Consider the following 71,692-nt stretch of genomic DNA (forward strand, 5'->3'; position numbering starts at 1 on the left):
AAATACATAGGTGTGGGTGAGAAAGATGGTAAAGTTCAGTTTTGTAAAATGTTTTTCTTTTTTGTCCTCCCCGAGGTATTGCAACAACACAACCACAACTCCAGTTCCTTAGCGGCCACCGCCACACAAAACCCTGAGGAAACTGTGAGTGAAAACGCCCACATTCACAAACCCAGAGCACGCACTCTAGGGGCTCTGAATGTGCGCAGAACCACACATATTCACAAACCCAGAGCATGCGCTCTAGGGGCTCTGAAGGTGCGCAGAACCACACACATTCACAAACCTAGAGCACGCGCTCTAGGGGCTCTGAATGTGCGCAGAACCACACACATTCACAAACCCGGAGCACGCGCTCTAGGGGCTCTGAATGTGCGCAGAACCACACACATTCACAAACCCGGAGCACACGCTCTAGGGGCTCTGAATGTGCGCAGAACCACACACATTCACAAACCCGGAGCACGCGCTCTAGGGGCTCTGAATGTGCGCAGAACCACACACATTCACAAACCCGGAGCACGCGCTCTAGGGGCTCTGAATGTGCGCAGAACCACACACATTCACAAACCCAGAGCATGCGCTCTAGGGGCTCTGAATGTGCACAGAACCACACACATTCACAAACCCAGAGCACGCACTCTAGGGGCTCTGAATGTGCGCAGAACCACACACATTCACAAACCCGGAGCACGCGCTCTAGGGGCTCTGAATGTGCGCAGAACCACACACATTCACAAACCCGGAGCATGCGCTCTAGGGGCTCTGAATGTGCGCAGAACCACACACATTCACAAACCCGGAGCACGCGCTCTAGGGGCTCTGAATGTGCGCAGAACCACACACATTCACAAACCCGGAGCACGTGCTCTAGGGGCTCTGAATGTGCGCAGAACCACACACATTCACAAACCTGGAGCACGCGCTCTAGGGGCTCTGAATGTGCGCAGAACCACACACATTCACAAACCCGGAGCACACGCTCTAGGGGCTCTGAATGTGCGCAGAACCACACACATTCACAAACCCGGAGCACGCGCTCTAGGGGCTCTGAATGTGCGCAGAACCACACACATTCACAAACCCGGAGCATGCGCTCTAGGGGGTGTGAATAAAAAACGAAGGACTGAAAACTCCTGCGATGCTGGAGTTTGTCAGGGAAAAAAGAGTCGCACGATTAACCTAAACACAAAGTACATGGTTCTGTTCTAAAAGCCCAGGGATAAATTACAAATCGCTACGCTCGCTCGGCAAATGTACCCCGGCAAAGCTCAATTCTTTCTAGAAGCTTTTGAGGATGCTACCAAAAGACCTTATAGCTACCTGGTGGTGGATTTCAATGCTTCCACACCAGAAGCTTATAGACTAAGAACTGGTCTTTTCCCTCCAGACTGGCCGGCGGTTTATACTTTGAAAAGAACAACAGCCGGGTATAAAAAGAGATGAATTATTGGCAGGCCCCTTTTTAAGAGCCAGGGCTGTTGACCGAAAACCTGTCTAGCTGCGTGAAGAGAAACCTGGGCCTGCTAAAATGACTTAGCAAATCGTCCCCGCAGCAAAGGAGGGCTATACTGTGTTAGGCCTCTGACGATCTAGTAGTGGCCATCTCAGAAATAGCGCTCAATACCTTCAAAGGAAACGTACCTTTAACACAGAATCAAGTGCGTATGCTGAAAAAGAGACGCACGCTTATAAAAACTTTATGTAATAAAAGGGCTTCACTTCAAAGAAAGAAGCATCTGGTGAAGCAGTCTGGGGGGTTTATCGGCCCTCTGTTAAGTTTTGCTATCCCTCTGATAACGGGGCTTTTAACTAATTGATAATGGAGTATGCAGAAAAAATGTACCTAGTTCGCCAGTTGGAGCAATTAAGGGCTCCCCCTCTGGCAGAGGAAAATATGAGAATGACCGCAACTCGCTTACTGGATGCTGAAATGAAGTCTGTTCTTCAAAGAACTGACTTGGCCGAATACGAAAAGGCTCAACTTTACAGTGCCGTGCTTCAAAGGTACCTAATGTACGTGAAGCAGAGCGATGTGGATCAGGGAAAATAGGTCTGTTTCTACCAGAACAGGAACAGAATGTAACTGCCAAACCCCCAGAAACACCAAAGACCTTAGACTCTGTTGCTCAGGAGATGTTGGATAACGTGAATAAGCGTTATAAGAAAAATGCAATAGTATTGCTAAATAAGCTGGGCCAGGACACAAATATCTCTTCATGGAATGATAAAGGGGCTTTTGTGTATAAAGGCTCTGTGGCTAATGGTTCTAACATGCTCGACTTAGGCAGGGCCGTCACCCAGACGCGCTCTGTTCCTAGCAGACATGTACCTAAACGATGGGGTGTGTTTCTGAATGCCATGGCAGAACTGAACATACCATCTTCTGTCATGGGCAATGAGGTGTTCCAAAAGATCTCTGTTGGCCGCAAGATCTCGTCCGTCTCTTCTTAATCATTCATTTACGTGAGCGCTGTCTTTTCCGTTCACCTTGTCCACCGGTGACTCCCGCAAGCCGTGATCGCATTCCACCTCTAAGGGGGTGGACAAAGAGAGGCCACCATGCTCATCGGGGTGTCTCACAAGCAGTTTGGTTTTGGTTTTGGGTTCGGGTTCCGACGTATCCATCAACGGCTGGGCCAAAGGGCTCCCCTCGGTCGCTCCCTCCTCCTCCTCGGAACTGTTGCTGATGTAGCGCTTTCTCTGCAGATGGTCAAAGACACTCGGGGCTAAAACAAAGTCCGAAGTTTTCACGGGGGTGGTGAAGGAGTCCAACTTTCCTCTCAGCAGCCTTTCCACAATTTCTAAAACACGTGTCGTTGGTAAGAGATGGCCTCCTCTGTCCAGCGCTGGGACTGATGGGGTAATGGTGCTGCACTCTGATTGGCAGAGGGCCTTGGGAGGAGTTCTTAGTGGGGTCATACGGCCCACTTCCGGACAAGTCACCCTGTCCCGGAACTCGCCCTGATTGGTCAAATCTCCTCTCGGGATGGTCCTTTCGGGACGAAACCCATCCTGATTGGTAGAGGGTGGTGGGAGGAGTTCTTAGAGGGGTCACATGGCCCACTTCCAGACAGGTCACCCCACCCCAGAAGGCACCCTGATTGGTCAAATCTCCTCTTGGGGCGTTCCTTTCAGGACGAAACTCATCCTGATTGGTAGAGGGTGGTGGGAGGAGTTCTTAGAGGTGTCACATGACACACCTTGCGTCTGGTCATGTGACCACCTTGACCCCGGAAGTAATACCCCCATGGGGCGGGACGTCCGGTGAAAGGTGGGAGGGACTAAGGGGTCAAGGAGTTGAGCTTAAGGAATCAAGGGGGGGGGTTAGGGTTTGATTGACGGTAGGGCCCTTATAGTACTGCCGGGTGTCCGAGTCAAGAATGGTGGAGTAGGTCCAGGGATGGAGGTTGGTTAAAGGAACCCCTACATTTTCAGTCATTTCCATTGCACAACTCCAGTAGGGGCAGCACCGGGCCAGGCTCATGTAGTGAGGCCATGGTTCACACCAGGGCCGGCTTTAGGAAGTGCGGCCCTCTTAGGCGCGGGGCCCGATTCGGGGGAATTGGTGGAATTGGCCTAAAGCCGGCCCTGGTTCACACCTGGTGTGACGGGTCCCCTTTTGCATATGGATGGCACCTAGGCGAAGAGTGGTGCTAGAATCAAGGTCCAGGGACACACCAGGATCAAAACTGAGATCAGAGTCCATCAACAAAGCAGAGCCAGAGCCAGTGTCCAAGTCCAGGCCAGAGGTCGAAGCCGGGTGGTCAGACCAAAGATCATCCAAGTCCATGCCCAAGCCAAAGTCCATAGACACGCCGAAGGTCAAATCCGAGGGGTTGGGGAAGATCAGGAGGAGGAGGCAATGCTGGAGCGGGTGGGTGGAGGGCCTGGAGCGAGGCTAGAGAAAGGCAAGGAGAAAACTGAGCCGGGTTCATAACCAAAATCTGGAGCCAAAAAGGGTCACGCCAAAGTCATAGCCAGAGACCGGAGTCAAGAGTCAAGCCAGAGTCAACAGCAAGGAAACCGCAGGGCAGGGCAGGGCAGGGCAGGGTGGTGCATCAATGAGGATGACTTACTGGAGCCCTAGAAACCCCTCATCGGTGGACTCCCTTCCGAGCAATAAAAGAAGGACAGAAGGATGACCAAGATGTCTCTGACCCTGGGGTCCAAGCCAAGGGGAGCTCCCATCCAGGCTATGTGCCAGGACCCCATCACCCCCCTGTTCATTTCACACTCACAGGCCCCCTAGCCGGAGGGGAGAATAAAGGGCAGAAAGTGAAAGTGCCCCTGGGGGAAAAGCTCTAGGCTGGGACCCAGTCCACTTCCCAGATCTCCACCCAGGATTGTGTGACCAGGCCCACAGCCCTTCCTCTACGTCTCAGTTCCCACCTGCCAGATGGGGAGGATCCTTCCCTGCCCCAGACTGTTAGCGGGGAGTTTCATTCCTGGCTGGGAAGGGTTCAGATCCCAGGTGGGTGGATTGGGCCCCAGGTGGGGGATGGTCAGACATTCGCTGCGTCAGGGGTGACACGGGCCATGGGAAGGTCTGAGCAGTGACGACAGGGAAGGGGCTCCATGTCAGGCCACCCCTCCCAGACTGCAATGGCTATTGAGCATAACCCCTGGTTCTGCGGATGCTCTCATTTCTGGGCCAGCCCCACAGCCCGATTCTTCCGAACCAGTATCTGGCCTGGCCCCAGCTCCAGGGCTCGGGGTGGGGCAGGGTGGTGAGAGCGAGGTGCTCAGCCTTGGTTTCTCTCAGTGCTGTGGGCTCTATGGCTGCTCCCCCCAGCCCTTCCCCCCCAGGCACAGTGAGACAGAGCCGTACCTGCGGCAGGGTCTAGGAGCTTCTGGTCAGGTGACGCGGGGGGGGGGGGTCTTCAAGGCTGCCCCGCGGAGCACAGCCCCTGCAGTGCTTTGGGCACCTGGCTCAAGCACCTGATATTAAAGAGCTCGGCCATCACCTTTGCTGTAATGTCCCCCTGCTGCAAGGGAACAAGGATCAATCAGAGACTCGGACACCCACGAGAACGAAGGGTATTAACGGCACCGGGAGCCAGCAAAATTTCCTCCCCACCCCTCCCCATGTCTGAGGGACGGATTCCCCCACCCAACCCCCGAGACGAAATCTCCTCTCTTCTCTAGTGACTCCCATCCCCTCTCCCACCATTGGGGAATGAACTCCTGCCCCCACTCCTCTCAGTCCCCCACTGAGAGCTGTTCTACCTCCCAACCCAGCTGGGGATTCAGCTCCGCTCCCCAGAATCCCTTCAGCCGCCCTCATCCCCTCCAGCTGAGGGGCTGGGAGCCTCTGGGCAGTAGTGTCGGGGGGTGAGAGGAAGTGGACATGTTTCCCCAAGCGATCCCCCAGTCCTTAACATGATGCCATGGACAGTAGCTCTGAGGAATGGGGCACTTAAGCAGCCTCTGCTGACTGACTCGTCCAGTTCTCCCAGAGCAGGTGGTGGCTGAGATAACATGATCCCAGAGCACTAGGAACTGGCCTGAGGCCCGGAGGGGATGAAAGGCTCACAGAGGTGGCTAGGGGAGTTGGCAGCCCCTAGCATGAGCAATGGCAGCGTGTCGTGTTGATGTGATGCCTGTTAGGAAATAGCCTTTTTGGAGAGCTGGGTCTGCCCTGCTTTGAGCTGCTCAGGGGACAAGCTGGCACCTACCAATGGCACCTGCCTGGGTTCATCCTCTCCTTGCTCCCAGGTCAGCGCATGGGGATGGGATGGGAGTGATTTTCAATGGCCTGGAGGTGAAAGGCCCTGGGGTTCCCTCCCCAGTTGATCCCTCTTTGGTTACCTCGTCCCCTATCAGCTGGCCGGCTTCCCCCAGAATGGAATACGTCAGCATCAGCCTAGCCTGGCTGACACGGAGCAGGGGGTGGTGTATGGCCTGCAGCGCCGCCTGGAGGAAAGTCCCTGCTCCTGCCCCTGCCCTCATGATGGTCTCTTGCCCTCCATGTGTCTCAATAGCTCCGTTCCTGTCCCCTCACGAGCTGGCTGCCCTGTGGGTGAGCTATTTCCCTGGGCTGGGGGACAGAGCCGGGCTCTGAAATAAAGCAGCCAATTTCCCTGGCACTTTCACACTCATCTCCCTAATTCAGAGAGGGGGAAGAGAAATAGTCATCATCTAAGGTGGGATCGGTCTCAGAGGAGGGGGCTTCTTTCTGTAGGGTCCCATTGCCCAGCAGAGGGAGTCTCTAAGGAGGGGCCTTGTTTCTATTGGGGTTCTGCTTCCCCGCTACAGTGGGTCTAAACAGAGAGGCTTTAGTTCTATAGGCGTCCCAATGGCCAGCTGGAACTAGTCTCCGAGAGGCTTGTTTCCATGGGGTCCCATTGTCCAGCTGGGTTTCTTACCCCTCTTCTGCACCAGGAGCCTGTGCAGCCAATATATCCCACCCCTGGCTTGCTGACTGATGTTGTTGGCTGGGTGGGATACATGGAGACCCAGCTGCAGCACAAAGTCGCCTGCCTTGGAGAAGTCGGAGGAGGTCTGGTGGAAGGAGGAGGAGAGGGGAATCCATCAACATTCTCCCTTCAGCTCTCCAGCGCCCCTGGGCCATAGCTCTGCTCCCACCCCTCTGTAGGAGGCGCTGGGAGAGAGAAGCGAGAGCCCTCTTCCTCTCTGCCCCCAAGGGAGCTTGGAGCAAAGGGACCAGGGCAAGGGCCCTCTATGAGCATTCGCTGCCTAGCTGCTCCAGAATAACAAGGGCCCTGAGGCCAGGAACAAATCTGCCAGCCAGTGGCCTATGGAACGCAGTCCCTTACGGACCCAGGGGGGACCAATTAGTCAGGGGATGAGGAACTTGACTCAAGCCCTGACTCTGCAGTATGCTGGGGTCAAAGGTCACTTACGTCAAATCCAGGCAGGGAGCTGGCAAATTCAAGCAGGGCAGCGCTGCTTTGTATGGCCCTAGCTCTCTCCCGGGCCTTTTTGGAATGGTGCCAGACATGGATGTGCTGCGGGAGAAGGAGGCAGGGGAGGGTCAGCGGGCAGGCGTACATGCTCTACAAATGAGCCTCTCCCCGTCCCCAAGGGGCTGAGACTTTGTGCTCAGGGTGGAATAGCTGAGCCCTGGTCACAGAGCTTGAAAAGGCGGTCCATGACACTGCCCACGTCTTGCTACGCACAAGCTCATTGTCTCTCCAGGCTGGGACAATGGTCAGTCTTGGGGCTGGTCTATTTGCCCTGAACCCCTGATCCATGAACAGCACGTCAGGATCAAGGCACATGCCCTGGACCCCAGACCCCAGCTACACAGGCCTTGGTAGGATGGATGGAACGGCCGTGAGAACAATCCCTCCGGGAACTGCAGTGTCCCTAGGACAGAAGAGCTGATTCCCTGAGGCTCCTCCTGTATCTCAGGGTCTCCCTAGAGAGGAGCCAGTGACTTTTCTTAGAGGCCCATGTCCTGCATCTCACAGGGGTTTCAGTCTCTCAGTCCCCAGCCAGGCCTGGTGCTCACTGTTAGTGCTTAATGCAACCGGGCAGAGCTCTGGCTGATAGTCCCAGCTCCTTCCCCCTGCACTGGCAGCTCTGGGAAAGTGTGGCCGGCTGGGTCCAAGCTGGAAGGACACAATGGAAATGTGGCTCTTCTAATCTCTCCTTTGCTGCCCTCCCCCGGGGTTCAGGGGCAATTCCACCCCAGACCGTCCCATTCTACTCACCTCCAAGAGGTGCTGCAGCTTCTCCAAGCTGGGGGTCTCTGTCAGCAGGCCCCTGAGCATGGTGTCCAGGCTCTGTAAATAGCTCTTGTGCAGAGCCTGCAAGAGGAGGGAGCACCTGCCAGTCAAGGGACATGGGGCTACACCAGTCAAGGGACAATTAGGAGGATTCTCCAGGAGCCCTGGCAAGACTCAAAAGGCACAACCTGGCCTCTCCCATTCACATCACTCCAGGGACATGGCCGGATGCCTGCTGCCTCTTCAATCCTTGCTCTTAGCAGTTCTCTGCGCAGGGCCTGGTACCCAGCAGACTATGGAACAGCCAGACTGCAATGGGTGGGAGGTAGGATCCCCGGGAGAGTCCATGCAGCAGAGCACAGAATGAGGAGAGGGGGAAAGTCTGGGATCAGCCACGGATGGGTAATGCAATCTACTCTGGAGGGAAGGGGGCCCCCCTGCCAGTTTCTCACGGGCCTGTTCCCAGCTCTGCTCACCCCTCCCCTATTCTCAGCACTCTGTCAAAGCGAGGGAGCAGGGACCAGAGCCTGCTCCTGCTCCTGCTCCTGGGACAGAGAAGTAGGATCAGGACCTACCCGGAACCGGGGGGTGTCGTTCCCAGTGCCCATGGTAACGATCCTGTGGAGAAGAGCCCTCAGGAGGCGAGATTCCAGCTCCAGGGCAAGTGGCGGCTTCAGTTTGCTGGCAGGAGAGAGGAACCTGTCATACACTTTGCAGCACCAGCGTGGCGTTGGAACTGCCATGGACATGACCCCCTCCCCCACAGTGATCCCCTCCCTAGGGCCACTGTAACGTTCCTGGAGTGAAATCAACCCCCCAGCCAGGAAAGAGGGGACGTTCCTGCCTCCTCTGCTGGGGGATGGGAACAGCCACAGCTGGGGGTAACCTAGCCGGAGGAGGATCTGTGACTCCCGGCTCTGGGCCCGATCAGCACCAGGGTTAGGGCGGCTGGACGGGAGGGTCCTGGTACCTGAGATTGTAAACCGCGACCATGGAGCTGGAAATGATGGAGCTCGGCTCTGACACCTCAGGGAGATTTTCAATCAGCTCTTGGGAGACCCCAACGAAACAAAACCGCGTGTGAGACTCTGGCCCCGCAGACCCACAGGCGCTTCCCAGGGAGGAGCCCAAAGTGCTCTGCAGAAACAGCCAGTGTCACCCCCACCCCCAACCAGCTGGGCCCCCCCATTCCTCCCATCCATCAAACTTCCTTCCCCGTCTCCCACCCAATTCCTCCCTCCCCTTCCCTCCCCTCCCCTCCGGGCTTACAATTCCCCCACTGCCAGGTCCTGATCAGTGTCACAATTATACCCTTCCCTGCTCCCCAGCCCTCAGCCCCAGGAACCCCTGTCCTCTGCTTCCCCCTCCAGCCCCACTAACACTTCCTCCCATGTCTGGCTCCCTCGCCCCAGGGGCCGGGCACGGGGTCCCACTCACCGCAATGCTCTCCACAAGGGCCGCTTTGGAAACGTGGGGCTCCAGGGTGTCCCGCCCCTGCCGCTGTGCCGAGAAACACAGACTCGGCACAGCGTGGAGGAAGCGGAGCTGATTGGCCCTGTCCTTCACCAGCTAGGAGTGGGGTGAGGGGAGAGAGAGAGAACCTGTTACATAGGGACCTCCTCGCCCAACCCAAACCAGCTCCAGGGCTCAGGACCTCCATGGGGTTGGACAGGGAAAGCCACCCCTTCCTGAAACCTGTGTTGCCCGGCACAGACCGGGTTTGTAACTTGGACAGTGTCTGCGGGGAGCGGAAACCTTGGCCTGTGTGGGATAAATGTCCCCACTTTGGGGTGCCAGATAACAGAGGAGACGTGTCCCCCCATTGGGGGTGAGGGATTCTCTGGTACAAGACCCCCCTGCCTGGGTGGGGATGGAACAAGGAGCAGGACAGACTCGGTGGCAGCGCAGCTGGGGGATTTTTGTACCTCATCTCTGCCCTGGAGGTGCTCCTGGATCACCATGATGGTGTCGTGTTCAGGGGACACCTCCTCCTCCTCCTCCTCCTCTTCCTCTTCCTCCTCCTCATGGGCACTGGGGGACTCTGCACCAGGGAGAGAAGGAGAAAGTATAATCCCTTCTGCTGCTGGGGGGATGCAGTGGACAGAGAAGGCTCCATGTTTCCCCCTTCTCTGTAAGAATCCCCATGGCAGCGAGGGCCCCACCCTACCCCTGCGAGAGATGCCCTCAGCCCCATGAGCCTCAGGGCCCCGTGGCAGTCAGCCCCCCCCCCCCCGCCAACATGATCAGGGGAGGCTGGAGCTCCCCCGACTCCGCCCAGCATCCCCTGCCGCAGGGCATGGCTGTGCCCCCCCCACTGGTGTTAGTGGGGCTCACATGGGTCAGTCCCGGCACCTTGGTGAGCCAATGGGAACAGGGTATTACTAGTCCCCCACCGCCCCAGTCCTCCTCCCTTTCCCCTGGGTCTCCCCTCACCTGCAAAGAGGGAGCCTTCATCCGCTGGCCTGTGAGACCCCACGGAGGAACTGCTGGCCCCTCGGGAGTAGGCGGAGCTGCTGATGTTTGTCCCACAGTCACTCATCTCCTGCTCTGGGCTGGCAGGAGGCTCCTCAGTGGCCAGGGTGGGGCTGGCGCAGGGCTCCTCAGTGGCCAGGGTTGGGCTGGCGGGGGGCTCCTGAGTGGACAGAGTGGGGCTGGCACAGGGCTCCTCAGTTGCCATGGTGGTGGATGGCTCCTGCTGGGCCCTGGGGCGCAGCTCCTGGCTCCTTGGCTTCCTCTGAAGGAAACCCCAGAGCTGCCTTGCCCGGCTCCTGCCCTCTCCTGGCTCCCTCCTCCGTAGCTGTACCCGAGGCCACCTCCATTTGGGCCCAGAAGGTGCCTCAGGGTCATCTAGGGGAGCTGGTGTCGTCCACCTCCTCCAGCATGCCAGGCAGCTCCTCTGTTTATGTTGGCCACCAGCCTCTTCCCCGCCCGTGGGGACAGAGGAGCCGCTCTCCTCCTGGGTGATGTTCCTTCCCTCTGGCTCTGGAGCCACCTGCCCGGCCTTCCTCCTGAGCATCTGCCTCAGCCGCTCCATCCTGGAACTGAGTGGGGAGCAGCCATGAGTCTGGCTTCAAAGCAGCCTCTCATTAATGGGGCCTGCCTGCTCCCCGGCCCACCTCCCCTCTGCTGAGGCAATTCCTCCTCCCCACACATCCCACCCCAGGGCACAGGAACCCTCAACCTGGGGAACAAACTCTGCCAAGGGACGGGCTGGGAGCCCTATTGGTGGGATATTTCCACCACACTGGGGATGGCTCTGGAGAACTCCACTTACTTACTCTAAATGGGATGGAGCTGGATGGCAGATGCTCGGTGTTGGTCCTTTCTTTACCCTCCTCCTCGATCTCCTGCACCCAGGTGGCCTGTTAGGGGTGCTGCAGAATCCCCTGCCAGCAGGGCAGGGGGTAGAAGTTGGGAGATCGAAAGTGACTGTGAAAACAAGACAATGTTTTATTGCCAGGGGATGGATAAACTCAGGCCAGCAGCCAGGGGTTCACAACACTGACCGACGGCCAGCAGGACACCTCCCATCTCAAGGTCTTCTAGTACCTCACGCACATTCCTGAAGCGTGACGGCCCAAGGGCTGTAGGGGAGTGTCCCCAGCCCCACAGATGGAAACAGAGGCCTTGGCAGGAGAAGTCGCTGCCTCAGGGTTGCACTGGGAGTCAGGGATAGAACCGGGGATGGAGCCCAGGAGTCCTTTGTCCAGGCTCCCGCACTAACTGCTAGAGGAACACTCCCTTCCAGAGCTGGGAAGTGCCAGTCTCCCTGGCTCCGAGTGTGACCTGTTGTAGTGACTGACGCATTTGCTACTTGTCCCCCATCCAAAGCCAATAACACAGCTCTGTATTTTCAATCATGAGCTAGACCTTCTCAGCACCCCTCTGTCTCCCGCAGCCCTCAGGTGTTCCTTGGATTATGGAGGCTTGGTTGCTAAGAGAACTGGAATTTTTTTACTGGCATCCTGGGTGTTACTAGCCAATCAGGGTCTCAGTCTGGCCCCCGAGGGCCCCCCCCCCCCCCAGACACTAAAGATCAGGATGGATTGATTTCACTCAAAGTTTTTTGTATTTGTATTTTTGAATTATTTTCCTAATGAAAGGTTGATTCTCATGAAATTCTTAGAGCTGGCAGATGACAGAACAAGGATCAATGATCTCAAGTTGCAGTGTGGAAGGCTTGGATATTAGGAAAAACTTTTTCACTAGGAGGGTGGTGACGCCTTTGAATCTGCTACGATAGAGTCCCTTATCTTGTACTTAGAGCCTATATTTTTTCTTACCTTCTACACAGATGACGATTTCTTTCAAAAAAATCCACACAGATATGAAAAAAAACCGCACAGAATGTCCTCCACACCAACTGTCTCTTGGTCCTCTGAGAGAGACCACGAGATGGAGACTTGCTGCAGCAAGGCTACAGGGGGTCTCCGAGGTTCCCCCTGCCCTGCATCCCTGTCCTGCCTGGCTGTTGTCAAGGGAGCTTTGTGAGGTCACAGACGCCTCATCATCTTTGCCCAATAGGCTGAGTTCCTGCCAAAGGCCTTTGTGAAGTCACTGCCACACCCACCTTTCCCTGGCAGGCCTGATGTCTGCCCCTGGCCAGCCCAGTTGGATGTTTGAGCTGCACCCCGGATCACCCCACTTGGTCATTATTGATTCTGGGGAGCAAGCAGGCTACCCAGTAAAACAGCAGAGTCTGTTCCTCGCCCCACACTGAGTTTTTCATAGAGGCATCGGTTGGGAAACAATTAGATCTCCTAATGTGGCCTCTATTTCACGGGCTATGAAATTTCATACTCTTAGCACCCTATTGAGCCCAATTGCGTGTTATTCTCTAAAAGGCACCTTCCTAACCAGTTATCATGGTAGGACACCAGGAAACAGAAACGCCACCTCTCCCCTGGGTAATTTGTTCCAGTAGCTAGACTCTCTCACTGTCATAATTAAATTTGAAATTGACAACCTTTGATAAGGGCAAAATTCATGACAATCTTTTAAATAATTTAAATAGAAGAGAAAAAATAACATTAAGTGGAATATGTTCACTGCCAAGTTTTTCAGACAGTCGCACCACTGATGTGATAGCTAAGGCCCGGGATGCAAAGTTAGCTGAAATGCTAATTCAACTTTGGACAGCAGGAGCTTCCTTGAAAGGTGCAGAAAATATTGTTTTCATTTCAGTTTATACAAATAGTTCAGTTCAATCGACCAGTTTGTTGAAATTCAAGAAAGACATTGGGAATTCACAAAACAGGCAAACTTGTTTTCCTCCCTCAATCTATGGATAAAAACTAGGTGTGAGGGGATAGATCTACTGGTTCATCAATCTAGAAACACGTGGAGACAAGAATGTATCATTTCAGTTCACTAACCGCACATCAAATTTCCTTTGTTTAAGTAATCAGTTAGTTTTAAATGCAAAACATTTTGATACAACTTTTTTCTTATGCTTCTCTTTCTAGCTCTGGCATGACCTTGATGTGTGACCAAAGAGAGGTCACTTTTTTTCTCTTTCCCTCTGTACCATGGGGATGGAGAAAATTCTCTAAGTCCTAGCAGGAGAGAGATTTGAGCACATCAGGCGTGTTAGGGCCCTTGTGTTCTGAAGGACAATGAGTGATTGTTGTTTGGGGCAAGAATCCCGACGGATTTGCTACTTGTCCCCCAACCAAAGCCAATAACACATCTCTGTATTTTCAATCATGAGTTAGACATTCTCAGCACCCCTCTGCCTCCCGCAGCCCTCAGGTGTTCCTTGGATTATGGAGGCTTGGTTGCTAAGAGAACTGGAATTTTTTTACTGGCATCCTGGGTGTTACTAGCCAATCAGGGTCTCAGTCTGGCCCCCGAGGCCCACCCCCCCAGACACTAAAGATCAGGATGGATTGATTTCACTCAAAGTTTTTTGTATTTGTATTTTTGAATTATTTTGCTAATGAAAGGTTGATTCTCATGAAATTCTTAGAGCTGGCAGATGACAGAACAAGGATCAATGATCTCAAGTTGCAGTGTGGAAGGCTTGGATATTAGGAAAAACTTTTTCACTAGGAGGGTGGTGACGCCTTTGAATCTGCTACGATAGAGTCCCTTATCTTGTACTTAGAGCCTATAGTTTTTCTTACCTTCTACACAGATGACGATTTCTTTCAAAAAAATCCACACAGATATGAAAAAAACCCGCACAGAATGTCCTCCACACCAACTGTCTCTTGGTCCTCTGAGAGAGACCACGAGATGGAGACTTGCTGCAGCAAGGCTACAGGTGGTCTCTGAGGTTCCCTCTGCCCTGCATCCCTGTCCTGCCTGGCTGTTGTCAAGGGAGCTCTGTGAGGTCACAGACGCCTCATCATCTTTGCCCAATACGCTGAGTTCCTGCCAAAGGCCTTTGTGAAGTCACTGCCACACCCACCTTTCCCTGGCAGGCCTGATGTCTGCCCCTGGCCAGCCCAGTTGGATGTTTGAGCTGCACCCCGGATCACCCCACTTGGTCATTATTGATTCTGGGGAGCAAGCAGGCTACCCAGTAAAACAGCAGAGTCTGTTCCTCACCCCACACTGAGTTTTTCATAGAGGCATCGGTTGTGAAACAATTAGATCTCCTAATGTGGCCTCTATTTCACGGGCTATGAAATTTCATACTCTTAGCACCCTATTGAGCCCAATTGCTTGTAATTCTCTAAAAGGCACCTTCCTAACCAGTTATCATGGTAGGACACCAGGAAACAGAAACGCCACCTCTCCCCTGGGTAATTTGTTCCAGTAGCTAAACTCTCTCACTGTCATAATTAAATTTGAAATTGACAACCTTTAATAAGGGCAAAATTCATGACAATCTTTTAAATAATTTAAATAGAAGAGAAAAAATAACATTAAGTGGAATATGTTCACTGCCAAGTTTTTCAGACAGTCGCACCACTGATGTGATAGTTAAGGCCCTGGAAGCAAAGTTAGCTGAAATGCTAATTCAACTTTGGACAGCAGGAGCTTCCTTGAAAGGTGCAGAAAATATTGTTTTCATTTCAGTTTATACAAATAGTTCAGTTCAATCGACCAGTTTGTTGAAATTCAAGAAAGCCATTGGGAATTCACAAAACAGGCAAACTTGTTTTCCTCCCTCAATCTATGGATAAAAACTAGGTGTGAGGGGATAGATCTACTGGTTCATCTATCTAGAAATACATGGAGACAAGAATGTATCATTTCAGTTCACTAACCGCACATCAAATTTCTTTTGTTTAAGTAATCAGTTAGTTTTAAATGCAAAACATTTTGATACAACTTTTTACTTATGCTTCTCTTTCTAGCTCTGGCATGACCTTGATGTGTGACCAAAGAGAGGTCACTTCTTTTCTCTTTCCCTCTGTACCATGGGGATGGAGAAAATTCTCTAAGTCCTAGCAGGAGAGAGATTTGAGCACATCAGGCATGTTAGGGCCCTTGTGTTCTGAAGGACAATGAGTGATTGTTGTTTGGGGCAAGAATCCTGATGGATTTGCTACTTGTCCCCCAACCAAAGCCAATAAAACATCTCTGTATTTTCAATCATGAGTTAGACATTCTCAGCACCCCTCTGTCTCCCGCAGCCCTCAGCTGTTGCTTGGATTATGGAGGCTTGGTTGCTAAGAGAACTGGAATTTTTTTACTGGCATCCTGGGTGTTACTAGCCAATCAGGGTCTCAGTCTGGCCCCCGAGGCCCACCCCCCCAGACACTAAAGATCAGGATGGATTGTTTTCACTCAAAGTTTTTTGTATTTGTATTTTTGAATTATTTTGCTAATGAAAGGTTGATTCTCATGAAATTCTTAGAGCTGGCAGATGACAGAACAAGGATCAATGATCTCAAGTTGCAGTGTGGAAGGCTTGGATATTAGGAAAAACTTTTTCACTAGGGGGGTGGTGACGCCTTTGAATCTGCTACGATAGAGTCCCTTATCTTGTACTTAGAGCCTATAGTTTTTCTTACCTTCTACACAGATGACGATTTCTTTCAAAAAAATCCACACAGATATGGAAAAAAACCGCAGAGAATGTCCTCCACACCGACTGTCTCTTGACTTGCTGCAGCAAGGCTACAGGGGGTCTCCGAGGTTCCCCCTGCCCTGCATCCCTGTCCTGCCTGGCTGTTGTCAAGGGAGCTCTGTGAGATCACAGACGCCTCATCATCTTTGCCCAATAGGCTGAGTTCCTGCCAAAGGCCTTTGTGAAGTCACTGCCACACCCACCTTTCCCTGGCAGGCCTGATGTCTGCCCCTGGCCAGCCCAGTTGGATGTTTGAGCTGAACCCCGGATCACCCCACTTGGTCATTATTGATTCTGGGGAGCAAGCAGGCTACCCAGTAATACAGCAGAGTCTGTTCCTCACCCCACACTGAGTTTTTCATAGAGGCATCGGTTGTGAAACAACTAGATCTCCTAATGTGGCCTCTATTTCACGGGCTATGAAATTTCATACTCTTAGCACCCTATTGAGCCCAATTGCTTGTAATTCTCTAAAAGGCACCTTCCTAACCAGTTATGATGGTAGGACACCAGGAAACAGAAACGCCACCTCTCCCCTGGGTAATTTGTTCCAGTAGCTAGACTCTCTCACTGTCATAATTAAATTTGAAATTGACAGCCTTTGATAAGGGCAAAATTCATGACAATCTTTTAAATAATTTAAATAGAAGAGAAAAAATAACATTAAGTGGAATATGTTCACTGCCAAGTTTTTCAGACAGTCGCACCACTGATGTGATAGCTAAGGCCCTGGACGCAAAGTTAGCTGAAATGCTAATTCAACTTTGGACAGCAGGAGCTTCCTTGAAAGGTGCAGAAAATATTGTTTTCATTTCAGTTTATACAAATAGTTCAGTTCAATCGACCAGTTTGTTGAAATTCAAGAAAGACATTGGGAATTCACAAAACAGGCAAACTTGTTTTCCTCCCTCAATCTATGGATAAAAACTAGGTGTGAGGGGATAGATCTACTGGTTCATCAATCTAGAAACACGTGGAGACAAGAATGTATCATTTCAGTTCACTAACCGCACATCAAATTTCTTTTGTTTAAGTAATCAGTTAGTTTTAAATGCAAAACATTTTGATACAACTTCTTTCTTATGCTTCTCTTTCTAGTTCTGGCATGACCTCGATGTGTGACCAAAGAGAGGTCACTTCTTTTCTCTTTCCCTCTGTACCATGGGGATGGAGAAAATTCTCTAAGTCCTAGCAGGAGAGAGTTTTGAGCACATCAGGCGTGTTAGGGCCCTTGTGTTCTGAAGGACAATGAGTGATTGTTGTTTGGGGCAAGAATCCCGACGGATTTGCTACTTGTCCCCCAACCAAAGCCAATAACACATCTCTGTATTTTCAATCATGAGTTAGACATTCTCAGCATCCCTCTGCCTCCCGCAGCCCTCAGGTGTTCCTTGGATTATGGAGGCTTGGTTGCTAAGAGAACTGGAATTTTTTTACTGGCATCCTGGGTGTTACTAGCCAATCAGGGTCTCAGTCTGGCCCCCGAGGCCCACCCCCCCAGACACTAAAGATCAGGATGGATTGATTTCACTCAAAGTTTTTTGTATTTGTATTTTTGAATTATTTTCCTAATGAAAGGTTGATTCTCATGAAATTCTTAGAGCTGGCAGATGACAGAACAAGGATCAATGATCTCAAGTTGCAGTGTGGAAGGCTTGGATATTAGGAAAAACTTTTTCATTAGGAGGGTGGTGATGCCTTTGAATCTGCTACGATAGAGTCCCTTATCTTGTACTTAGAGCCTATAGTTTTTCTTACCTTCTACACAGATGACGATTTCTTTCAAAAAAATCCACACAGATATGGAAAAAAAACACAGAGAATGTCCTCCACACCGACTGTCTCTTGGTCCTGCGAGAGAGACCACGAAATGGAGACTTGCTGCAGCAAGGCTACAGGGGGTCTCCGAGGTTCCCCCTGCCCTGCATCCCTGTCCTGCCTGGCTGTTGTCAAGGGAGCTCTGTGAGGTCACAGACGCCTCATCATCTTTGTCCAATAGGCTGAGTTCCTGCCAAAGGTCTTTGTGAAGTCACTGCCACACCCATCTTTCCCTTGCAGGCTTGATGTCTGCCCCTGGCCAGCCCAGTTGGATGTTTGAGCTGCACCCCGGATCACCCCACTTGGTCATTATTGATTCTGGGGAGCAAGCAGGCTACCCAGTAAAACAGCAGAGTCTGTTCCTCACCCCACACTGAGTTTTTCATAGAGGCATTGATTGTGAAACAATTCAGTCTCCTAATGTGGCCTCTATTTCACGGGCCATGAAATTTCACACACTTTGCACCATATTAAGCCCAATTGCTTGTAATTCACTAAAAGGCACCTTCCAGAATGACAACCATATATTGGTGTCTAACAACCTGCTGCTGCCTGGAGACGTTGTGATATGAGGACACCAGGAAACAGAGAATCCACCTTTTCCCTGGGTAATTTGTTCCAGTGCTTAGTCTCCCTCACTGTCAAAAATGTGTGTCTTACTTCTCCTTTGAATTTCTCTGGCTTCAGCTGATAGCCCTTGGTTCTTGTTGTGCCTTTCTTGGCTAGATCGAATTAGCCCTGCCCCATGAAATCCGATCTCCCCATCCTGCTGGGAGCCCCCCAGCCAGGAGAATCCAGTAGGGGCCTCCTAGCTGTTTCTCTGCCAGGCTGGTGACAGGATTTCCTCTCCGTGGGGATATCAGATGCACCTGCAGAGGCAATGCAGAAGTGAGTGCGCTGGATCAGCCCGGCCTTGGGCTCAGGGCTTTGGCCTTGGCAGCTTCTGCTCCAGTCACGTCTCTGGGTGCCCGGACTCAGAGCTTCTGGCCCCCCTGTGGCTGTAGCCAGGGCTGGGGCACTGGGCTCAGGACTTTCATGCCCCTCCCCACTCCTGTCGGCTCTCAGGGTACCTGGGCTCAGGGCTTCTGCCCGGCATCTGCAGCTAGGGCTCGGGGATTCCCTTGCAGTTCCTTCTGGGGCTCAGGTGTCCATTTTTCTGGATGCCCCGAAAATGGTAGGAGCCGCGGTGCTCCCAAGTAGTTGGTAGAAGCTGAGGTGCTCCCAAGAGCAGGGACCCACCTGCACCTCTGGGAACCTCCTCTAGCTTCAGAAAGGTTGCTGGCTGCTGCCCTTGGAGCCCAGGTCTGAAGGCAGCACGGAAGTGAGGGTGACAATGCTGTGACCCCCCTACAACAACCTCTGAACTCCCCCATTCTCCCATTTTGGTCGGGACCCCCATGGTAATAATACCAGGACATTTCAGATTGAAACATTGAAATGGTGACATTGTTCAATTTCAAGGCCAGAGGGTTTTTAAATTAGTCAAAGTGAGCCCTGAATTTGGTAGGGACCTGGCTATTATGGAAGTCCTAGCAGGTTTGCACTCCCAGTTCTCCTGAAAGGCCATTGAGAATTCATGCTGCCTGAGAAACTTCCCAGAATAAGCTACCAGGACTGGGGGCAATTGAAAGAAACCAACCAAAGCCTGAGCTAGGATGGAGAGCATTGATCCAAGCGGTGTTTGAACCCCTCCACCCCCACCTGCCTGCCTGCCGAGAAATGGACAGAGGGGCACTGATTTCTATTTGTGAACTTACTAAAGACCATGGGCTTCAGCATGAGCCGTATAGCCCATACTCTGAACTCTTGGATAAACAGCAAAGTTGGCTTTTTAGAAACCTTCCCCTCCAGTGCTCTGTATCCACTTTGGATTGCGCCCAGCAGAGGCTGGTGGAGGGGAGGGGAAGGTAGAGGAGGCCATGCAAATGTTGTGGTGTCTGCACTACCCCACAGACACACACACAGGACCCTCTGTTGCTTCACACACAGCAATGCACGGCATATTAGCCAGGACAGGAAATTATTTGGCCATAACCTACAAAATCCTCAGTGTTGAAAGTACAATTTATCTAGAAAACAATGGGAGGGAGGGGTTAGAGAGATGCAGTAACCACCTGGATTTCCAGTCTCTGGCCAGGCACATCCCCCTCTCCACAATTTTCACTGATATCTTCTCCAAACTGGTCCTCCTGATATAATCTGAGGTCACATCCTGGCCTTTAGGGACATTGGCAGGATCTTCACTGTTCCCAGCTGCAGCATCACCCTCGTTATCCTGCCTGATAAGGATCCCGCCAGAGCTCAGCTAAATGGCATGTGTCATGACAGGCTCTTTGCTGAGGGCCCTTGACAGCGCCCAATCGAGACCTGAATCGGATGAGCACGTGCAGGTGCATTTCCTGACTTTTTACTGGAATCCTGGACCCTCTCATGCTGCTGCTTCAAATGTTTCCTTCTCTCTCCGCGCTGAGCAGCAGAATGCTCATTGCCCTTTGGCTGTGCGACATACAGACGTCTAGTCCTGCTGCTCTGAAAGAAACCGTATTCACAGCTCTAATCCTGGCACATATTGATCAAAATCTTGCCGTGCTCCTCTAAGTGTATTTGTGATTGGACGTGCTTCTTGCTAGGGGGGATTTTCAGATATATGAACTGCATAAAATAGAGGGAAAGACAAAGAGAAGCATCAACATGTCTAAGAACTTGAACAATATTTGAAGACCATATATTGGTGTCTAACTACCTCCTGCTGCCGGGAGACGCAACTGGTATTTTAACGACACACATACGCCGCCTGTGCCTGACCTGAGATTCAGAGCTCTGAGGAATTCTGTCCCCTTGTCTTCGCAGAACAAATAAACCCCACCTCCAATTACCCCTTCCATAATCCATTTGAGTTCAAGAAAGAGAGATCTCTCTCTTGCAAAAAGTTTGTTCCAGTGCTTAGTCTCCCTCACTGTCAAAACAGTGTGGCTAAGAAAACAGGAAATGGGCTTAGCCCATTAGCCCAACGACTTCAGCTGAGCTACTCTGTGTGCATGAGAACAATATGCGGTCAGCACCGTTGCTGAAATTAATATGAGATGTATGCTGATGGCGCTGAAGTATCTCGTTCCTGTTTCGGATTTTTAGTCTAGATAGAAAGTTACCTGAAAATAGCTTGGGTAATTCCTAATTATTAAACAAACTGCTCTCAATCCCGCCAGTTCCTTCTGTCATGTTACCTGCGTCAGGGGTTTAAAAAGTTAAATTATTTAAATTAAATATACAGAACACGGGAATTTCCAGAACAGGTCCCCTAATGATCTATTTCTTCACTGTGGTAGTCATTACAGTATGCTTCAGAGTTAGGTGCAAGCCATCATCATAAGCATTATGGACTAACATAATGGGGGGAGTTTCCTCCTCAGTCTATAGAGTAATCTGCATCAAGCCCCATGTCCCAAAGCCTGAGGTTTTATATCTTTAAACATCTCCATTCCACTGTAAAATACAAATATTCTTAATATTCATACCTATGTCAAATCCTTTTTTGGATGATTAAGCAGATAGTTAGATATAAGGGTATATGAGGACAGATTCGATAGATTAATTACATGGCTCCAATCTACAGTGACTTCAATGGAACTATGGCCCACTTACACCAGCTGAAACTTTGACCCATTAATTCCAACAGAGCTATACTGACTTACACCATTCTGAGATCTGACCCATTGCTGGCTAAGGGGCTATTGGAGGCTATTGGAATTGAAATCCTATTTTTGGTCTCAGAACAGGCACCGTGATGAAAGCGCTTTTCACCCTTCCTACAGACTCGTCCCTGTTTTCTCTTCCTCCTAATGTGAATTCTGACCTGCAGAGAATATCTGAAGACCATGGATGTATTGGATCTGATTTAGGCTGCACATATTCTGTGTATAGACTGAGAACGTCCAGCCCTATGGAAGTCATTCCGTGCCCTTAAACCAGTAATAAAACCACTTAAAAAAAATTCTTGGCATTTAAGGAAAAGTGAAAGTCTTTTCTACTGAATAAGTTACACAAAACATAAAATATTAGACATCCAAATGCTTTATTTTCAATTTTCTCACTTACTCTGTTTTGTTCTTACCAAAATAAATATCCCCAACAGTCAGGAAACTGTATTTTATGCTGAAGCAAAAACAAAATAAACAAGGTTGAAATAGCCAAAAATCAGAGTGCAGAAAAATCTAACTTCAAAAGAATAATCAGAGATAATGTTTATTCCACTTCGGTTGGAGCCATACTTGTGAGACTTACCAGTGGAGGGAGCTATTTCATTCTTCTCGCTAAACACTGGCATATTGATGATACAGAGTATTTATATTTGCTTCAGTGGCCATTAGGGACAGCACCTCAAGACTCAGAATCACAGGCGAGGCAAAAATGAGATCATTAAAAATCCTGTACATCCTTTTGGAGATTGGGGATAATCACAAAGATTTGTTGTCTCCAATAGTTGGGCATAAGTTCAAGTGTCCTCTGTAGTCTCCTTCTTTTAGTTTCCAGATGAGCTGCCCGCATTGCCCTGAATCAGAGCAATTCTCAACTGGTAGCCCCATCGCTGCCAGGAGTACATTGTGACATATATTTGATAACAAAGATTTTAATCTCAGTTGGCATGTTCTGTATCTCTGGACTAATGGCTAGATGAAGAATTGACATTGTTCTTCACACAGGCAATATGGGACACCAGTTTCCACAGATCATTTCTTGGCCTGGAATAACATGGGCAGAGTGGCTAATAAGATTGTGTCCCATCCCTGTTTTTCTCCAGAAGTGAGACAGCAGTGAAAGTTAACACTACAGACAGAAGCTGCATTTTCTATCTTTGCTGTTCTTGACTTTTCCTTTTTGTGCTTGTTTGTCTTGTTTTGTCTTCTAAAAACAGGATCAGACTTCAACAACAATGGGAGCACTAATAACAGTTCCAGACCATCTCAACTAACTAAAAAGTGAGAAAGTCAGGCAGTAGGCATGAGCACAGCATAACCCTGGAAAAAGCTAGAGAGAGCTTCTGTCACTGCTGGCTACATAAGCTGGGGGTGGTAAAGTAAAAAAAATGGTCCTTTCTTTCTTAGGCCCTCCTGAGTTCAGAGAAACAGAAGACTGCATTAAAACAAAATACTAGAGCCCATCAGTTTCTACTTCCAACTGGAACATCCCCAGGGCCCTGAAATGTAGCTAGCTGCTTGGCCCATGTATTCTGTTAACATTAATACCGCAATACATAGAATCATAGAATCATAGAATATCAGGGTTGGAAGGGACCTCAGGAGGTCATCTAGTCCAACCCCCTGCTCAAAGCAGGACCAATTCCCAACTAAATCATCCCAGCCAGGGCTTTGTCAAGCCTGACCTTAAAAACCTCTAAAGAAGGAGATTCCACCACCTCCCTAGGTAACCCATTCCAGTGCTTCACCACCCTCCTAGTGAAAAAGTTTTTCCTAATATCCAACCTAAACCTCCCCCACTGCAACTTGTGACCATTACTCCTTGTTCTGTCATCTGCTACCACTGAGAACAGTCTAGATCCATCCTCTTTGGAACCCCCTTTCAGGTAGTTGAAAGCAGCTATCAAATCCCCCCTCATTCTTCTCTTCTGCAGACTAAACAATCCCAGTTCCCTCAGCCTCTCCTCATAAGTCATGTGCTCCAGCCCCTTAATCATTTTTGTTGCCCTTCGCTGGACTCTTTCCAATTTTTCCACATCCTTCTTGTAGTGTGGGGCCCAAAACTGGACACAGTACTCCAGATGAGGCCTCACCAATGTCGAATAGAGGGGAATGATCACATTCCTCGATCTGCTGGCAATGCCCCAACTTATACAGTCCAAAATACCGTTAACCTTCTTGGCAACAAGGGCACACTGTTGACTCATATCCAGCTTCTCGTCCACTGTAACCCCTAGGTCCTTTTCTGCAGAACTGCTGCCTAGCCATTCGGTCCCTAGTTTCTTTTGGCCCAATCCTCTAATTTGCCTAGGTCCCTCTGTATCCTATCCCTACCCTCCAGCATATCTACCACTCCTCCCAGTTTAGTGTCATCGGCAAACTTGCTGAGACTGCAGTTCACGCCATCCTCCAGATCATTAATGAAGATATTGAACAAAACCGGCCCCAGGACCGACCCCTGGGGCACTCCACTTGAAACCGGCTGCCAACTAGACATGGAGCCGTTGATCACTACCCGTTGAGCCCGACGATCTAGCCAGCTTTCTATCCACCTTATAGTCCATTCATCCAGCCTATACTTCTTTAACTTGGTGGCAAGAATACTGTGGGAGACCGTATCAAAAGCTTTGCTAAAGTCAAGGAATAACACATCCACTGTTTTCCCCTTATCCACAGAGCCAGTTATCTCCTCATAGAAGGCAATTAGGTTAGTTAGGCATGACTTGCCCTTGGTGAATCCATGCTGACTGTTCCTGATCACTTTCCTCTCCTCTAAGTGCTTCAGAATTGTTTCCTTCAGGACCTGCTCCATGATTTTTCCAGGGACTGAGGTGAGGCTGACTGGCCTGTAGTTCCCCGGATCCTCCTTCTTCCTTTTTTTAAAGATGGGCACTACATTAGCCTTTTTCCAGTCATCTGGGACCTCCCCCGATCGCCATGCGTTTTCAAAGATAATGGCCAATGGCTCTGCAATCACATCCGCCAACTCCTTTAGCACCCTCGGATGCAGCGCATCCGGCCCCATGGACTTGTGCTCGTCCAGTTTTTCTAAATAGTCTCGAACCACTTCTTTCTCCACAGAGGGCTGGTCACCTTCTCCCCATACTGTGCTGCCCAGTGCAGCAGTCTGGGAGCTGACCTTGTTCGTGAAGACAGAGACAAAAAAACCATTGAGTATATTAGCTTTTTCCACATCCTCTGTTACAAGGTTGCCTCCCTCATTCAGTAAGGGGCCCACACTTTCCTTGACTTTCTTCTTGTTGCTAACATACCTGAAGAAACCCTTCTTGTTGCTCTTAACATCTCTTGCTAGCTGCAACTCCAAGTGTGATTTGGCCTTCCTGATTTCACTCCTGCATGCCTGAGCAATATTTTTATACGCCTCCCTGGTCATTTGTCCAATCTTCCACTTCTTGTAAGCTTCTTTTTTGCGTTTAAGGTCAGCAAGGATTTCACTGTTTAGCCAAGCTGGTCGCCTGCCATATTTACTGTTCTTTCTACACATTGGGATGGTTTTTTCCTGCAACCTCAATAAGGATTCTTTAAAATACAACCAGCTCTCCTGGACTCCTTTCCCCCTCATGTTATTCTCCCAGGGGATCCTGCCCATCAGTTCCCTGAGGGAGTCAAAGTCTGCTTTTCTGAAGTCCAGGGTCCGTATTCTGCTGCTCTCCTTTCTTCCTTGTGTCAGGATCCTGAACTCGACCATCTCATGGTCACTGCCTCCCAGGTTCCCATCCACTTTTGCTTCCCTTACTAATTCTTCCTGCTTTGTGAGCAGCAGGTCAAGAAGAGCTCTGCCCCTAGTTGTTTCCTCCAGCACTTGCACCAGGAAATTGTCCCCTACACTTTCCAAAAACTTCCTGGATTGTCTGTGCACTGCTGTATTGCTCTCCCAGCAGATATCAGGGTGATTAAAGTCTCCCATGAGAACCAGGGCCTGCGATCTAGCAACTTCTGCTAGTTGCCAGAAGAAAGCCTCGTCCACCTCATCTCCCTGGTCTGGTGGTCTATAGCAGACTCCGACCACGACATCACCCTTGTTGCTCACACCTCTCAACTTTATCCAGAGACTCTCAGGTTTTTCTGCAGTTTCATACCAGAGTTCTGAGCAGTCATACTCCTCTCTTACATACAATGCAACTCCCCCACCTTTTCTGCCCTGTCTGTCCTTCCTGAACAGTTTATATCCATCCATGACAGTACTCCAGTCAGGTGAGTTATCCCACCAAGTCTCTGTTATTCCAATGACATCATAGTTCCTTGACTGTGCCAGGACTTCCAGTTCTCCCTGCTTGTTTCCGAGGCTTCTTGCATTTGTGTATAGGCACTTAAGATAACTCGCTGATTGTCCCGCTTTCTCAGTCTGAGACAGGAGTCCTCCCCTCTTGCACTCTCCTGCTCATGCTTCCTCCCAGTATCCCATATCCCCACTTACCTCAGGGCTTTGGTCTCCTTCCCCTGGTGAACCTAGTTTAAAGCCCTCCTCACTAGGTTAGCCAGCCTGCCTGCAAAGATGTTCTTCCCTCTCTTTATTAGGTGGAGCCCGTCTCTGCCTAGCACTCCTCCTTCTTGGAACACCATCCCATGGTCGAAGAATCCAAAGCCTTCTCTCTGACACCACCTGCGTAGCCATTCGTTGACTTCCACAATTCGACGGTCTCTATCCAGGCCTTTTCCCTGCACAGGGAGGATGGATGAGAACACCACTTGCGCCTCAAACTCCTTTATCCTTCTTCCCAGAGCCACATAGTCTGCAGTGATCCGCTCAAGGTCATTCTTGGCAGTATCATTGGTGCCCACGTGGAGAAGCAGGAAGGGGTAGCGAGCTGACGGCTTGATGAGTCTCGGCAGTCTCTCCGTCACATCGTGAATCCTAGCTCCTGGCAAGCAGCAGACCTCTCGGTTTTCTCGGTCGGGGCAGCAGATAGATGACTCAGTCCCCCTGAGGAGGGAGTCCCCGACCACCACCACCCTCCTCCTTCTCTTGGGAGCGGTGGTCGTGGAACCCCCATCCCTAGGACAGTGCATCTCATGCCTTCCAATCGGTGGAGTCTCCTTCTGCTCCCTTCCCTCAGATGTATCATCTACTCCACTCTCCGCATTAGTACCTGTGGAGAGAAAATGAAAACGGTTGCTCACCTGTATCTCCATTGCTGGTACATGGACGCTCCTCTTTCTTCTTCTGGAGGTCACATGCTGCCAATTTTCTTCACCGTCCCTCAGTCCCCTCTGCGCAACCTGCTCCGATTCCTCAGAACGTTGTGCCCGTAGAAGCATATCCTGACGTCTGTCCAGGAAATCTTCATTTTCTCGTATGCAACGCAGGGTCGATACTTGTTTCTCCAGACCTCGAACCTTCTCTTCCAATATGGAGACCAGCTTGCACTTTGTAAAGACAAAGTTGCTTCTGTCCTGTGGAAGAAAGACAAACATGGCACAACCTGTGCAGGTTACAACAACTGAACATTCACCTTCCATACTTTCTTCCTTCTAAAGCTTCCTCAGCTGTTGCAGCAACTCACAGAAGCCCGCGAGATGTAAGCCTCAGTGGGCTCTCCCCAGGCGAACTCCCTCTGTTAGCCTCCGCTGTTCGCCGCTCAGCTGGTTCGCTGCTGACTGCCTTTTTATACCAGTCAGGCCCACTCAAGGCCCACCTGGAACAAAGCACTCCCAATTCACACTGTTCAAACAAACAATCAAACAATCAAGCACACGGTCAAACTGACAAACTGTCCCCTGCAACAGACACTCAGATACTCACCAACACAGCCCCCCTAATGCAGCACTTAGCGTACCTCCTCTCTGACAGATCCCAGGTAAACATAACCCTCATTGACTGGATACAGCAGCATGCTCAGTTACAGTTGGCTTAAGAATATTATAGAACATTGACATATTTTTATAATAAAATTATATGGACATTTTCCATAAGGAATTGGCTTCAGGTTTGAATACAGTAAAAAAACCTCCTCTTCTGGAGGCTAAGGGAGATTCTTGTTTATTCACTGAGTGGATTCTTTTAGTTTGGAACCAAAGATTAAAGCTGGGCAGGAAATGGTTTTCCTGTCCCATGAAAATTTTGGAGATTTTAAAAATGTCCCATCCCAAAAGCTGATATTTTCATTTCTTCCACAAACCAAAAAGCTGGGGAAAAATTGATTTTGATCAATCAAAATATTTTCTTCCAATAGTTCAAATTATATGAACCTTTTAAAAAAATAATTAGCTAATTAAGATTTTGAAACAGAGTCATTTTGAACTAAAAAAAGGCAACTTTTCATTTTGAAAATGTCAAAAATGAACATTTAGACAATTTTAAGCTTCTTTTTTCTTTCAATTTTTTTTGAAATGAGTAATTCATTGAAACTGGCCTTTTCCCACAAGAATATTTCATTTTTTACTAATCAGTATTTTCCAGTGTAGAAAGCACTGGGCTTCAATTGCAGCAAGGGAGGTTTAGGTTGGACATTAGGAAAAATTTCCTAACTATCCGGGTGGTTAAGCACTGGAATAAATTGCTTAGGGAGGTTGTGGAAACACCATCATTGGAGATTGTTAAGAGCAGGTTAGACAAACACCTGTCAGGGATGTTCTAGATGGTGCTTTGTCCTGCCATGAGTGCAGGGGACTGGACTTCTGACCTCTCGAGGTCCCTTCCAGTCCTATGATTCTATGATTGATCCAATATTGTGCTCTAATATTTTTCATTGAAACTTTATTAATGCAGGATAAAAAGAACCCCCGTGAATGGGGTTGGGTAGTGGGTCAACTCTTGAATCCCGGAGGAAGTTGCGTCTGAGTGTGCTTCAGTGGATTTATGTCCTCTCACCATTAATCACAATGGGCTAAACTCTATTATCCCTTGGCTCAAGTCTACCTAGCAGAGTTTAAGTGTAAGGCATTTCCATGGGGTAGAAAGTATCCTAACTACAGCTGGCCAAAATTCTTTGGCTGAAACTTTTTTTCAGAGAAAAGTGCACATTCAGCTACACCAGAATGTTTGCCCAATTGTATTGGGTTCTTCGGGATGGAAAAACATCAAATAAATTCATTTCCCCACTGCTAAACCTTGCTGTTCAGTGTCCCACCTCTGCATGGAGGGATGAAAGCAAAGCTCTAAATCAGTGTTGGTGAGTACAGGGGCTTGTTTGCATTGGGAAGTTATTCCTGAGCAAGATAATATGTGAATTTAAGGCACTAGAGCTATCCTGGTATGGACACTCTTAATTTACTGGATTAAACTAAACCAGAAAATAGCATTCTTATTTGGCTACGGCTACACTACGGGGGGGCGATCGATTTCAGATACGCAAATTCAGCTACGGGAATAGCGTAGCTGAATTCGACGTATCTGATCTGACTTACCCCGCTGTGAGGACGGCGGCAAATCGACCTGGGCTGGTGGAGTACGCGCGTCGATTCGGGGATCGATTGTCGCGTCCCGACGAGATGCGATAAATCGATCCCCGAGAGATCGATTTCTACCCGCCGATCCGGGCGGTAGTGAAGACAAGCCCAAAGGCCATCTAGGGAGTTACATTAAATAGCTGTAGAGTCGTTTCCCGTGTCGACCAGCCCTAAAGCAATAGGATTGTGTCAGTGGTGAGAATAGGGCTAATCAGTATAGAGCAATGATGAGGAAAAAAATGTGTATGATCAAAAGAACTCTGTGAATAGCTGATTTCTTGGTTTGCTGGCTAGTCTGAAACATAAATGAAAAACTTTAGTTTCTGGTTGACCCAAATTGATTTTTTCCCACAAATTTCCATTTTTTTGGCTGACTGACAAGTTGAATGAAATGGTTTGTTTGATCCGTTGCAGTTTTTGCAATTGTTATATTTTTTAATAAAATTGAAGTAAATTTTGAAACAAAAAGTCTTTTAAATGGGAAACTTAAAATATTTAGACCTTTTAGATTTTTCTGAGGTTTTAGATCAAAGCTAAACAATCCAGCTCATTTGACACAGATTCATAAAATATTTCAGTTAACCCAAATCTGCGTTGCTCAGAAAAAAAGGATTTTGGTCCAACTCCCCTCTCCCCCCGGTTCTAATGAACAATATATCGTGATACTCAGAGTAAAACTATCCCAATTCAGATTAGTCCTGAGGCTCACATTTTCAACAGTGAGGGTGGTTAACGGCTGGAATGAACTACCATGGGAAGTGACGGTTTATCCAGCTAGAGCTGCTGCAAAATCAAGACCCGATGGCTCTCCGGAAGATACGCTTAATAAAATGCCAGTTAATGGGCTTAATACCGAGGACAACTGTACAGCCCCCAACTAAAACCTCTCCGGCGCATCATCAGAGATCTACAACCTATCCTGAAAGATGATCCTTTACTCTCACAGATCTTGGGAGACAGACCTGTCCTCGCTTACAGATAACCCCCCAACCTAAAGCAAATACTCACCAGCAACCACACATCACTGAACAAAAACACTGACCCAGGAACCTATCCTTGTAACAAAGCCTGATGCCAACTCTGTCCACATATCTATTCAAGTGACATCATCATAGGGCCTAATCACATCAGCCATACCATCAGGGGCTCGTTCACCTGCACATCTACCAATGTGATATATGCCATCTTGTGCCAGCAATGCCCCTCTGCCATGTACATTGGCCAAACCGGACAGTCTCTACGCAAAAGAATTAATGGACACAAATCTGACATCAGGAATCATAATACTCAAAAACCAGTGGGAGAACACTTTAACCTGTTTGGCCATTCTATGACAGACCTGCGGGTGGCTATCTTAAAACAGAAAAACTTCAAAAACAGACTCCAACGAGAGACTGCTGAGCTGGAATTGATATGCAAACTAGACACAATCAACTCAGGATTAAATAAGGACTGGGAATGGCTGAGCCATTACAAACATTGAATCTATCTCCCCTTGTAAGTATTTTCACACTTGCTTCTTATCAAACTGTCTGTACTGAGCTATCTTGTTCATGCTCTCTGTATGTGTGTATATATATCTCCTCAATATATGTTTCACTCTATATGCATCCGAAGAAGTGGGTTGTAGCCCACGAAAGCTTATGCTCTAATAAATTTGTTAGTCTCTAAGGTGCCACAAGTACTCCTGTTCTTTTTGCGGATACAGACTAACACGGCTGCTACTCTGAAACCTGTATAGGAGTGTGACCTGAGTTATACAGCCAGACTAAATGATCTCATTGTCCTTTCTAGCCCTTAAAATATATGATAAATTTATAGCATTGCTGTAAGTAAACCTATAAAATCATTATATGGCATTGACAACGAGGAGTCCTGTGGCACCTTAAAGACTAACAAATGTATCACAATAGTTTATGCACAGATACATTTGTTAGTCTTTAAGGTGCCACAGGACTCCTCGTTGTCTTTGCTGAAACAGACTAACACGACTAGCCCTCTGAAATATATGGCATTGGTGGGAGTAACATTACATGAGCATTATTATTGATACTACTTCATTAATTCATTAGTATTGGGCTTAATCCCAACCCCATTCTGTTAGGTGCTGTACCAACATATAACAACAACAACAACAAAAAACCCAACCTCTGGCCAAAGGAGCTTGTAATGTAAGCTTAAAATAAGAGACAACGATACAGATGACAAACAGTTGGGGAGCAGCACAAGATGATAACAAGATGATTGAGAATAAAGCTGTATAACAAGTATATAGAGCCTTGTCAGAATTTGATTTTTAAGTTTTTGATCATTTTAATTGATAATATCAATGTTTATTTTTAAGGCTTTTTTATTTTAAATGTTTAAACCTTTACAATTGCGGGAAATTATGGGGGATCAGACAATGGGAGGTCAGACATTTTTTTTAATGACAGCCGACACTGAGATTCAAAAAGTTAAAGCTTTATAGCTGTTAAAACACAAATTGTCAACATCACTTGTCAAAATAGATCAAATAAATATCCGTAAATCAAACTCGAATACATTCTGAAGCTGCAATTTTTCTTACTTTGCCTATCTGTAAATTTCAATTATTATTGATGGCAACATTTTTTTCATTGGTTTGTGTGCATATGGTGAAATCAATATTTACCAACCTTTATTGAGAAAAATGTATTCCTTCCCAGCCTAAGTATATACAATAACACTGTTAAGAATAGATGTATATAGCACTAGTATGAATATAGATGTGATCAATATAAAGACAAGTGCAAAGTACTTCACTCTAGAAGGGAAAATCAAATGCATAAATACAATGTGGGGAATAACTGGCTAGGGAGAAGTGCTGCTTAGATGGATCTGGGAGTTCAAGTGGATCACAAGTTGGCTATGAGCCAGCAATGAGGTGCAGTTGTGAAAAAGGCTGTCTAGGGTGTATTACCAGGTATGTTGTATGTAAGACCAGGGTGGTGATTGTTTGGCTCTGCTTGGCACTGGTGAGGCCTCAGTTGAAGTTCTGTGTCTAGGTTTGGGAGCCACACTTTAGAAAAGATGTGGGCAAATAGGAGAGAGTCCAGAGGGGAACAACAAAAATGACAAAAAGGGTTTACAAAACCTGATCTATTAGGAAAGTTTTTTTAAAAATGGGCATGTTTTGTTTTGAGATAAGACGACTGAGGAGGGACCTGATAACAGTCTTCAACTACATTAAGGGCTCTTATAAAGAGGATAGAGATCAATTGTGGCAGCCCGTATGAGGCCCAGACACTAAAGAGAGCAAAAGCGTTGAATTCTCATAATGCAAGTCACATACTGAGCATTAATTAAAGTAACACATTAAGAAATTAAACCTAGAAGCAAGTTTATTTTATTTTTAATCTCAGATAACCTTGCAGGGCACCATTTCAAATAGATTAATGGTCAAGAAACAAGGAAAGGTGTCTATATTCCAACAGCCACATAATAACAGGACATTAGGTAACATTGTTCCTCTCAAGCAATTGTAAAACATAATTTCCACATGCTACATCAGTTCTTTGAGTTTCATTTAATTCTTGTACAACATTTGTGATACACAAATCAAGACAGTTACACATAGACCATACTACGATCCTTCTTCCAATTGTTCTTCTCAATTGACTGGAATTGTCATGGTGAACAAATTAGCTGAGAATGTTTTTCCAGTCTATCACCCTCTTAAGAGCATCCTTAACCTCCTTGTTCCTCAGGCTGTAGATCAGGGGGTTCAACATGGGGACCACCAGGGTATAAAACACAGCAGAGATTTTCTCCTGTTCCAGTGAGTAGCTGGAACTGGATTGTATGTGGCTTAAGCTCACAGGTCCATAGAACATGGTGACAGCTGTCAGATGAGAGGCACAGGTGGAGAAGGCTTTGCGCCTGCCCTTGGCGGAGCAGATCCTCAGGATAGAGAAGAGGATGTACAGATAAGAGATTATGACAATCAGGAGGGTGGACATGGCAATAACCCCAGAGAACGCTACAAGCAAAATCTCACTGATGTGGTTATCAGAGCAGGCGAGCTTCAGCAATGGGTTAGTGTCACAAAAGTAATGATTGATGACGTTGGGTCCGCAGAATGACCACCTCAGCAAGCCACATGGGTGGCTCAGTGAGTTCATGAGCCCCCCTACATATGAGCTGGCCACTAGATGAATACAGACTCTCTTAGACATAACAGCGGTGTAGAGCAGAGGGTTGCAGATGGTTACATAGCGATCATACGCCATCACGGTCAGCAGGAACCATTCTGTGGTCACAAACACAACAAAAGAGAAGTGTTGAGCAATACAGGCAGAGTAAGAAATGCTTTTATTCCCCACTAAGAAATTCACCAGCATCCTTGGAGCGAAGACTGAGGAGTAGCAGAGGTCAACAACGGACAGGTTACTGAGGAAGAAGTACATGGGGGTGTGGAGTCGGGGATCAACCCTGATCAACACAATCATCCCAAGATTCCCCACCAGCGTAAGAACATAGATCACCAGGAACGCTGCGAAGAGGGGTATCTGCAACTCCTGACGATCCGTCAGCCCCAGGAGGATGAACTGGGTCACCATGCTGTGATTGCCCTCAGCCATTTATACAGGGGTGCATGAAACCATACCTGCCGGGATAACAAGAGTGAGCAGCATGGAAGAAGGAAATTTCATGGCATGAATTAAATCTGAATGACACCACCGGGCTTGAATGTGGGTAGTGAATATCTTACAGGAAACCAGCCGCCATGATGTCTGGGAAGACCTGGGATGGACCTTTAAATTTACACTCCCTTTTTAACAAGGCTGTCTAGGAGATTTAGACATCCAAGTCTCCATAAAATTGACTGGAATTAGGTATCCAGTTCCCCATAGGGCGTTTCTGGATTCATGTACATTATCACAAATTTTCTCCAATGAAATATACCTGGCATGGGTTTGAGTTTGAGCTAGGTACTTTATATTGTCTGCTCACTGAGGGTAAATTAGAAAGCACTCATACTTTAAATCCTTCCAGATTAGGGTGACCAGACAGTAAATGTGAAAAATCGGGATGGTGTGGGAGGTAATTGGAGCCTATATAAGAAAAAAGACCCAGAAATCGGGACTGTCCCTATAAAATCGGGACATCTGGTCACCCTATTCCAGATAATCCTTTTAGATGACTACAATGTCTGTTATGTCCCAGTCACTTGGTTACTGCTGCTTCATAACACATCCCCTGGCAGTGTTGCTAATCCCAAGCATTTGAAAACCATTATCAGGCTTCCAAAAATCATGCAATTGGCTTAAAATCTTGAGATCTTTTAAAAATAATACACAAAGGGTTTAGAGAGGGGGCAGGGAAGTGTAATTCTGTTTTGTGCAAGATTTTTATATTTCAGAAGTTGGTTTAGGAACAAACCCACAGTTTTTGAAAAGTCTCTGGAAAAGGGAATGGATCCCTGGAGTCATGGACACTGACAATTTTGGATGTTCCCAGCCCCCAGGGCAATCTGCATGTGTATCTGCTCCAAGGCCATGGACTCTGGAAGCTCTGAGGTTGCTAGCAGGCCACTGGGCAGGTTGCAAAGGAGCTGGGCAGGTGAACTAGCAGAAACCAGGCAGGATTCTGATGTAGGCAGAGTTTCCTCAATTCCGTGGTGCTGCAGTGAAATTGGCCCTTCTTGACGAAATGTTCCAATTTCACTCAGTCAGCAAATTGCAATGGAACAATGTTTCTGGGCCCTGGAGAGAGTCACGTTTTCAAGCTTTTCTTAGCAACCCTGAGGGCTAGAAACATACTTAAAAAAAAATCTGAGATTCTTAACTGATTACATGACTGAAGGAGCTGAGGCTTTAAGAGAAGCACCAAATACCGTGAGAACTGGTAAGTGTGCCTTCAATCTATGCTATCCTTGCTCTAGGAGATTTCTGGCCACTTGTCTCCAGTCCCAGTTTCTTATGCCTACTAGTTTTACACACTGCCAGGTCCTTCATCTCTCTAGGTCATTCGCCGTGACACAGGAATATGATACAGGCGGGAAATGGTGAAGGAATAACATTGGCACAGAAGCAACAATGGAAGGCTGTGTGCAAGGCTCTGAAGGAGGGAGGGAGGATGCTTGGAAGAGGGAGCATAGGGGGATTACATGAAGCCACAGGTGAGAGAATGAGATAAAAGGAGAAAATGCTGTATCAGAGAGGAGTGTGAGGAGAGTGGAGAGAGAAAGAAGGAAGAAAGAAGGCTGAAGAGACATGAAGGCAAAACTATGTAACACCTCAAAAGTGAGGCTTTCTCCATTTGTTTCCTTCTTCTGGCTCCCCCGTCCCCATTGAATCGAACACAAACAGCTTGTTTTCAATCCAAGCCCCTTCACAGTCTATCAACACCATGAGGCTCCTCTGCTATTGCAATGTCATCTACCGCCTCTGCCCTCCCACTGCTTCCCATTGGTTACAGTTTTCAAACAAACACGACCATGACTGGGGCTGTCGTAGTGCAAATAATTACTGTTATTTCCCCCTTATGGTTAGAGATCGGCCACACCAGAACCCACTGGATCCAAGTGTCCATCCTCCCCCACCCCCACTCATACACATACACAACACTGGATAATGGTCAGACTGGCAGTAGGGGCACTAGATTGAGATAGTCCTTTAATTCCTGGCTCTGCTTCACACTCCCTCTCTTACTTACTATGTTTTTCCAGAGAACCTAGTACAGTGGGGCATTGACCTCTAATTGATAACACGACAACAATAAATACAAATTTTATAACCCTGATTTATCTCTATAATTGGCTGAAAAGCCCAGAATCTGAAAATCCTCAAAGGTTGAAGAAGTCGGATCTGAATCTGATTCCAGATCTGAAGTGTGTAACTCAGATTCATCTCTATGTATAATCCTGGATTCTTACCTAATATCCATCTGGACCTTTCAGGGTCTTCCATGAACCATGTCCATTGCCACTGTAATTTACCCCGAGACAGAAAAATGAACAAACGAACAATGTCTGTCTCCAGTTGCAATGTTGACTGCGCTAACATCACATTTCCAAGTAAATGGAGAAAATGGAAAGTTATGTCCAGGAATCAGAACTGAAGGAAAATAGCTATCCCACCTCCACTGAAGGAAAGAAGTATTCTATCATAGCTACCGGTGGAAGAGAGTGTTCAATCACTCTTTATCCCTAAGGGATCATGTTATGGCACCAAAAACCTTATATATTCATTTCTGTGGCATTTAAGGATCAAGTCTCTGAAGTCACACCTCCAATTATAGTCTCAAGCCAGGCACAGAGGGGCTCATTACAATGCCCTCCTTGGTGCCCTAACATGCTAAGTAGATTTGTTTATTTGCCTTTGCTCAGTTTTACGGAAAGCTCTCGCTGTTTTGCTAAGTCCCAGGAAGAAGTCTCAAGAGCAGTGTAACTGGAAATGAATGGCTCAGCCTTTCTTTCCGTAGGGAGCACTCAGTGAATTCAGCGTCAAAGTTAGGCTTAAAAGAAATCCAGATGTGTTAAACTATGGAAAAAGCACAGTTACAGCGAACAAACAACTTTAACTTTGTTCGTGTAGATGCCAAGCAATCACCCTACCCTTACAATTAGTGCCTAATAGTGCCTTACAATTTACTGCCCCTGATTGGGTAAAACTGATTTTTCATACAGTTTATGGCCAGAAGAGGTCAATGTGATCATCTAATCTGACCTCCTGCATAACAAAACCTTGCCCAATAATTTACGTATTGAGCCTATAATTATTATTTTTTCTAGCTCTCACACATCTTTTAGCTAGATATCCAGTTGGAATGACTCCAAGTGACAGACAATCTACCATCAGCAGGAGTGTTGTAAGCAAGACAAGAGAAGCAATTCTTCCACTCTACACAGCTCTGATAAGGTCTCAACTGCAGTATCGTGTCCAGTGCTGGGCGCCACATTTCAGGAAACATGGGGACAAATTGGAGAGAGTCCTGAGAAGAGCAACAAAAATGATTAAAGGTCTAGAAAACATGACTTATGAGGGAAGATTGAAAGAATTAGGTTTGTTTAGTCTGGAAAAGAGAAGACTGAGAGGGGACATAACAGTTTTCAAATACCTAACAGGTTGTTACAAGGAGGAGGGAGAAGAATTATTCTCCTTAACCTCTGATGATAGGACAAGAAGCAATGGGCTTAAATTGCAGCAAGGGAGGTTTAGGTTGGACATTAGGAAAAAATTGCTAATCATCAGGGAGGTTAGGCACTGGAATAAATTGCCTAGGGAGGTTGTGGAATCTCCATAATTGGAGATTTTTCAGAGCAGGTTAGATGTTCTTGATGGTGCTTGGTCCTGCCATGAGTGCAGGGGCCTGCCCTTGATGACATCTTGAGGTCCCTTCCAGTCCTATGATTCTATCATGGATCGAGTGATGCTTTTTGTTAAGATGGGTGGTGCTGGTAGCTGGGTATGGCTCTGTTTTTTGCCCCCTTCCTCTGCCTGCCCAGTTCTCAGCTCGAGGATACCGCTGCTTCTGTAGGCCACACAGCAGGCTCCCCAGCCTTTAGAATTGCTTTTCCCCCTGCCCTGTGTCTGAGCTGTGTTGGGAGCAGGGGAGTGAGATGAAAACTCCACGGTGTTTGGGTGAGGGCAGAAAGGGGGTGGCAGCAGTAGGAGGCAGAAGGGATCAAATTGCATGAAAAAGAGGGAAAATGTTTGACTGGGCGTTGTGGGTCTGAAAGGCAATGGGCTAGGGGTTAGGCAGTGATTCCTCAGACCTTTTCAATCTCTCCATTCCTGAGGCGGGTGCCCTGTTGGGTCATACATATAAAATCAAAAGATCCTAGAAGGAGCCTGGCATGTGGTTGAAACTTGCCCGTAGTTCAATGTTGTTTGTTTTACAGTAGTGACTGGAGGTGCAAACAGAGACCAGAACCCCAGGGTCCTTGATTTCAATGGGGCTTCTTACCGTCTAAAGCATGTTAAGCATGTGCTTATGTTTCCTTGGATTGGGGCTAGTGTGCTCAGTACCTTGCTGGTCTGAGCTTTATTCTGGGTGAGCTGAGAAGTTGGGAAATGTCTGTAGATCCTAGGAGAGCTGTTAAAGCAGCACTGCAAAGAAACTGGAGGGATTTGACAGCTTTATATGGCATAGTGTATGGATGAGGATGCTTAAAGGATACTAAACATCATGCTTCAGGACTTAACCAAATCTCTAATTATTAGAGATCATGGCAGGATGTGGGGAAGGGCTGATTATTCCACATCTGCCTATTGAAAGTTATTAAACCTTCTTTTGAAACCTCTGGTACTAGCCACTAGCAGAGACAAGACACTAGATGGAGCTCAGGTCTGATCGAATCTGGCAATTTCTGTGTGTTTATTCAGTGTTTCATAAAAAGACCGGTGAATCCAAACGCTTCTGCAGACCAAATTCCTTCTAAAGAGAGAATCTGCACCAGTGGGTGCTGTCCTATTCCAAACTGAGTGACTGTCCGGGTCTGTCACATCTTACACTGGGATCACGTTCCGCAGTTAGAGCGTAAAGCGGAAATTGCGTATAGTCAAAATTACGTTGAGTGTAATGGCGGGCGGAATCGCCCGCACTAGAGGTACCGTATTAAAATTGTTATTTTTCTCTCTCTTTTTTTTTTTGCCGACTGCGTAAAGCTGAAATCGCGCATGTTAAATGCGCGTAAGATGCGACAGACCTGTAGGCACTTATCGGCCTGAGAGGGGGTGCTTGTGACAGGCAGGTTTCGAGGCCATTAAACTGAAAATTGAAATCTGAAGTCAGATTTGATTCAGGTCTCTTTTAAACAGCTATAAACAGATGCAAATCAAGAGGAACGGCACTGAAATCCCCTGGAGTTCCAGCTGTGTAAAACCTGTGTAAACCAGATCAGAATAATAATAATAAAAATCTCTACCCCAGCCATATACTCCACTGTACAGAGTTTTCTCCATGGGGTACTCCTGGGGGAATTCTGCACCAAAACAATATTTTAAAATTCTGCATATTTAATTTGTCAAATAACACTATATAATCACACCGGTTTCAATTATTTTGGTAATTTTTCAAAATACCTGCCAGCCACAGGGCCCCCTGGCCCAGACACCTGCACCCCCTACAGTCCCCCAGAGCCCAGCTGCAGCCTTCCCAGCTCAGACACTCGCACCCCTCCGTTTCCAAAGCCCAGGGATCCAGAGAGAGAAACAACCTGATGCTGGGCCCTGTGCTTGTATGGAGTTTCCTGCATGTCACCTCCTCCTTTCAAGGTGTGCCAGGAACCCTTCATCTCCATCTCTCTACCCTGGCAGCATCTTCTATGGGAAAGCTGGGAGCTGGGCTCTGCTGGGTCCAGCGGCCTCTAGTGGCAGCCAGCAGCTCTGCAATACCAAATCTGGGGGAGGTGAAGGAAATTCTGCACAGAATATTAATGCGATGTGAATTGTGCATTGTGCAATGGTGCAGAATTCCCCCAGGAATAATGGGGAGAAGAAGTGAGAACAAATAATCATGTCAGGGTCTCCACTGAATTGCACAGCATTTATCCAATTATGGCAATAATGTGAACAAGGACGTGTGTATTACTAATTGTGGTTTTTTGCTATAAAAGCTGTTGAAAAATCTGTATTCGGGGGGACTGCCAGTTCGCTGGTACCCCCCTTGCATGCTGGTAATAAAGGGGCCTCGGGCGATTCTGATCCAAACACAACGCGTGGTCGTTTTTCCACGACACAGTGTTATATTGACCGTCTAGTCTGCACAAAAAGTTACAGAACCCTGCTTAAGAAAAAGACTATTTGTAAGTGAATTAAGCAGTCATGGGGTAAGAGGGAAGGTTTTGTCATGGATCAGTAACTATTTAAAAGACAGGAAACAAAGGGTAGGAATAAATGGTCAGCTTTCACAATGGTGAGAGGTAAACAACAGGGTTCCATAAAGAACTGTATTAAACATATTCATAAATTATCTGGGAAAAGGGGTAAACAGAAACATCTGAAATGACAGATGAAATTCAGTGTTGATAATGCAAAGTAATGCACATTAGAAAACATAATCCTAACTAGACATACAAAATGATGGGTCTAAATTAGCTGTTACCAGTCAAGAAAGAGATCTTAGGAGTCATTGTGGACAGTTCTCTGAAAACTATGTGAAGTGGTGGTTCAAAAAGCTAACTTAATGTTAGGAACCATTAGGAAAGGGATAAATAATAAGAAAGAAAATATTATATTGCCTATATATAAATACATTGTATCCTCAGTCCCTGAATACTTTGTGCAGTTCTGGTTGCCCTATCTAAAAAAAAAAAAGATATATTAGAACTGAAAAAGTCCAGAGAAGAGAAATAAAAATGTCCAGAGTTTGAGCTTTATTTTTTTTTTGAGAAAAAGCTGAAGTTTTCTGCTAAAATGGTTGATGCATAAGAATTTATGTGTATGTGTGTAAAAACTCCATAGGTAAGGGGAACATTTTCCGAAAGTTTTAATGGTGAATCGTTCTTCTTCAGAGAATTGCAACCTTTCAAAATCGCCACCAGCTCTCATAATTGTTGACAGGAATAAGGCTAAAGGTGTCTTTAAGCAAAGAGGTCCTCTTTCAATATGACCACCACCTGCCATTATTTACCAACAGCAGTAAAGTCAAGCTGCCCTCACAGAAGCTAGTGGTCCATGTCAGCACAGAGAGCAATTATCTTTCAAAGGTCATATGCACCTTGCTGTTCTTGAGAATAGAAGATGCAAGCTGTTTTGAAAGAGGGCAGTTCCTCTTGGTATCTTCTGAAGAAGAACTTTTACTCTGGAAATATTTTGATTCAAATTGGGAGCTAGGGACAGGGCATCTTTTGGGGAGAGAGAGTCACCATCTTTCACACTCATTTCTACTTTGGTCCACAATCCTTTGGATATGTTACCATTCTGGGAATGTGGTCAAGCACATCTTCTTTCCCAGGCTAGATTTGGGATGATGTGTGGATGGGCTGATGCCTCCAGCATGTCTGTGGTTGAAGCTTGTAGGTTACTTTTATAGTTACAAAAGATAATTCTCTAACCTAGGACTTGTCTTTCAGATCTTCAGCTTTGATGTACGTGTTTCAAATTAGTAAGAGCACCTACAGCCTGTGATACAGGGGAGCGGGGGCGAGAAGGGAGAAATCTAATTAGAATGTTAATGTGAAGAACTGGTTGAAAAATTGTTGACTACACTATTTTCTGTTGAAAAATGCCAGTCAGTCTAAACTGAAAAGTTTCTTGGAAACATATTGGTTTGACAAACTTTTTTTGTCATATGTGACTCAAAGATGGATGTTCCCATTGTCTAACCATTCCTGCTTCTTTTTGAAAAATGCCCCCTGAGGCCACATTTAACTGAGGTATCATTTTATGTGTCTGTTTTATAAAGAGGAACTGCACATCTTGAATTACATTCATACCATCTATCTCTGAATGGCCTCCCAAGCTTTCCTTCTGCGCAGACGTGAGCGAGGTCTCCATATTTCACTCTGTGAGCAGTGATCTCTGGTGAGATGCTAATGCCTATAGTAACTCTCTCTTTATTGTGTTTCTAGGGGAGGGGAAATTGCTGGGAAACCGTGCCTCTGATCAAAAAGTAGACACGCTTAGCCCAGAGAGCGCAGACCACAGCTCTTGAGGAAAAGGGGACAGGGAAGGACTCAGTGCTGGGAGAGGGAAACACAGGGTTACAACCCCAAAAAGGGATTGCATATGTACAGTCCTGGGGTTGGGAGACAGCTCCCCAAAGGGCCAACAACATGCACAGTCATTGGTGAGCAAATGCAGCCTGAATCAAAAAGTAACAAGAGGTTGCCCTGGAGAGGCAGTTTGACACATATCCCAGGAGAAATGAGAGAATATTCATGCACATACACCTCTACTCTGATATAATGTGACCTGATATAACACGAATTTGGATAGAACGCGGTAAAGCAGTGCTCCGGGGGGGGGGGGGGGGGGCTGCACACTCCGGCGGATCAAAGCAAGTTCGATATAACGCGGTTTCACCTATAACATGGTAAGATTTTTTGGCTCCCGAGGACAGCGTTATATCGGGGTAGAGGTGTATATGGTTCAGCATGTATTTTTTTTATTTGTTAAAGACTTAAAACAAAATAGACACTTGAAGTATTAAAGTGCTTGATTTATGATCCTCAAGCTAGTCCAGTTTATACCATCTCAGGATCTAGCTCCACCAGTCCTGATTACAAGAGATGTACATGTTTTGCAGGAGACCAGGTGAGGGTACGTTTGTGTCCAGATGTGTTTTGTGTTGGCTGAGTTGGCCACTGCACTTGCTTTTGCTGTTTTGTGGTGGATTGTGTTTCTAATCATCTGTAGATCTGTGTTTCTACTCATCTAAAGCTGGCACAGGTGTCTTTTAGGTCTTCAAAGTCTAAAGACAACAAAAAGCATTTGGAAAGAGGCTGGTCATCTTATTTGTGCACATATATTCCAGAACAGCCTTTGGGGTAGATCCTGCTGAAATGTAACTTGAAAGGGCTTTCAGTTTGGGGTCTCTTATGGGATTATCCCGTGCCTCGTAATCAAAATGTCTTCTTCTTTGCTGACTCTTGTATTTTTGTATGGGTGGTAAAATAGCTTTGGTGTGAAGTTCCTCTGCCAACTTCTGTGCACTCTTCAGAACGTTTTGAAATCCCTCATCTGACCGGTAAGCCTGTAGGTATGACTTTGCTTTGTCCAGTTGTTCCATTGCTCCACATATATCAAGGTCAACACCTTAAAGTCTCTTGCTTACAACATTTATTTCAAATAGTATGTCATGCCACAACCCTAAGCCACACAGAAATTTGAAGTTATGTATGTTTCTGGTGATTCCATTTCCCTCTGCCACTGTTCTCCCACGAACAGTTCCTTTCATAGCATTATCCTCGATAATGGCAACTATGGCATCAAACTCAGCCATCAGCTCCACAATTTTCAGGAATTTCTATTGTTTGGCACATGCAGCTGTTCTGAAGTGCCACGCAGTGCTAGGTTTTGGGTACCAAGCATTCTCACAAAGGCAATGAGCCTTTTCAGAACATTTTGCCAGTAAAGATACTCTGATGCAATCTTCTCTTGATGCTGATCATCTATGGTGGCCTTTAACCTTAGTCTCGTCTCAAGTTCTTTCCACCTATGGAATGCTCTCTGGTGAATTGTTGTCGTCTCATGGCATGCCAGATTTCTAGCCAGATTTTTCCAGTCCTTTGTTCCTGTAGAACCCAATGTGGCTGGAACATTAGACTGGAAGAGTTTGCAACAAAACCAGTATGCAACATTCTGGGTTTTTGAGTACATAAGCCATGGCCTCTCCACTTTGTCACCATTGGGGATTTCACATCAGGAATGTGTTGGATAGAAACTTCTATTTTCATTCTCTTTGGAGGACATGAAGTTTTTCACTTGCTGTGGCCCATGCAGTATAAGGAAGTCCCTCAGGCTACTGCTCAAGTGGGTCCACAGTCCTGGATCATCTAGATTTAAGGAACTAAACTCAGCAGCAGCTGTTTCTTGTGCCTCCACCACACTCTTCTCTGATCTACACTTTTCTTCAGGAATGTGCATGGTTACATCCATTTGAGATGGAGATATGGATGCTGCAGTAGCTGCCAGGTCACCTGCACTCTGACTAACTGGAAGATCAGGCATCTCCTCACCACACACATCCTCACTGGGGCCGGAAGGCTCACCGTGAACATTTGTGTCTCTGTATGTCAGGAGAGCTCCTTCCTGCTTAGATAGAAAAGCTTCCTTTGCTTTCTTTTCTTTTCTAAATGCTGCCCCAGAGGGGCGTTTTCTTCTTTCACTCATGACTGCTGCTCTGTGCCAGCTATAGTGGCTCTCAACACTCAATTGAAGGGGACAAATAAGCAGGCTGGTAGCAGGGTCTGAGTGAGGGAAGAAATCAGCCTCTTAAGGGCCTAACTGGCTCCTACTATTTCAGTTGACCGCCTGTTCTCCTCAAGTGGGTTCAGGGAAGCAGCAGGAAACAGGAAGCTCCCTGCGAAGCTGGTGTGAATCAGTCCAGGCTCCTGCAGGTGCTAGAGAGGTGCATAAGAGGCTCCTCCTCCTTTCTCTCCCTGCAACTCCTGTTACTTTCCGTGATTCCCCTCTCACCTTTTCTCCTGACTGCCTGCACGGTGCCACCTAGGGCGCCAAGATGTGGGGGCGCCGCTGCCAATCCAGACGCTGGCTGCAGAGCGCAGACTGTAGGAAGGGAGGATGTGTATGAGAAGAACCACGCTCCCAGTGAATTGCTCTCCTGCCCTTTAGAAAGCCAGCGAAGGCCTTTGCTTGTGAGTCGATACAGATAGGTACATTTACCCAGTAATGGCTCCTTTCCCTTGTAGACTGCACAGCAGCAGCCAGAAGGAGAGTGGAGCCGCTTGCGGCGGGAAGTGTAAGACCCCTGCTGGGGCTGAGCTGTGCTATCAGTACGGTGCAGCCGGGGCCGGCTTGCATGGCATGCTCGGACAGCGGGCGGGCTGCAGGATTTGCAGGCAGAGGAGGCTCTGCTCCCTGGGGAGAGAAGGGAGGGATGCCCCCCTTCCTCCAGCCCAGCACGCCACCATCTCTGTGCATCTCGAGCAGGGAGAATACATATGCACCAGCAGCAGACACCATTTTCTACACTCTGGGTCCTAGTGGGGCCCCCCCACAGTCTGTCACCTGAGGCAGCCACCTCAGTTCGCCTCATGGTAAGGCCAGCCCTGTCCTGTGGGCACGGAGAACCTAACTCCCACTGAGGTCAGCCAGGGAGGCTGGATGTGCACATTGCAGGAAATAGACTGTCAGGGCAGCAGAATCCATTGAAAAAAGTGCGTATTGCGAATTGCAACCCAGGCTCTCACTGGGTGGCTCTTTGTCCTGCCTCTGTTGGCTAGAGCGTGAGCAGAGCTTCATGAGACAGCTGCTGCGGCTGTGGCCAGCCATCGAAGCGCGTTTCCCATCGTCTCTCTTCTGGCTGTGGATGCTCGACTGCAGCAGCTCCGCAGAGGTCCCAGCCTCGCTCTCTAATGTCCATTCTCCCCTTGCTCGCATGGCGCTTCATGGACCATTGAGTAGCCTCATGAAAACATCCCAGTTGTGGACACAGGCACCAGCCACCGATTCCCCAAGCCAAAGTCCCCTTCGCAATCCAGGGAAACAGCCTGGGTTGTCTGGAGCGCAGGGTTTGGCCCATGGTGACTGCAGACACTGCACCTGCTGCACAGCGACTCCTGGGACCCCTCTAGCCCATCAGCACTCGGCTCTCCCGCATTCTGCTGAGCGGCTGAGATCTGGGGGAACAGAAACCCTTTGTTAGAGACGGAAAATCTCCTCCCAGGAACACTCTGTCAGTGGCTGCCAGAGGCCTTCCCTGTGAAACCCAAATGCGCAGTCCCTCGGATTCCCACAGGGGAGATCTCAGCTCATTCACTTGTCACCCATGGCTGCAGTCTCTGATAGGGGGAATGATGAGGGTTTTTTTGCCAATGGTCCCTTCTACAGCGCCCATAATGGGAGGAGGTTTGGCCTTGTGATGTGAGGCCCGGGTCTGAGAATCAGGGCTCCTGGGTTCAGCAGCTCTGGAAGGGGGCGCGGTCTAATGGCTGGAGCTGGATTGGTTGACACTGAGTGAGAGGGGCTTGTGCTGAAGGACCCTGGTTCAATCCCCACCATTTCCTGTGATGTCTACATGTGGCCATGAATGTACTTACCTATCAGTGTAGGTTGTTTAGGCCATTCCTGGACACATGTGTTACATCTGCTGCTGGCCATCCCTGAGATGTAGGTCCTTCATCCACTCAAGGACATGGTATATCAAGGTCAATCCAGCAGCTCCCATCTGGTCTTCACCTCCACAATGGACGGCGAACTTTAACCTGACCAGAGAAAGACAGGGTGGTGTTCTTCAGGGGAATCTCCTGGAGCTCCCGTCTCCCGTGCTCCACCTCACACCCCGGCACTCTAAGGGTTTTCCAAAGATACCACTAATCTCGGATAAACAAAGCAGCTGAGATGAGGTCAGTGTGGGTGGATTTACTGAGCAGTCTGGTTCTAATGGAAGAACAGATTTCTCCCCTGCTCTAGGGAGATTCCCATAGTCTGGGAACCAGGGAAAAGGGATGATCTCAGCCAGGCTACGTACCAGGAACCTGATTTTTGTCCCAAGAGCCACAATTACCCAGATGAGGTTTTCTTCCCTATTTGCTTTCAAGTTATTTACTCACAGTATTCATTTGTTTGCTTTGCCGTGTTTCCACTCTCTGCATCTGTTCATTGCTTTAAGTAACATCCTTTCAGTTTTTGCTTCTGTTTCCTGTTATTACAGTGTAGTATCTGCTTAGCACTTTTAAAAAAAATCAGTTAGAAACAAAATCCTGATCCTACATTGAAGAGGAAGGTTTCTGAGAATTTGGCTGCAGAACTTTAGTGTCTGCATATTTCATTCACTATTATTTATTCAGGTGCAGGTCTGATGCAATCTGCCCACCCAAGAATGCCCATATGAAGCACGGGGTGCCCTTAGAATACCTGTTAAAAGAGAAGAAAAGAGTAGATTAAAATTGGGGAAATCAACCAATGCATCAGCACTTCTCTGCATCATTGAAGCACCAGTCATGGGAGTGAAACAGGTTAAAAATCCCCATCGTTTTTTCCCACTAGACAGCCATCCAAAAAGAAAAAGGCCTTCAGCCAATTATTTCCTTACACTCTGAAGGGGTGACATTCAGTCCTGTGCAGACAGCCAGGGCAAGCTCTGTGCATCACAGCGGGTTTAAGTGGCACTTCACTGCACAGGTGCTGTGAGATTTCAGTGGCAGAGTTTTCATCCTGGATTGGAACTGCCGGCTGGAATCCTGCGAGGTACAGAGCAGAGAGAGGTTTGGGCCACAATGTTCACCTCAGAGGCTGAGCTTCTGCAGACTTTTGGGATGTTCCCATCTGAGGAGGATGCTTTTGGCCAGCCCCAGTTCAGAGCTTTCAGTCACCTCAACCGGTGATTCTCTGGCACAGCTGATCTAAAGTAGCTGAACTTTTCAGGCCTTGCCCCCATCTCCGACCCCCCTTGCACCTCGCATTGCCCTCTAATAGCCCCTGTCCCTTCTCTTGATCCCTGCCAAGCTCAAATACAGAGCCTAGCTCATGCTCCTCCTCTCTTAGACCCTCCCCTTACATGATCCTCCCCTACCTCTGACAGACTGCTCACTGTGCCCTTACCCAGCTCCTGGAGAAATCATGGCTCCTCAGAACAACCTGGGAATGGGGGGTTCCAACCTCTGTGTGGGTTGCGTGGTTTTCCGTCTAAGCATCACTGAGAGCCAGCACTTCTCGATTTCACAGGATGAGGCTATGGCTCCCCAAGCTTGGCCAGCTGCAGGCTGCATTGCTGTGGACAGATCCCAGATATTGGAAGACAGAGGGGGAGGAAGCCCCTGCTCATTTCCAGTTCAGAGATCCCCATCGAAGACGGGCCAAGAGGGGAGGAGAGAACGAAGGGCAGAAAGTGAAGCTGCCTCTGTGGGGAGGGCACTCCTGTAAAACCCAGTCCAGTTCCCAGATCTCCTCCACATTTCCAGGTGTGACTTTGGAGAGGTCACTTCATCACCTTCATTCCCTGTCTGTAAAATGGGGGTAGTAGTCCCCCCCACAAGGAGGAGAAGGGAGGACAGTCCCATTGTCTGTGAGGGGCTTGGTCACTCTGGGCACGGATTGTGCCAGAGTGAGGGAAGGGACCCAGAGTTTGCTCCCTAGAGCCAGGGGAGGAGGATGGGATCAGAAGGTCAGCCAAGGGGGATGGGTCAGGAACTGCTCCAACAGACGGGGCATAGGGATTGGGTCAGTGCCAGGGACTTGGTACCTCCCTTCAGCAAATGGCTTCCCTCTTGTCATCAGCAGTCTGTATAATATCTGACTCCTTCCTAGTGTCCTCGAGGGGCTCCCTTCATTCTTCTTGAATGTAATGGATTTGTTGACCCAGGTCGATAGCTGGGAAGTTCGGAGAGGCCATTAGTAGTGTGGCATGAAATCAGTGGGAAATCTATAGTTAGCAAAACAAAGGTGTCATTGGCCTTTGGAAATTTGGAGCTGATCTGTCCTCTCAGCCGAAGGTACTCGTGCACAGAGGGATGAAGCGCGCCATCTTGGTCAGGTGATCTATGAGAGTCAGTTCCATCATGTGGCCATTTGAATGAGTGAAATTCCTGGCAATGGCTGCCATGGACGGAGCAGGGTCTCCAGAGGCCTGAGATGTCAAGAAGTTAGGTGCGTGGTGCCTTGGTGAAAGCGCAGAAGTCACGTGAGTCAAGCTAAGTCTGAATTTCGGCCCACATCTGGCAACACCAAATAAAGCAGGCCCTGGTAGTCAAAGTAGATGCGTCTACTTCCACGATGAATGCTGTGCGTCAGAATAGATGCAGTGGTGAAGGCAATTCTGAGCTGTTTGCGGGCTTGTTGGAACTTGGATGACCAAACGAAAGAGGCCATTTTGTGGAGGAGAGCTCTCGTGGGGGTTACTGGCTCTGAGAACCCTGGGCCGACGCAGCAGTAAAGCTGGTGAAGTCTAGGAAGCGCTGCTCTTCTTGAGGACTTCAAACTTTGTCCCATTTATGAATGGCTTCCACCTTATTTGCATCAATCGTAACACCTTCTGGGGAGAGGCTGTACCCCAAAAACTCTGTGGAGAGTTGGCTGGAGGTACGCTTTTCCAATTCTGTGTTGAGACCACGCTGCCGAAACCTCTCCAGGTTCGGATGAGGTGTGTGTGCTGCTCTGGGTTCTCCAAAAAGAGGAGTATGTCACCTGAATAGATGACACTGTCCCCAAATACATCTCTGATGAAGGGTTGCAAGGTCAGGGGACCGTTAGTTAGCTCCAATGGCATATCAGACAGTTAAAATGTCCATAGTGTGTTTTGAAATCTGTCTTCCATTTGTCCCTTGCCCAAATGAGTGTTAGATTGGAAATCCTCGCAGATGAAGTTTGATGAAAACCTTTGCAGATTTCCTGTGAGCCAACAATTGTGAGATTCACAGCAGGGGGTAATGACCTGGACTTGGACACTGGCTCTGGGTCTGTTTCTGCTTTGTTGATGGACTCTGATCTCGGTTTTGATCCTGGTGTGTTCCTGGACCTTGATTCTAATACCACTCTTAGCCTAGGTGCCATCCTGCACCTCGCTGTGACCTAGGCGCCTACCACTGGACCTAATTATCAGATGCAGCATGTGACATCAGGTTGTGCAACTTTTTGCATAAAAGCAGGCTCTCCGCAAGTAAGTGGCCAGATCACACCAGGTGTGAACCATGGCCTCACTACATGAGCCTGGCCCGGTTCTGCCCCTACTGGAGTTGTGCAATGGAAATGACTGAAAATGTAGGGGTTCTGTAGTGAGGCGTGGCTCCCCTCCGCCTCCGGCAGGGTAGAGCTGCTTCCATCCCCAGCGTGGGCGGAGCTTCCGGGTCCGGGGCCAGCCCCTCCGAGGTCACGGCCCCGACCCGGAAGTATAAAAGCCCGCCACCAAAGCTCAGTAGGGGCCAGCCGGCCGGAGAGAGCAGACGTCCCGGACCGAGCTCCCGCCTGGGAGACACCGGCAGACAGCGAACCGCCTGCTAACGCCCCACGCCGGTCTAGCCTCCCTCTCGCCCGGTACCCCGAGGAGGACTGGCCCAGCCTGCCCCGGACCCGTTACACCGAGGAGGACTGGCCCAGCCTGCCCCGGACCCAGTCACCCGAGGAGACTGGCCCAGCCTGCCCCGGACCAGCGGCCCCGAGGAGGAGTCCAGTCTGCCCCGTGCCAGCTATCCCGGGGAGGAGCTACCAAACCAGCCCCCCAGCCCCGCCACCGAGGAGCCGATGCTGGTGGACTGGCCTGAACCCAGCCCCACCGACGAGGTAGGCCCTGAGGGGGATCTTGGAAGTAGCCCGGGGGTAGCCGACCCCGGTCAGGCTGCAGAGGCCTGTGAGCCGATGTCAGTGTGTTTCGGTCAGGATACCCCACTGACCGGCAGCGAGAGTCATCGCTGCTAGGGCCCCGGGCTGGGACGCAGTGGAGTGGGTGGGCCTGCGTCCCCCCCTGCCACCCCTACGCACGGGTGGCAGGCTTCCCCCTCACCCAACGCTCAGGTAGGAACCTGGGCCCCCTTTGCCTACTTGCCTGACCAGCCCCTGCTCCAAAGGGGCTTGAGCTATGACTGTTTGTGCCCCGCCCTGCTACCGAGGGCCTGGGCTCCTTGAACTACTGTTTGCCTAGCCCCTGCTACAGAGGGCCTAGGCTCCTTTAACTGTTGTTTTTCCTCAGCCCCCACACCAGAGGGCCTGAGCCCTGAGCTAACCGGCTGTTGATTTCGGCCGCAGTGAGTCGGCGTGGCTCCCCTCCGCCTCCGGCAGGGTAGAGCCCCGACTCACTCTACTACAGGTTCCTTTAACCAACCTCCATCCCTGGACCTACTCCACCATTCTTGACTCGGATACCCGGCAGTACTATAAGGGCCCTACCGTCAATCAAACCCTAACCACCGCCCCTTGACCCTTAAGCCCCCCCCCTTGACCCGTAGTCCCTCCCACCTGTCACTGGAAGTCCCACCCCGTGGGGGTGTTACTTCTGGGGTCAAGGTGGCCACATGACCGGAAGCAAGGTGTGTCATGTGACCCCTCTAAGAACTCCTCCCACCACTCTCTACCAATCAGGATGGGTTTCGTCCCAAAAGGACTGCCCCGAGGGGAGATTTGACCAATCAGGGTGATAGCAGGCTGGCTAACCTAGTGAGGAGGGCTTTAAACTAGGTTCACCGGGGGAAGGAGACCAAAGCCCTGAGGTAAGTGGGGAAATGGGATCCTGGGAGGAAGCACAAGCAGGAGAGCGCAAGGGGGGAGGACTCCTGTCTCATACTGAGAGAAAGGGACGATCGATGAGTTATCTTAAGTGCCTATACACAAATGCAAGAAGCCTGGGAAACAAGCAGGGAGAATTGGAAGTCCTGGCACAGTCAGGGAACTACGATGCAATTGGAATAACAGAGACTTGGTGGGATAACTCACATGACTGGAGTACTGTCATGGACGGATATAAACTGTTCAGGAAGGACAGGCAGGGCAGAAAAGGTGGGGGAGTTGCATTGTATGTAAGAGAGGAGTATGACTGCTCAGAGCTCCGGTATGAAACTGCAGAAAAACCTGAGAGTCTCTGGATAAAGTTGAGAGGTGTGAGCAACAAGGGTGATGTCGTGGTCGGAGTCTGCTATAGACCACCAGACCAGGGAGATGAGGTGGACGAGGCTTTCTTCTGGCAACTAGCAGAAGTTGCTAGATCGCAGGCCCTGGTTCTCATGGGAGCCTTTAATCACCCTGATATCTGCTGGGAGAGCAATACAGCGGTGCACAGACAATCCAGGAAGTTTTTGGAAAGTGTAGGGGACAATTTCCTGGTGCAAGTGCTGGAGGAACCAACTAGGGGCAGAGCTTTTCTTGACCTGCTGCTCACAAACAGGAAAGAATTAGTAGGGGAAGCAAAAGTGGATGGGAACCTGGGAGGCAGTGACCATGAGATGGTTGAGTTCAGGATCCTGACACAAGGAAGAAAGGAGAGCAGCAGAATACGGACCCTGGACTTCAGAAAAGCAGACTTTGACTCCCTCAGGGAACAGATGGGCAGGATCCCCTGGGAGAATAACATGAAGGGCAAAGGGGTCCAGGAGAGCTGGCTGTATTTTAAAGAATCCTTATTGCGGTTGCAGGAACAAACCATCCCGATGTGTAGAAAGAATAGTAAATATGGCAGGCGACCAGCTTGGCTAAACAGTGAAATCCTTGCTGATTTTAAACGCAAAAAAGAAGCTTACAAGAAGTGGAAGATTGGACAAATGACCAGGGAGGAGTATAAAAATATTGCTCAGGCATGCAGGAGTGAAATCAGGAAGGCCAAATCACACTTGGAGTTGCAGCTAGCAAGAGATGTTAAGAGTAACAAGAAGGGTTTCTTCAGGTATGTTAGCAACAAGAAGAAAGTCAAGGAAAGTGTGGGCCCCTTACTGAATGAGGGAGGCAACCTAGTGACCGAGGATGTGGAAAAAACTAATATACTCAATGCTTTTTTTGCCTCTGTCTTCACGAACAAGGTCAGCTCCCAGACTGCTGCACTGGGCAGCACAGTATGGGGAGAAGGTGACCAGCCCTCTGTGGAGAAAGAAGTGGTTCGGGACTATTTAGAAAAACTGGACGTGCACAAGTCCATGGGGCCGGATGCGCTGCATCCGAGGGTGCTAAAGGAGTTGGCGGATGAGATTGCAGAGCCATTAGCCATTATTTTTGAAAACTCATGGCGATCGGGGGAGGTCCCGGATGACTGGAAAAAGGCTAATGTAGTGCCCATCTTTAAAAAAGGGAAGAAGGAGGATCCGGGGAACTACAGGCCAGTCAGCCTCACCTCAGTCCCTGGAAAAATCATGGAGCAGGTCCTCAAGGAATCAATTATGAAACACTTAGAGGAGAGGAAAGTGATCAGGAACAGTCAGCATGGATTCACCAAGGGGAAGTCGTGCCTGACTAACCTAATTGCCTTCTATGATGAGATAACTGGCTCTGTGGATGAGGGGAAAGCAGTGGATGTGTTATTCCTTGACTTTAGCAAAGCTTTTGATACGGTCTCCCACAGTATTCTTGCTGGCAAGTTAAAGAAGTATGGGCTGGATGAATGGACTGTAAAGTGGATAGAAAGCTGTCTAGATCGTCGGGCTCAACGGGTAGTGATCAATGGCTCCATGTCTAGTTGGCAGCCAGTTTCAAGCGGAGTGCCCCAAGGGTCGGTCCTGGGGCCGGTTTTGTTTAATATCTTTATTAATGATCTGGAGGATGGTGTGGACTGCACTCTCAGCAAGTTTGCAGATGACACTAAACTGGGAGGCGTGGTAGATACACTAGAGGGTAGGGATCGGATACAGAGGGACCTAGACAAATTAGAGGATTGGGCCAAAAAAAACCTGATGAGGTTCAACAAGGACAAGTGCAGAGTCCTGCACTTAGGACGGAAGAATCCCATGCACTGCTACAGACTAGGGACCGAATGGCTAGGTAGCAGTTCTGCAGAAAAGGACCTAGGGGTCACAGTGGACGAGAAGCTGGATATGAGTCAACAGTGTGCTCTTGTTGCCAAGAAGGCTAACGGCATTTTGGGCTGTATAAGTAGGGGCATTGCCAGCAGATCGAGGAACGTGATCGTTCCCCTTTATTCGACATTGGTGAGGCCTCATCTGGAGTACTGTGTCCAGTTTTGGGCCCCACACTACAAGAAGGATGTGGAAAAATTGGAAAGAGTCCAGCGGAGGGCAACAAAAATGATTAGGGGTCTGGAGCACATGACTTATGAGGAGAGGCTGAGGGAACTGGGATTGTTTAGTCTCCAGAAGAGAAGAATGAGGGGGGATTTGATAGCTGCTTTCAACTACCTGATGGGGGGGTTCCAGAGAGGATGGAGCTCAGCTGTTCTCAGTGGTGGCAGATGACAGAACAAGGAGCAATGGTCTCAAGTTGCAGTGGGGGAGGTCTAGGTTGGATATTAGGAAACACTATTTCACTAGGAGGGTGGTGAAGCACTGGAATGCGTTACCTAGGGAGGTGGTGGAGTCTCCTTCCTTGGAGGTTTTTAAGGCCCGGCTTGACAAAGCCCTGGCTGGGATGATTTAGTTGGGAATTGGTCCTGCTTTGAGCAGGGGGTTGGACTAGATGACCTCCTGAGGTCCCTTCCAACCCTGATATTCTATGATTCTGGGGTGGGGTGACCTGTCTAAGAACTCCTCCCACCACTCTCTACCAATCAGGATCGGTTTCGTCCCGAAAGGACCATCCCGAGAGGAGATTTGACCAATCAGGGCGAGTTCCGGGGCGGGGTGACCCATCCGGAAGTGGGCCGTATGACCCCACTAAGAACTCCTCCCAAGGCCCTCTGCCAATCAAAGTGCAGCACCATTACCCCATAAGTCCCAGTGCCAGACAGAGAAGGCCATCTCTTACCAAGGACATGTGTTTTAGAAATCGTGGAAAGGCTGCTGAGTGGAAACATGGACTCCTTCACTACCCCCATGAGAACTTTGGACTTTGTTTTAGCCCCAAGGTCTCTCTTTGTCCACCCCCTTAGAGGTGGAATATGATCACGGCTTGGGGGAGTCACCAGCGGACAAGGTGAACGGAAAAGACGTCGCACAGGTAAATGAATGATTAAGAAGCAACGGTCGAGGAGGAGGTGTAATGGGTTAGGAACTGGGGGTTGTGTAAATCTAAAAACAAGCAGTGGGGTGCTTACACTGTTTCTTTTCTGAAAATCTCTCAACAGCTCGACGATGCCTTTCTAGAGGCCCTAGAGGCCCTGGAACAGCATTGCATCAAGCAGCAAAGATGAACCGGGCCCACCTTGTCTTTGCTCAACGCCGATACAAATTGTTGAAGAGGACTCTGAGGATGACGGCTATGAGTAGTTTAGGAGGAGGCTTGGCATAGAATTAACTGAGCCAGTGCCATGTTGTGAGCATAAAAAAAGTCATGCAAACTATTGTACGCGTTGCTGTTTATGCTGTCCTTAAACACTGCCTTAGGGAAAAGCTTTGTGAAGATTGCGAGGGCTGTGTCATAGATGCGCCAGCCCAACGGCACCATGACTCTGTGACTTGGACTTCAGTGGCTATAAACTGCAAGCTCCGGGGCCTATGTGCTGAGCTGTGTTTGGAAAGCTTATTAAACACTGATATTGCCATAGGTTATGCTATGCAATGTCTGTGCCAAACCCAAGAACATTTAGCGCAAGGGGTGACCTTGATAAATGCTGTGCAATTCAGTGGAGACCCTGACTGTGTTTTAAAGAAAATAACCAAACCAGAAGATGCCTGCAATTTTTCCACTACAGCTGTAAGCAGGCATCTTCTGGTTTGGTTATTTTCTTTAAAACACGGTCAGGGTCTCCACTGAATTGCACAGCATTTATCCAGTTATGGCAATAATGTGAACAAGGACGTGTGTATTACTAATTGTGTTTTTTTGCTATAAAAGCTGTTGAAAAATCTGTATTCGGGGGGACTGCCAGTTCGCTGGTACCCCCCTTGCATGCTGGTAATAAAGGGGCCTCGGGCGATTCTGATCCAAACACAACGCGTGGTCGTTTTTCCACGACACAGCGTTATATTGACCGTCTAGTCTGCACAAAAAGTTACAGAACCCTGCTTAAGAAAAAGACCCAAACACACATGGGGGGGAACAAAACAAGCATGTGCTTGCAACACTTTATCCCATAGTGAAAGGTAACTTTTTTGCAATTGGCTTTTAAATGCCTTGGGGGAAGGGGGTTATTGAAAAGTATATGGCTGCAAACTTGGTTTGGTGTGTTTATAAAGCTACTGTTTTCTGTGTGAGAGAGGTCTGTTCAAGGCATAGGTGTAGGTTTTTTAAAAGTACTTGGTTTGTTTCAAAGTAACAGGTTTTTTTACTGTGCATAATGTGATGTGTTTTTAAAATGTGTTTGAGGCAATTGGGGGAATAATACTAACTAACCCAAAGGCCCAAGCACACATGGCTGGGGGACAGAACAAGCATGGGCCTTTTAAATGCATGGGGGGGGGGTTATTGAAAAGTATATGGCTGCAAACTTGGTTTGGTGTGTTTTATAAAGCTGCTGTTTTGTGTGTGAGAGGGGTCTGTGCAAGGCATAGGTGTAGGTTAGGGTTACCATTCGTCCGGATTTACCCGGACATGTCCTGCTTTTTGTGTTAAAAATAGCGTCCGGGGGGGAATTTGTAAATCACTAAAAATGTCCGGGATTTCCCCCCTATGCAGAGCGAGGCGCGGCTGGGAGGGCTGCAGGAAATTCAGCCGCTCGCATGGGGCTCTGACAGCCAGAGCCCTTCCCCCGCAGCTTGCCGGGCTGGACTCCGGAGCAGCTGTAGAGCTCCTCCCTGCATTCTGAGCCGGCCGGCCTGCCGGGCCGTTTGCATCGGGCCTCGGCAGCTCCTCCTCCCCTGCTGCCCAGCGCCCCGCTCCGGCAGCACTGGGTGGGTTGGGACCGGGTTGTGTGTTGCGCTGGGGAGCGCAGCCACGTGTCCGGCTCCGCACAGAGCCCAACACCATGTTCTGAGCGGCAGGGTAAGGGGGCCAGGGGGCAGGAGAAGGGGCAGGGAGATTTTGGAGGGGGCAGTCAAGAGACGGGGGGGTTGGGAGTTCGGGGGGGGGCTTTTTTGGGGGGTGGAGAAGGTTTTGGGCAGTCAGGGTACAGGTAGGGGGTAGGGTCCTAGGGGGCCAGTTAGGATGGGGGGAGGGTCTCAGGAGGGGGCAGTCAGGGGACAAGAGGCAGGGAGGCTTAGGTAGGGGGTGGAGTCCTGGGGGGCAGTTAGGGGCAGGGGTCCCAGGAGGGGGCAGTCAGGGGACAAGGAACGGGGGGGTGTTTGGCAGTTCTGGGGGGGGCGGGAAGTGGGAGGGGCAGGGGCGGGGCTAGGGCAGGATGGGGGCGGGGCTAGGGTGGGGCTCCTCCCGTCCTCTTTTTTGCTTGCTGAAATATGGTAACCCTAGTGTAGGTTATTAAAAAGTACTTGGTTTGTTTCAAACTAACAAGGTTTTTTACTGTGCAAAATATGTTTTAAAATGGATTTTAAAAGCAGTTTGGTTTTTTATTCTGCAAAATGAGATGTATTTTTTTAAAAAATGTTTTTGGGTTATTTGTGGTTTGTTTGTTTTGTTTTGTTTTGTTTTTTAAGTGGTAGAAATAAACTCAAAACCTGTGTTTGTTGTACAGCCTGAAATGGATTATTTGTTTTAAAGCTATGACTTTTTAAATAGAAAAACACCTTAATGAATATTTTATTTTTTAAGTTTACAAGACGGTTTCATGAGTTTTATAATAATGTTGTTTGCTCCGCAGTACTGTCAAAACATGAGAGATCCTTAGACCAGAGGAAAAACAAGTTCAGAAGAAAAAGGAAAGAGACAGCTGAAAAGGAAAATTCACCAGCATCAGTGATTGATGGATGGATGAAGCCCAGTAAATATATTTTGCTTATTGGTTTGGTTGTTCTATGAGGTTTTGTATTTTAAGTAAATACATAGGTGTGGGTGAGAAAGATGGTAAAGTTTTGTAAAATGTTTTTCTTTTTTGTCCTCCCCGAGGTATTGCAACAACACAACCACAACTCCAGTTCCTTAGCGGCCACCGCCACACAAAACCCTGAGGAAACTGTGAGTGAAAACGCCCACATTCACAAACCCAGAGCACGCACTCTAGGGGCTCTGAATGTGCGCAGAACCACACACATTCACAAACCCAGAGCATGCGCTCTAGGGGCTCTGAATGAGCGCAGAACCACACACATTCACAAACCCAGAGCACGCGCTCTAGGGGCTCTGAATGTGCGCAGAACTACACACATTCACAAACCCGGAGCACGCGCTCTAGGGGCTCTGAATGTGCGCAGAACCACACACATTCACAAACCCGGAGCACGCGCTCTAGGGGCTCTGAATGTGCGCAGAACCACACACATTCACAAACCCAGAGCACGCACTCTAGGGGCTCTGAATGTGCGCAGAACCACACACATTCACAAACCCAGAGCATGCGCTCTAGGGGCTCTGAATGTGCGCAGAACCACACACATTCCCAAACCCGGAGCACGCGCTCTAGGGGCTCTGAATGTGCGCAGAACCACACACATTCACAATCCTAGAGCACGCGCTCTAGGGGCTCTGAATGTGCGCAGAACCACACACATTCAAAAACCCAGAGCATGCGCTCTAGGGGCTCTGAATGTGCGCAGAACCACACACATTCACAAACCTAGAGCACGCGCTCTAGGGGCTCTGAATGTGCGCAGAACCACACACATTCACAAACCCAGAGCACGCGTTCTAGGGAGTGTGAATAAAAAACGAAGGACTGAAAACTCCTGCGATGCTGGAGTTTGTCAGGGAAAAAAGAGTCGCACGATTAACCTAAACACAAAGTACATGGTTCTGTTCAAAAACCCCAGGGATAAATTACAAATCGCTACGCTCGCTCGGCAAATGTACCCCGGCAAAGCTCAATTCTTTCTAGAAGCTTTTGAGGATGCTACCAAAAGACCTTATAGCTACCTGGTGGTGGATTTCAATGCTTCCACACCAGAAGCTTATAGACTAAGAACTGGTCTTTTCCCTCCAGACTGGCCGGCGGTTTATACTTTGAAAAGAACAACAGCCGGGTATAAAAAGAGATGAATTATTGGCAGGCCCCTTTTTAAGAGCCGGGACTGTTGACCGAAAACCTGTCTAGCTGCGTGAAGAGAAACCTGGGCCTGCTAAAATGACTTAGCAAATCGTCCCCGCAGCAAAGGAGGGCTATACTGTGTTAGGCCTCTGACGATCTAGTAGTGGCCATCTCAGAAATAGCGCTCAATACCTTCAAAGGAAACGTACCTTTAACACAGAATCAAGTGCGTATGCTGAAAAAGAGACGCACGCTTATAAAAACTTTATGTAATAAAAGGGCTTCACTTCAAAGAAAGAAGCATCTGGTGAAGCAGTCTGGGGGGTTTATCGGCCCTCTGTTAAGTTTTGCTATCCCTCTGATAACGGGGCTTTTAACTAATTGATAATGGAGTATGCAGAAAAAATGTACCTAGTTCGCCAGTTGGAGCAATTAAGGGCTCCCCCTCTGGCAGAGGAAAATATGAGAATGACCGCAACTCGCTTACTGGATGCTGAAATGAAGTCTGTTCTTCAAAGAACTGACTTGGCCGAATACGAAAAGGCTCAACTTTACAGTGCCGTGCTTCAAAGGTACCTAATGTACGTGAAGCAGAGCGATGTGGATCAGGGAAAATAGGTCTGTTTCTACCAGAACAGGAACAGAATGTAACTGCCAAACCCCCAGAAACACCAAAGACCTCAGACTCTGTTGCTCAGGAGATGTTGGGTAACGTGAATAAGCGTTATAAGAAAAATGCAATAGTATTGCTAAATAAGCTGGGCCAGGACACAAATATCTCTTCATGGAATGATAAAGGGGCTTTTGTGTATAAAGGCTCTGTGGCTAATGGTTCTAACATGCTCGACTTAGGCAGGGCCGTCACCCAGACGCGCTCTGTTCCTAGCAGACATGTACCTAAACGATGGGGTGTGTTTCTGAATGCCATGGCAGAACTGAACATACCATCTTCCGTCATGGGCAATGAGGTGTTCCAAAAGATCTCTGTTGGCCGCAAGACCTCGACAGTCTCTTCTTAATCATTCATTTACCTGAGCGCTGTCTTTTCTGTTCACCTTGTCCACCGGTGACTCCCGCAAGCCGTGATCGCATTCCACCTCTAAGGGGGTGGACAAAGAGAGGCCACCATGCTCATCGGGGTGTCTCACAAGCAGTTTGGTTTTGGTTTTGGGTTCGGGTTCCGACGTATCCATCAACGGCTGGGCCAAAGGGCTCCCCTCGGTCGCTCCCTCCTCCTCCTCGGAACTGTTGCTGATGTAGCGCTTTCTCTGCAGATGGTCAAAGACACTCGGGGCTAAAACAAAGTCCGAAGTTTTCACGGGGGTGGTGAAGGAGTCCAACTTTCCTCTCAGCAGCCTTTCCACAATTTCTAAAACACGTGTCGTTGGTAAGAGATGGCCTCCTCTGTCCAGCGCTGGGACTGATGGGGTAAGGGTGCTGCACTTTGATTGGCAGAGGGCCTTGGGAGGAGTTCTTAGTGGGGTCATACGGCCCACTTCCGGACAGGTCACCCTGTCCCGGAACTCGCCCTGATTGGTCAAATCTCCTCTCGGGATGGTCCTTTCGGGACGAAACCCATCCTGATTGGTAGAGGGTGGTGGGAGGAGTTCTTAGAGGGGTCACATGGCCCACTTCCAGACAGGTCACCCCACCCCAGAAGGCACCCTGATTGGTCAAATCTCCTCTTGGGGCGGTCCTTTCAGGACGAAACACATCCTGATTGGTAGAGGGTGGTGGGAGGAGTTCTTAGAGGTGTCACATGACACACCTTGCATCTGGTCATGTGACCACCTTGACCCCGGAAGTAATACCCCCATGGGGCGGGACGTCCGGTGAAAGGTGGGAGGGACTAAGGGGTCAAGGAGTTGGGCTTAAGGAATCAAGGGGGGGGTTAGGGTTTGATTGACGGTAGGGCCCTTATAGTACTGCCGGGTGTCCGAGTCAAGAATGGTGGAGTAGGTCCAGGGATGGAGGTTGGTTAAAGGAACCCCTACATTTTCAGTCATTTCCATTGCACAACTCCAGTAGGGGCAGCACCGGGCCAGGCTCATGTAGTGAGGCCATGGTTCACACCAGGGCCGGCTTTAGGAAGTGCGGGGCCCAATTCGAACAGTTTCGACGGCGCTCCTAGTCTTCGGCGGTGGGTCCTTCACTCGCTCCGGGTCTTTGGCGGCACTGAAGGACCTGCTGCCGAAGTGCTGCCAAAGACCCGGAGTGAGTGAAGGACCCGCCGCCGAAGTGCCGCCGAAGACCCGGAGTGAGTGAAGGACCCGCCGCCGAAGTGCTGCCGAAGACCCGGAGTGAGTGAAGGACCCGCCGCCGAAGTGCCGCCGAAGACCCGGAGCGCCGCCGGGTGAGTAAAAATTAAAAAGGAGCCTCTAGCCAGGGAAGAGATTCTTGGCCACTTGCCCCCACCCCAGCAGCCCTGCCACTGGGCGCGGGGCCCTCTTAGGGGCGGGGCCCGATTCGGGGGAATTGGTGGAATTGGCCTAAAGCCGGCCCTGGTTCACACCTGGTGTGACGGGTCCCCTTTTGCATATGGATGGCACCTAGGCGAAGAGTGGTGCTAGAATCAAGGTCCAGGGACACACCAGGATCAAAACTGAGATCAGAGTCCATCAACAAAGCAGAAGCAGAACCAGAGCCAGTGTCCAAGTCCAGGCCAGAGGTCGAAGCCGGGTGGTCAGACCAAAGATCATCCAAGTCCATGCCCAAGCCAAAGTCCATAGACACGCCGAAGGTCAAATCCGAGGGGTTGGGGAAGATCAGGAGGAGGAGGCAATGCTGGAGCGGGTAGGTGGAGGGCCTGGAGCGAGGCTAGAGAAAGGCAAGGAGAAAACTGAGCCGGGGTTCATAACCAAAATCTGGAGCCAAAAAGGGTCACGCCAAAGTCATAGCCAGAGACCGGAGTCAAGAGTCAAGCCAGAGTCAACAGCAAGGAAACCGGAGGGCAGGGCAGGGCAGGGCAGGGCAGGGTGGTACATGCGGGCATGAATGAGGATGACTTACTGGAGCCCTAGAAACCCCTCATCGGTGGACTCCCTTCCGAGCAATAAAAGAAGGACAGCAGGATGACCAAGATGTCTCTGACCCTGGGGTCCAAGCCAAGGGGAGCTCCCATCCAGGCTATGTGCCAGGACCCCATCACCCCCCTGTTCATTTCACACTCACAGGCCCCCTAGCCGGAGGGGAGAATAAAGGGCAGAAAGTGAAAGTGCCCCTGGGGGAAAAGCTCTAGGCTGGGACCCAGTCCACTTCCCAGATCTCCACCCAGGATTGTGTGACCAGGCCCACAGCCCTTCCTCTACGTCTCAGTTCCCACCTGCCAGATGGGGAGGATCCTTCCCTGCCCCAGACTGTTAGGGGGGATTTTCATTCCTGGCTGGGAAGGGTTCAGATCCCAGGTGGGTGGATTGGGCCCCAGGTGGGGGATGGTCAGACATTCGCTGCGTCAGGGGTGACACGGGCCATGGGAAGGTCTGAGCAGTGACGACAGGGAAGGGGCTCCAGGTCAGGCCACCCCTCCCAGACTGCAATGGCTATTGAGCATAACCCCTGGTTCTGCGGATGCTCTCATTTCTGGGCCAGCCCCACAGCCCGATTCTTCCGAACCAGTATCTGGCCTGGCCCCAGCTCCAGGGCTGGGGTGGGGCAGGGTGGTGAGAGCGAGGTGCTCAGCCTTGGTTTCTCTCAGTGCTGTGGGCTCTATGGCTGCTCCCCCCAGCCCTTCCCCCCCAGGCACAGTGAGACAGAGCCGTACCTGCGGCAGGGGCTAGGAGCTTCTGGTCAGGTGACGCGGGGGGGGGGGGTCTTCAAGGCTGCCCCGCGGAGCACAGCCCCTGCAGTGCTTTGGGCACCTGGCTCAAGCAACTGATATTAAAGAGCTCGGCCATCACCTTTGCTGTAATGTCCCCCTGCTGCAAGGGAACAAGGATCAATCAGAGACTCGGACACCCACGAGAACGAAGGGTATTAACGGCACCGGGAGCCAGCAAAATTTCCTCCCCACCCCTCCCCATGTCTGAGGGACGGATTCCCCCACCCAACCCCCGAGACGAAATCTCCTCTCTTCTCTAGTGACTCCCATCCCCTCTCCCACCATTGGGGAATGAACTCCTGCCCCCACTCCTCTCAGTCCCCCACTGAGAGCTGTTCTACCTCCCAACCCAGCTGGGGATTCAGCTCCGCTCCCCAGAATCCCTTCAGCCGCCCTCATCCCCTCCAGCTGAGGGGCTGGGAGCCTCTGGGCAGTAGTGTCGGGGGGTGAGAGGAAGTGGACATCTTTCCCCAAGGGATCCCCCAGTCCTTAACATGATGCCATGGACAGTAGCTCTGAGGAATGGGGCACTTAAGCAGCCTCTGCTGACTGACTCGTCCAGTTCTCCCAGAGCAGGTGGGGGCTGAGATAACATGATCCCAGAGCACTAGGAACCGGCCTGAGGCCCGGAGGGGATGAAAGGCTCACAGAGGTGGCTAGGGGAGTTGGCAGCCCCTAGCATGAGCAATGGCAGCGTGTCGTGTTGATGTGATGCCTGTTAGGAAATAGCCTTTTTGGAGAGCTGGGTCTGCCCTGCTTTGAGCTGCTCAGGGGACAAGCTGGCACCTACCAATGGCACCCAGCACGCCACCATCTCTGTGCATCTCGAGCAGGGAGAATACATATGCACCAGCAGCAGACACCATTTTCTACACTCTGGGTCCTAGTGGGGCCCCCCCACAGTCTGTCACCTGAGGCAGCCACCTCAGTTCGCCTCATGGTAAGGCCAGCCCTGTCCTGTGGGCACGGAGAACCTAACTCCCACTGAGGTCAGCCAGGGAGGCTGGATGTGCACATTGCAGGAAATAGACTGTCAGGACAGCATAATCCACTGAAAAAAGCGCGTATTGCGAATTGCAACCCAGGCTCTCACTGGGTGGCTCTTTGTCCTGCCTCTGTTGGCTAGAGCGTGAGCAGAGCTTCATGAGACAGCTGCTGCGGCTGTGGCCAGCCATCGAAGCGCGTTTCCCATCGTCTCTCTTCTGGCTGTGGATGCTCGACTGCAGCAGCTCTGCAGAGGTCCCAGCCTCGCTCTCTAATGTCCATTCTCCCCTTGCTCGCATGGCGCTTCATGGACCATTGAGTAGCCTCATGAAAACATCCCAGTTGTGGACACAGGCACCAGCCACCGATTCCCCAAGCCAAAGTCCCCTTCGCAATCCAGGGAGCCTTAGCCTGGGTTGTCTGGAGCGCAGGGTTTGGCCCATGGTGACTGCAGACACTGCACCTGGTGCACAGCGACTCCTGGGACCCCTCTAGCCCATCAGCACTCGGCTCTCCCGCATTCTGCTGAGCGGCTGAGATCTGGGGGAACAGAAACCCTTTGTTAGAGACGGAAAATCTCCTCCCAGGAACACTCTGTCAGTGGCTGCCAGAGGCCTTCCCTCTGAAACCCAAATGCGCAGTCCCTCGGATTCCCACAGGGGAGATCTCAGCTCATTCACTTGTCACCCATGGCTGCAGTCTCTGATAGGGGGAATGACGAGGGTTTGGCCTTGTGATGTGAGGCCCGGGTCTGAGAATCAGGGCTCCTGGGTTCAGTAGCTCTGGAAGGGGGCGCGGTCTAATGGCTGGAGCTGGATTGGTTGACACTGAGTGAGAGGGGCTTGTGCTGAAGGACCCTGGTTCAATCCCCACCATTTCCTGTGATGTCTACATGTGGCCATGAATGTACTTACCTATCAGTGTAGGTTGTTTATCCCATTCCTGGACACATGTGTTACATCTGCTGCTGGCCATCCCTGAGATGTAGGTCCTTCATCCACTCAAGGACATGGTATATCAAGGTCAATCCAGCAGCTCCCATCTGGTCTTCACCTCCACAATGGACGGCGAACTTTAACCTGACCAGAGAAAGACAGGGTGGTGTTCTTCAGGGGAATCTCCTGGAGCTCCCGTCTCCCGTGCTCCACCTCACACCCCGGCACTCTAAGGGTTTTCCAAAGATACCACTAATCTCGGATAAACAAAGCAGCTGAGATGAGGTCAGTGTGGGTGGATTTACTGAGCAGTCTGGTTCTAATGGAAGAACAGATTTCTCCCCTGCTCTAGGGAGATTCCCATAGTCTGGGAACCAGGGAAAAGGGATGATCTCAGCCAGGCTACGTACCAGGAACCTGATTTTTGTCCCAAGAGCCACAATTACCCAGATGAGGTTTTCTTCCCTATTTGCTTTCAGGTTATTTACTCACAGTATTCATTTGTTTGCTTTGCCGTGTTTCCACTCTCTGCATCTGTTCATTGGTTTAAGTAACATCCTTTCAGTTTTTGCTTCTGTTTCCTGTTATTACAGTGTAGTATCTGCTTAGCACTTTTAAAAAAAATCAATTAGAAACAAAATCCTGATCCTACATTGAAGAGGAAGGTTTCTGGGAATTTGGCTGCAGAACTTTAGTGTCTGCATATTTCATTCACTATTATTTATTCAGGTGCAGGTCTGATGCAATCTGCCCACCCAAGAATGCCCATATGAAGCACGGGGTGCCCTTAGAATACCTGTTAAAAGAGAAGAAAAGAGTAGATTAAAATTGGGGAAATCAACCAATGCATCAGCACTTCTCTGCATCATTGAAGCACCAGTCATGGGAGTGAAACAGGTTAAAAATCCCCATCGTTTTTTCCCACTAGACAGCCATCCAAAAAGAAAAAGGCCTTCAGCCAATTATTTCCTTACACTCTGAAGGGGTGACATTCAGTCCTGTGCAGACAGCCAGGGCAAGCTCTGTGCATCACAGCGGGTTTAAGTGGCACTTCACTGCACAGGTGCTGTGAGATTTCAGTGGCAGAGTTTTCATCCTGGATTGGAACTGCCGGCTGGAATCCTGCGAGGAACAGAGCAGAGAGAGGTTTGGGCCACAATGTTCACCTCAGAGGCTGAGCTTCTGCAGACTTTTGGGATGTTCCCATCTGAGGAGGATGCTTTTGGCCAGCCCCAGTTCAGAGCTTTCAGTCACCTCAACCGGTGATTCTCTGGCACAGCTGATCTAAAGTAGCTGAACTTTTCAGGCCTTGCCCCCATCTCCGACCCCCCCTTGCACCTCGCATTGCCCTCTAATAGCCCCTGTCCCTTCTCTTGATCCCTGCCAAGCTCAAATACAGAGCCTAGCTCATGCTCCTCCTCTCTTAGACCCTCCCCTTACATGATCCTCCCCTACCTCTGACAGACTGCTCACTGTGCCCTTACCCAGCTCCTGGAGAAATCATGGCTCCTCAGAACAACCTGGGAATGGGGGGTTCCAACCTCTGTGTGGGTTGCGTGGTTTTCCGTCTAAGCATCACTGAGAGCCAGCACTTCTCGATTTCACAGGATGAGGCTATGGCTCCCCAAGCTTGGCCAGCTGCAGGCTGCATTGCTGTGGACAGATCCCAGATATTGGAAGACAGAGGGGGAGGAAGCCCCTGCTCATTTCCAGTTCAGAGATCCCCATCGAAGACGGGCCAAGAGGGGAGGAGAGAACGAAGGGCAGAAAGTGAAGCTGCCTCTGTGGGGAGGGCACTCCTGTAAAACCCAGTCCAGTTCCCAGATCTCCTCCACATTTCCAGGTGTGACTTTGGAGAGGTCACTTCATCACCTTCATTCCCTGTCTGTAAAATGGGGGTAGTAGTCCCCCCCACAAGGAGGAGAAGGGAGGACAGTCCCATTGTCTGTGAGGGGCTTGGTCACTCTGGGCACGGATTGTGCCAGAGTGAGGGAAGGGACCCAGAGTTTGCTCCCTAGAGCCAGGGGAGGAGGATGGGATCAGAAGGTCAGCCAAGGGGGATGGGTCAGGAACTGCTCCAACAGACGGGGCATAGGGATTGGGTCAGTGCCAGGGACTTGGTACCTCCCTTCAGCAAATGGCTTCCCTCTTGTCATCAGCAGTCTGTATAATATCTGACTCCTTCCTAGTGTCCTCGAGGGGCTCCCTTCATTCTTCTTGAATGTAATGGATTTGTTGACCCAGGTCGATAGCTGGGAAGTTCGGAGAGGCCATTAGTAGTGTGGCATGAAATCAGTGGGAAATCTATAGTTAGCAAAACAAAGGTGTCATTGGCCTTTGGAAATTTGGAGCTGATCTGTCCTCTCAGCCGAAGGTACTCGTGCACAGAGGGATGAAGCGCGCCATCTTGGTCAGGTGATCTATGAGAGTCAGTTCCATCATGTGGCCATTTGAATGAGTGAAATTCCTGGCAATGGCTGCCATGGACGGAGCAGGGTCTCCAGAGGCCTGAGATGCCAAGAAGTTAGGTGCGTGGTGCCTTGGTGAAAGCGCAGAAGTCACGTGAGTCAAGCTAAGTCTGAATTTCGGCCCACATCTGGCAACACCAAATAAAGCAGGCCCTGGTAGTCAAAGTAGATGCGTCTACTTCCACGATGAATGCTGTGCGTCAGAATAGATGCAGTGGTGAAGGCAATTCTGAGCTGTTTGTGGGCTTGTTGGAACTTGGATGACCAAACGAATGCGGCCATTTTGTGGAGGAGAGCTCTCGTGGGGGTTACTGGCTCTGAGAACCCTGGGCCGACGCAGCAGTAAAGCTGGTGAAGTCTAGGAAGCGCTGCTCTTCTTGAGGACTTCAAACTTTGTCCCATTTATGAATGGCTTCCACCTTATTTGCATCAATCGTAACACCTTCTGGGGAGAGGCTGTACCCCAAAAACTCTGTGGAGAGTTGGCTGGAGGTACGCTTTTCCAATTCTGTGTTGAGACCACGCTGCTGAAACCTCTCCAGGTTCGGATGAGGTGTGTGTGCTGCTCTGGGTTCTCCAAAAAGAGGAGTATGTCACCTGAATAGATGACACTGTCCCCAAATACATCTCTGATGAAGGGTTGCAAGGTCAGGGGACCGTTAGTTAGCTCCAATGGCATATCAGACAGTTAAAATGTCCATAGTGTGTTTTGAAATCTGTCTTCCATTTGTCCCTTGCCCAAATGAGTGTTAGATTGGAAATCCTTGCAGATGAAGTTTGATGAAAACCTTTGCAGATTTCCTGTGAGCCAACAATTGTGAGATTCACAGCAGGGGGTAATGACCTGGACTTGGACACTGGCTCTGGTTCTGTTTCTGCTTTGTTGATGGACTCTGATCTCGGTTTTGATCCTGGTGTGTTCCTGGACCTTGATTCTAATACCACTCTTAGCCTAGGTGCCATCCTGCACCTCGCTGTGACCTAGGCGCCTACCACTGGACCTAATTATCAGATGCAGCATGTGACATCAGGTTGTGCAACTTTTTGCATAAAAGCAGGCTCTCCACAAGTAAGTGGCCAGATCACACCAGGTGTGAACCATGGCCTCACTACATGAGCCTGGCCCGGTTCTGCCCCTACTGGAGTTGTGCAATGGAAATGCCTGAAAATGTAGGGGTTCTGTAGTGAGGCGTGGCTCCCCTCCGCCTCCGGCACGGTAGAGCTGCTTCCATCCCCAGCGTGGGCGGAGCTTCCGGGTCCGGGGCCCGCCCCTCCGAGGTCACGGCCCCGACCCAGAAGTATAAAAGCCCGCCACCAAAGCTCAGTAGGGGCCAGCCGGCCGGAGAGAGCAGACGTCCCGGACCGAGCTCCCGCCTGGGAGACACCGGCAGACCGCGAACCGCCTGCTAACGCCCCATGCCGGTCTAGCCTCCCTCTCGCCCGGTATCCCGAGGAGGACTGGCCCAGCCTGCCCCGGACCCGTTACACCGAGGAGGACTGGCCCAGCCTGCCCCGGACCCGGTCACCCGAGGAGGACTGGCCCAGCCTGCCCCGGACCAGCGGCCCCGAGGAGGAGTCCAGTCTGCCCCGTGCCAGCTATCCCGGGGAGGAGCTACCGAACCAGCCCCCCAGCCCCGCCACCGAGGAGCCGATGCTGGTGGACTGGCCTGAACCCAGCCCCACCGACGAGGTAGGCCCTGAGGGGGATCTTGGAAGTAGCCCGGGGGTAGCCGACCCCGGTCAGACTGCAGAGGCCTGTGAGCCGATGTCAGTGTGTTTCGGTCAGGATACCCCACTGACCGGCAGTGAGAGTCATCGCTGCTAGGGCCCCGGGCTGGGACGCAGTGGAGTGGGTGGGCCTGCGTCCCCCGCTGCCACCCCTACACACGGGTGGCAGGCTTCCCCCTCACCCAACGCTCAGGTAGGAACCTGGGCCCCCTTTGCCTACTTGCCTGACCAGCCCCTGCTCCAAAGGGGCTTGAGCTATGACTGTTTGTGCCCCGCCCTGCTACCGAGGGCCTGGGCTCCTTGAACTACTGTTTGCCTAGCCCCTGCTACAGAGGGCCTAGGCTCCTAGACTGCTGTTTGCCTAGCCCCTGCTACAGAGGGCCTAGGCTCCTTTAACTGCTGTTTGCCCAGCCCCTGCTACATGTAGGGGTTCCTTTAACCAACCTCCATCCCTGGACCTACTCCACCATTCTTGACTCGGATACCCGGCAGTACTATAAGGGGCCTACCGTCAATCAAACCCTAACCACCGCCCCTTGACCCTTAAGCCCCACCCCTTGACCCGTAGTCCCTCCCACCTGTCACTGGAAGTCCCGCCCCGTGGGGGTGTTACTTCTGGGGTCAAGGTGGCCACATGACCGGAAGCAAGGTGTGTCATGTGACCCCTCTAAGAACTCCTCCCACCACTCTCTACCAATCAGGATGGGTTTCGTCCCAAAAGGATTGCCCCGAGGGGAGATTTGACCAATCAGGGTGATAGCAGGCTGGCTAACCTAGTGAGGAGGGCTTTAAACTAGGTTCACCGGGGGAAGGAGACCAAAGCCCTGAGGTAAGTGGGGAAATGGGATCCTGGGAGGAAGCACAAGCAGGAGAGCGCAAGGGGGGAGGACTCCTGTCTCATACTGAGAGAAAGGGACGATGGATGAGTTATCTTAAGTGCCTGTACACAAATGCAAGAAGCCTGGGAAACAAGCAGGGAGAATTGGAAGTCCTGGCCCAGTCAGGGAACTACGATGCAATTGAAATAACAGAGACTTGGTGGGATAACTCACATGACTGGAGTACTGTCATGGACGGATATAAACTGTTCAGGAAGGACAGGCAGGGCAGAAAAGGTGGGGGAGTTGCATTGTATGTAAGAGAGGAGTATGACTGCTCAGAGCTCCGGTATGAAACTGCAGAAAAACCTGAGAGTCTCTGGATAAAGTTGAGAGGTGTGAGCAACAAGGGTGATGTCGTGGTGGGAGTCTGCTATAGACCACCAGACCAGGGAGATGAGGTGGACGAGGCTTTCTTCTGGCAACTAGCAGAAGTTGCTAGATCGCAGGCCCTGGTTCTCATGGGAGACTTTAATCACCCTGATATCTGCTGGGAGAGCAATACAGCGGTGCACAGACAATCCAGGAAGTTTTTGGAAAGTGTAGGGGACAATTTCCTGGTGCAAGTGCTGGAGGAACCAACTAGGGGCAGAGCTTTTCTTGACCTGCTGCTCACAAACAGGGAAGAATTAGTAGGGGAAGCAAAAGTGGATGGGAACCTGGGAGGCAGTGACCATGAGATGGTCGAGTTCAGGATCCTGACGCAAGGAAGAAAGGAGAGCAGCAGAATACGGACCCTGGACTTCAGAAAAGCAGACTTTGACTCCCTCAGGGAACAGATGGGCAGGATCCCCTGGGAGAATAACATGAAGGGCAAAGGGGTCCAGGAGAGCTGGCTGTATTTTAAAGAATCCTTATTGCGGTTGCAGGAACAAACCATCCCGATGTGTAGAAAGAATAGTAAATATGGCAGGCGACCAGCTTGGCTAAACAGTGAACTCCTTGCTGATCTTAAACGCAAAAAAGAAGCTTACAAGAAGTGGAAGATTGGACAAATGACCAGGGAGGAGTATAAAAATATTGCTCAGGCATGCAGGAGTGAAATCAGGAAGGCCAAATCACACTTGGAGTTGCAGCTAGCAAGAGATGTTAAGAGTAACAAGAAGGGTTTCTTCAGGTATGTTAGCAACAAGAAGAAAGTCAAGGAAAGTTTGGGCCCCTTACTGAATGAGGGATGCAACCTAGTGACTGAGGATGTGGAAAAAGCTAATGTACTCAATGCTTTTTTTGCCTCTGTCTTCACGAACAAGGTCAGCTCCCAGACTGCTGCACTGGGCAGCACAGTATGGGGAGAAGGTGACCAGCCGTCTGTGGAGAAAGAAGTGGTTCGGGACTATTTAGAAAAACTGGACGTGCACAAGTCCATGGGGCCGGATGCGCTGCATCCGAGGGTGCTAAAGGAGTTGGCGGATGAGACTGTAGAGCCATTAGCCATTATTTTTGAAAACTCATGGCGATCGGGGGAGGTCCCGGATGACTGGAAAAAGGCTAATGTAGTGCCCATCTTTAAAAAAGGGAAGAAGGAGGATCCGGGGAACTACAGGCCAGTCAGCCTCACCTCAGTCCCTGGAAAAATCATGGAGCAGGTCCTCAAGGAATCAATTATGAAACACTTAGAGGAGAGGAAAGTGATCAGGAACAGTCAGCATGGATTCACCAAGGGGAAGTCGTGCCTGACTAACCTAATTGCCTTCTATGAGGAGATAACTGGCTCTGTGGATGAGGGGAAAGCAGTGGATGTGTTATTCCTTGACTTTAGCAAAGCTTTTGATACGGTCTCCCACAGTATTCTTGCCGGCAAGTTAAAGAAGTATGGGCTGGATGAATGGACTGTAAAGTGGATAGAAAACTGGCTAGATCGTCGGGCTCAACGGGTAGTGATCAATGGCTCCATGTCTAGTTGGCAGCCAGTTTCAAGCGGAGTGCCCCAAGGGTCGGTCCTGGGGCCGGTTTTGTTTAATATCTTTGTTAATGATCTGGAGGATGGTGTGGACTGCACTCTCAGCAAGTTTGCAGATGACACTAAACTGGGAGGCGTGGTAGATACACTAGAGGGTAGGGATCGGATACAGAGGGACCTAGACAAATTAGAGGATTGGGCCAAAAAAAACCTGATGAGGTTCAACAAGGACAAGTGCAGAGTCCTGCACTTAGGACGGAAGAATCCCATGCACTGCTATAGACTAGGGACCGAATGGCTAGGTAGCAGTTCTGCAGAAAAGGACCTAGGGGTCACAGTGGACGAGAAGCTGGATATGAGTCAACAGTGTGCTCTCGTTGCCAAGAAGGCTAACGGCATTTTGGGCTGTATAAGTAGGGGCATTGCCAGCAGATCGAGGAACGTGATCGTTCCCCTTTATTCGGCATTGGTGAGGCCTCATCTGGAGTACTGTGTCCAGTTTTGGGCCCCACACTACAAGAAGGATGTGGAAAAATTGGAAAGAGTCCAGCGGAGGGCAACGAAAATGATTAGGGGTCTGGAGCACATGACTTATGAGGAGAGGCTGAGGGAACTGGGATTGTTTAGTCTCCAGAAGAGAAGAATGAGGGGGGATTTGATAGCTGCTTTCAACTACCTGACGGGGGGTTCCAGAGAGGATGGAGCTCAGCTGTTCTCAGTGGTGGCAGATGACAGAACAAGGAGCAATGGTCTCAAGTTGCAGTGGGGGAGGTCTAGGTTGGATATTAGGAAACACTATTTCACTAGGAGGGTGGTGAAGCACTGGAATGCGTTACCTAGGGAGGTGGTGGAGTCTCCTTCCTTGGAGGTTTTTAAGGCCCAGCTTGACAAAGCCCCGGCTGGGATGATTTAGTTGGGAATTGGTCCTGCTTTGAGCAGGGGGTTGGACTAGATGACCTCCTGAGGTCCCTTCCAAACCTGATATTCTATGATTCTGGGGTGGGGTGACCTGTCTGGAAGTGGGCCGTGTGACCCCTCTAAGAACTCCTCCCACCACTCTCTACCAATCAGGATCTGTTTCGTCCCGAAAGGACCATCCCGAGAGGAGATTTGACCAATCAGGGCGAGTTCCGGGGCGGGGTGACCCATCCGGAA

General features: G+C 49.5%; 1 protein-coding gene across 1 annotated transcript; it reads right to left on the bottom strand.

Annotated features, from left to right (window-relative positions):
* Positions 1-32,302: 32,302 nt before the first annotated feature.
* Positions 32,303-33,241, bottom strand: LOC135883777 (olfactory receptor 5J3-like). Its single transcript, XM_065411022.1, has one exon. The coding sequence runs from the start codon at positions 33,239-33,241 to the stop codon at positions 32,303-32,305; it is 939 nt and encodes a 312-aa protein (XP_065267094.1).
* Positions 33,242-71,692: the final 38,451 nt, after the last annotated feature.

Source organism: Emys orbicularis, chromosome 9 (genome assembly GCF_028017835.1).
Source record: "Emys orbicularis isolate rEmyOrb1 chromosome 9, rEmyOrb1.hap1, whole genome shotgun sequence".
Classification (NCBI taxonomy): Eukaryota; Metazoa; Chordata; order Testudines; family Emydidae; genus Emys; species Emys orbicularis.

Bases quoted from the DNA above. Each gene is read 5' to 3' on its own strand.
- LOC135883777 (XM_065411022.1), bottom strand. From the start codon at position 33,241: ATGGCTGAGGGCAATCACAGCATGGTGACCCAGTTCATCCTCCTGGGG.